Source organism: Saccopteryx bilineata, chromosome 8, assembly GCF_036850765.1.
Source record: "Saccopteryx bilineata isolate mSacBil1 chromosome 8, mSacBil1_pri_phased_curated, whole genome shotgun sequence".
Classification (NCBI taxonomy): Eukaryota; Metazoa; Chordata; class Mammalia; order Chiroptera; family Emballonuridae; genus Saccopteryx; species Saccopteryx bilineata.
Genome location: NC_089497.1, coordinates 6925498 through 6997309, shown reverse-complemented (window position 1 = coordinate 6997309; position 71812 = coordinate 6925498).

Sequence of the window (71812 nt, the reverse complement as noted above, 5' to 3'; positions counted from 1 at the left end):
GCCCCTTTACCTTGCTGTCTCCGACTCTTCTGTAAGGGTTGAAGGTCCCTCCCTTCACGAGACTTTCCCTGAGCCTTGAAGACTGGGGTGCACCATCATGCACTGTACAGAGTCCTTTGTTTTCAAGTAGGACAGCCCTCAAGCAGTCTGCCTCTGAGCTGGCCGGCTGTTCCCGGAGGCGGCCTGGCTCATAGGTGGTGCGTACATGGATACACAAGATGAGGGGAGTCAGTGGCACACTTCTGGAGCCAGAGCCCAGGGCTATGGAACGGGCCAAGGGAGATGACAAAACTGGATGAGCAGCTGGGACAAATGTGGCCCCTGGTCTAGCAAGACCCCTGGGAACTGTGAGTTACTTGGTAAACCACCACTTTCGTCGGTTTCGTTTAAGGCAGTTTTGCAAACCCATTCGTCTTCTTTTCTTGCATGTTTTAACTGAAAGAAACTATAGCCCTTCTCAGTCATTCATTACTGACATGTGAGACAAACCGCCTATTTCATCATTTCTAAACAAATAAGCACAACAGTCAGATGAGGATGCCTGGTAAGTTGTTTTTAGAATTTCAGCTTAGGAGTCCATTAATTTAAATTGACTGGTGGGAGGACCAGGTGCAAATGGTTAAGCAGATTTCCTTATTCTGCTAAAACAAGAGGACAGTAAGAAAATCCAAACTGTCACCTGACCTGTGGTGGCGCAGTGGACAGAGCCTTGACTTGGAACGCTGAGGTCACAGATTTGAAACCTGAGGCCAGGTTGAGCCCAGGGTCACCGGTTTGACCCTGAGGTCACCGGCTTGGCTTGAGCCTGAGGTCACCAATCCACTCAAGGAACATTCGAGAAGCAATCAATGCACAACTAAGTGGAGCAACAAACAAGCTGATGCCTTTCTCCCTTCTGTCTCTCCCTCCCTCTCTCTCCTTTCTTTTCTGTCTCTCTCTCCCTCCCTCTCTCTCCTTTCTTTTCTGTCTCTCTCTCCCTCCCTCTCTCTCCTTTCGTTTCTGTCTCTCTCTCCCTCCCTCCCTCCCTCTCTCCTTTCTTTTCTGTCTCTCTCTCCCTCCCACTCTCTCTCTCCTTTCTTTTCTGTCTCTCTCTCCCTCCCACTCTCTCTCTCCTTTCTTTTCTGTCTCTCTCTCCCTCCCACACTCTCTCTCTGAAAGAAAGGAAGTTCAGAATGTCACCTCCATCCTGACCAATGCAGAAAGTACTGATGGATAGATGGCAGTATGTTTTGAATGGATAGAGGAATATAGTTGGTTTTCTTTTTCCTTTTCAAACGCCCTTCTTCAGGAGAACATGGAAGGCGGCATCCCGTGTTTGAGAGCGTTGAGCTGACAGTAGGATTCTGGGTACCTCACCCGACTTCTGGGAGCCCTAGCTTCTCCATCTGTAAAATGGGAATAGCGGTAACCAGTCAGCTTCCCTGCCTGTTGAGACACCACAGGCGAGTGTTTGAGAAACAGCTCTCTAGAAGCCAAAGCCACCTGTGAATGCAAGGGAGTATTAACCCCGCTCACCGTGGCTACAAAGGACACAAAGCCAGGGACACTGGAGTGTGTCCGAGCAGAAGTCATGAGATCAAACTCATGTCGTACTAATAAGCAGGAGGGAAACACAGAAATCCCATTTTCTTTGAACAAAACTATTATTTGGAGTAAATCCCTCCCTTCCATCCCCACGGATTGTTTTCTACTGTCCTTGGGCATCCCGGGGGGGTTTCATAGGATTTTCTGTTACTGTATTTCCCCATGTATAAGACACACCTATTTTTGGAAAATTTGGGGTCTAAAAACTGGGTGCATCTTATACAGTGGTTGTAAAATTTTTTACTTGCATTTCCCGCTTTTTCATGCTTGTGTTTGCACTCGTGTGGATGGTGATTTGTTATCATACACAGATGAGGACAAGTTCTTGGATGGATGGATGGATGGATGGATGGATGGATGGATGGATGGATGGATGGACGGACGGGCGTTTTGACCATGATGAGTAGTTGTATGAATTTTATGATAAAAATACTTATTGAGTTCAATCACTTTCTGTAATACATTTTATTTCAAATTTCGGGCCCCAAAATGAAGGTGCGTCTTATAGATAGGAGCATCTTCTGCCTGGGGAAATACGGTCCATGTTCCTTGATTAGTTTAAAACACGTTGGCAAAGAACTACAGTAATTCAGGCTTCCCTTTCTCCTCATCACAGAGAGAAGACAGGAAGGAATGGTCGAGAATGTCTTTCTATCCAGTTAGGACTAGACTCAGGAGAATCACCAGGCATTCACACAGCTAACCCCTCCCCCCCCCTGCCATAGCAGACATCAGCAATCAATCACAGCACCTTTCTCCTCCTGACGCCTGGGGGCAGCCACAGAGCCCTGCCCAACCCAGTGGTAACTTGATCACATTAGGGCGAAATCCATTTGTCGTGCCTGGGCCAGGCACTGACACTGATCAGAAGCCTGACTCTCACTAATCAAATCGATAAGTTGCTATGTAGGGATACCCAACTGAGAAAATCAAACCAGCAACTTACAGGTCTGTGACGTATTCTTTCATTTCAGAACACGTCGGTTGCACTTAATTCAAAGCAAAGCAAAGCAAACAGGGTAGCAGAGTTAACCCAAAATGCCTGGGTTGTAACCCCAAGGCAGCTCCTCTCTCTTCTTCTAGCCGCTCAGGACATTCGATCCTCCTAATGCCATTAGCTGTTGGCTTCAAACAACTGTGAAGGAGGGGCGAAACCTGACACGGGAGCTGGCCCTGTTGACACAGATGCACCCCCCCCCCCCCCCCCGCCACGTTTGGTTAGGGGGCAAGGAGCCTGGTGGGGCCCCATCTCAGGAATGTGTAAATAAAGTGACATTGACACAGACCTTTAGGACACTTGCAGGTCCCATTCTAACCCCCCTTAATGCAGAGCTTCCTAATCTTTATTGGAAATGGCCCCCTTTTGGCAGTCTGCTGAGGTTTACACGGGCCGACCCTCTCAGAATGTTGTCTTTAAATAAGGCAATAAAAGAAAACATAGTGGGTTGTAAAGACGTCTTGATTATATTGAAATACAGTTATTGAACTATTTTTTAACATCTGTAACGTAATATATGTGCTTCTTTATTAAGCATTAAGTAACGGCATCTAACTGTAGGTCAAATAACTCTCATAACTTTGGAATAGAAATGAAGGCAAATATTTTGAGATATCTGGGACAACTGTAATGTTCTATTAAAATTATCTGTGATTTTTGGTTGGTGACAAAGTGACAGGTTCTGATGAATAATATTCTGTGATCACTCTTAAAATTAAAAAGCTGCTAAATTTCAGAAAGAGGTTAGTAACGATAAAGACAGGTTGTGTGTGTATGTGTGTGTGTGTGTGGTTTGTTTTTTTTCTTCCTGCACCCAACTAGTTCATGAACCCTCTAAATTATGTCCTGGGATCCCAGCTACAGACTTGGGACTTAGACACATGGGGTCATGGGGAATCTCTGGGCTCTGAGGGCAGCCTTTCGACTTCTAATTCCTCACTTAGAAAATACCTTACACAAAAGACAAGGGTCTCATATGGATTGCTTGGCTTTGCTGTGAGACTGCCGCTCCCTCCTCTTTAAAAAGGGGGGTCCCCTAGCCTTTCAGAGCACCCCCTTGAGGGCCACGCAGGCACCCACACACTCTCCGGCACGGACACCGTGCGCCCCACTGAGATGTGAGGGAGGCTGAGCAGGTGCAGCGGCCGGACCCGCAGAGCTAAACGGTCTGGGCCAGGCCGTCAAACCCTGCAGCCTCTGATTTCTGGAGCGAGGATTCAGCTCTGTCACTCACGGTCACTTTCTGTCCCTGGCAAGTTGAAGGGTGAAAGAGGCCAACAGCTCTTTCTACGTGTGACTTGAACCGGAGGCCCAGGAGAGGAATCTCGCAAACGATCGGGGGGGACTCCTCCAGGTCTAGCGGGGTTGACTCCACGCAGCCCCTGACCGGGAGGGTTTCTGTGGCCTTCTGCCCGGGAGACTCGAAGGCGCTAGATGGACCCCGTGCCCATCTGGTGCTGGCGGGAGCTGCTCCAGCAATGCACCATCGGAGCGTTGGGAGCACCAGGTATGGCCGTTTAGTGGTTGATTTTATACCAGATCAAGAGACATCATGGATGTGTCCGTGGGAATGGGACTCGGGTAAGAGGAACCATTTTAGAAACTATTGCCCTTGGGTGCAACAGCCTCTGACCCAGTATAACTTACATTCACATGAGAATTTAGATTATATTTTTTGTGACAGCGTTCCAGTGGATTAATGACGTATTTTCATTGTAATTTTATTTCTCTTTCTGTAAGTGATCACAGAACGGCTACCTAGAATTATTTGATATCCGAAAGGTAACTCCTGAGCGTCAATTACAGTACCCATCCTCCTCTAGCAGTAGGGGAGCCCGTAAACAAGTCGATGTCTCCTGGACCCAGACTTACTTCGGTTCTCCCATGTGGGCATCATTTATGATGACGGTTACAAAACTGCGCTTCTGGGGCACCTTGCCTTTTCCAGGATTTAGGAATGCTGGCGCTCACATGTGCACAGGGCAGGGCGTGAGCAGACAGGACTGTGTCGGTCTCCTTTGAAGAACCTGTCTTTCTGCTCAGCTGCCTTCTCCCCACTGGAACATAAACCGCTCGGGCAGTATTTGCTCAGGTAAAGATGCAAACAGAACAGAAGCGAAGGGAATAAACATTGAAAATCCCTCTTCCTTTGCCAACCTCGAATCCCACTCCCCCGGCCAGAGGGGCGTCTCTTCCCAGAACTCTGTCTGGGTGTTTATGTACGTGTACGTAAGTAAATGCATAGAAAATACAGAAATGCATGTAAAACACATATTTTATTAAATAAATGGGGATGTGTTATAATTATATATTTTTTCCATGATTTGCTTTTTTGTTTAACACTATTTCTTCGCTATGTTCTACGTGTTTTACGTATCGATCTATCTGACTTAGTCTTTTTAAAGACTACACGCTAGTCCACAATGCAGACGGACGCTACTTGTTTTAGCCATTTCCCTGCGCGTGGACTTTCGGGGTGTTTTCAGGGTGGTTTTTTTGTTGGTTGGTTTAGCTGCTGTTAAGAAAAGTGCCTCAGGCCCTGGTAGGGTAGCTCATTTGGTTACAGCATTGTCCAGATACACCGAGGTTGCAGGTTCCATTTCTGTCAGGGCACTTACAAGAATCAACCAATGAGCCTGACTGGTGGTGGCACAGTGGTGAGAGGGTCAGCCTGGGATGCTGAGGTCTCAGGTTCGAAATCCAAGGTCACTGGCTTGAGTGCAGGCTTACCAGCTTGAAGCCCAAGGTCGCTGGCTTGAGTCCAAGGTTGCTGGCTTGAGTCCAAGGTTGCTGGCTCAAGGTTGCTGGTTGAGCAAGGGGTCACTGGCTTGGCTTGAGTCCCCCACCTCCTGTGAAGGCACATATGAGAAGCAATCAATGAACAACTAAGAGTGCTGCAACTATGAGTTGGTGCTTCTCATCTCTCTCCCTTCCTGTCTGTCTCTCTCCCTCACAAAAGAAGGCTCGACCAATGAGTGCATAAACAAGTGGAACAACAAATTGATGCCTCCCTCTCTCTCTAAAGTTAATTGGAAAAAAACAAACAAACAAAAAAAAATTACTCCAGTATTATTCTACCTCCCTTAAACTGCTAAAAACCATCAGTGGGTGTGATTTTTTTCTCTCTCTGCTGGCGTAAGAGTGGGGGCGGGGAGAGTAGCAAAGGGAAAGGATACAATCCTGTTTCTTCCTGCTGATGAGCCCCTTCCCTCTTCCCTGCCCAGTTCCCAGTTCCGTGCACAGCAGGAGAGAGCGCCCTCTGCTGGGCATGCTCTGCCCTCCCTCCCTCTCGCCTGGGTAACTGTCAGACTGCCTCACCTCACCCTCCACCTCCCCAAAGCCCCACTCAGCACCTTTGGTGGGTCAAGGGCCCCTCCTCCGTGCTCCTGGCCTGTTCTGTACCCCATGCTATTTTAAAGTTATCTATCTATATTTCTGGCCCCTGAGGGGTGGAAAAAAGTGCACCATGTTCACCGTGTATCCTCAGCACGTTGTACCATCATTAGCAGGTGACAGGGGCCCAGGGACACAACTGGTGCCCTGAACTGAAGGGCCGCTGGGTGAGCAGCTCCTGACACGGTGCAGGCTTGGTCTAGCTACCTTGACGTCTGTGTGGAAGCCACAACATCAGATGGCGGGTCACCTGGATAGCCTCTGAGCCCAGGACAAGGTATACAGACGACAAACATAGCATCGCAGAAAAGTTAAAACACCAGAGCCCTACTGGCCTTGGCCAGTCCCTGCTCCGGCCCCTCACACGCCTCTCAGCACAGGGATCGCTCGGATCCTGGCGGTAGAGGCTCCAGGGAGCTGACAAGACCAATGCCTAGTCTGCAGATTCTATTTTTAAATTTTATTACAATCTTTACGGGTGCCTTGCCCATATCTCTCGGGCAGGTGCCTCCGACCCACCCCAGGGCCTCTGCGAGGGCCGGCAGGATCCGAAGGTCTTCCCAACACCCTCACACTCCCTCCTGCCCGTGACTCACCGCTGGGGCCCCACTGGGGCCCTGATGGGACTGCATTTCTCCAGCCTGCTTGAGCACAGGGGGGGGGGGCGAGCAGGAAGCAAAAGAAGGCCAAGGGCACGGGCAGGGCTGGAGGGAGTCCCTCAGAGGCGGGTGTGGGGGGGGTCAGACCCCAGGGTGGAGGGAGTCCCTCTGAGGCGGGCAGGGGGGGGGTCAGACCCCAGGGTGGAGGGAGTCCCTCTGAGGCGGTGGGGGTGTCAGACCCCAGGGTGGAAGGAGTCCCTCTGAGGCGGGCGGGGGGGGGGTCAGACCCCAGGGTGGAGGGAGTCCCTCTGAGGCAGGTGGGGGGGTCAGACCCCAGGGTGGAGGGAGTCCCTCTGAGGCGGGCGGGGGTCAGACCCCAGGGTGGAGGAAGTCCCTCTGCAGCGGGCAGTGGGGGTCAGACCCCAGGGTGGAGGGAGTCCCTCTGAGGCAGGTGGGGGTCAGACCCCAGGATGGAGGGAGTCCCTCTGAGATGGGTGGGGGTGTCAGACCCCAGGGTGGAGAGAGTCCCTCTGAGACGGGTGGGGGTCAGACCCCAGGGTGGAGGGAGTCCCTCTGAGGCGGTGGGGGTCAGACCCCAGGGTGGAGGGAGTCCCTCTGAGGCAGTGGGGGTCAGACCCCAGGATGGAGGGAGTCCCTCTGAGACGGGTGGGGGTGTCAGACCCCAGGGTGGAGAGAGTCCCTCTGAGACGGGTGGGGGGGTCAGACCCCAGGGTGGAGAGAGTCCCTCTGAGACGGGCAGTGGGGGGGAGGGTCAGACCCCAGGGTGGAGTGAGTCCCTCTGAGGCAGGTAGGGGTCAGACCCCAGGGTGGGGGTCAGACCCCAGGGTGAAGGCCAACACGTTGAATCCTGAAGCCCTAAGTCATAAGGTAGGTGGGGGGGGTCCGTCAGGGAGATGGCCCTGCAGCCGGAGTGGCCGGGGGAGGGTGACTGCCTCTCGGGTACGAGCCGGGCCACTGACCCCATCCTGTCACCGGGTCGCTGCTCCCTAATTCACCCTGTGCCGCGATTCAGGAGCACACCACCAACAATGGCCACCGCTTCCTGAGCTGGCTGTTACTGCCGACCAGTCAACTCTGATCGCCACACAGTGGCCCCAGCGGTGAGGACAAAGAAGGAGAGCAGGAGAGCAGATGGAGGAAACAATGGGATGGACTGGCTCTTCTTCCTCTCCACTCTGCAGAGAAGCAAGCTGACACCCAGGAACCGCTGGAGAACCCGGGGAGGCCTCTGCGGGGAGCTCAGCCTCTGCCATGCTGGCCTCCCGGTTTCCTATGCCCCGCACTTCGAGCAGGCACCTGCCACCTGGTGGCGGCATACTCGCTGTCTAGGTGGGAGATGTACCATGGCTGAAATGTCTCTTCTGCCTGACCTGCCAATTCCTGTGTATTCGTTTTATTCGTTGAGCACACGTTAGTTCTTTTTCAAACGCAAATGTCCCTGGGAGAGGCAACACGACCTCACCAGGAACCACTTTATTAAACCTTTTCTGTAAAAACAAATTGAGCAATGTAAGCTGTGGGCTAACGAGGGCTTGGGAAAGAGGGGTGTGTGTGTGTGTGTGAGTGTGTGTGTGTGTGTGTCTCAGTTTCCAATGCTCCAGAGGGAATACAGATGCCGAAAGGGAAGAGATGGCTCTGGGTTCGCTTTTTGCCTAGAGACTGTTCTAACATGAGGGACTTCCCCTTGAGAACGTACATGGCCACTCTGGTCACAAAGTGAGATATGGAGTCACCATCATTCATGTCCCAGACTGGCCGCTCCTACGGCCGGAAACTCCCGCTGACCCAGATGATTCTCAGCAGCCCACAGGAAGATGAGTCTACGCTGATCCTCAGATTAGTTCTCTGAACTGGAAGACTGCCAGGGAGATGTGTCAGCAGCTCTCCTTGGTAGCAGAAGGCAGGGGAGCCTGTCTTTCCAGCACGGTGTATCCTGGCCCAATAGCTCATTTCTGGGCTCCCGAAGTCACCTGCTTATTCCCAGGCAGGAAGGAAGGAGCTGCTGCCTTCCCCCACAGGTGGATTTCCAGGGTCACTGCCTAGCTGCCCAAGCAGGGCTCCTCCACACTCTGACAGCTGCCTCTGTTCTGCTGTCTCTACCATTCATAGGTATTTGGAGTTCCTTCTAAACCCTGCGACGTCTCCACATTTGTACTTGGCTGGAAGAGCCCAGAAAAAAGAAACAGGGAAGTGGTACTACAGCCACTGAGCAGGCTGGGACTGTTTAAAGCCTTCTGGCCCTCTCTTTCTCTTCATGTCCCTTGTGAGGATGACTAAAAGAAAGTAATATATCCGAAGCTCTCTGAGTTCCTTGGGGACAGGGATGATGAGTGCCCAGATTCTGTGGTGGATACAGGGCATTTAATAATGCCACTGATGGTTAGACTTTGCCTCCTTGACAGAATTTGATGACATGAATTTCCCGAAGGTCTTCTCTGAAATGAAATTTTCTAAAAGTCAACCCAAGTGGAAAACACAGGCGTCTTCCCATAGTGACTGCACCGCGGCAAGGTTGTGCTAAGCCTAAGGGGGTGGGCTGCTCTTCTTCTGGGACACGGAGAACTCTTTCTCTCCAGAGCGGCTGGGGCTGGAGCAGTTCACGGGAAACACGAGAGCAGAGCTGTCGACTGACATTCCTATGCCTAATCCTCATCCACATCTCATTATGATGTTTTTTTCAAGACAGACCATCACTAAAACCAGGCTCTCATGTACAAGAGAGTGGGAGTGAGAGGCACGGTGGTGGTGGGGGGGGACCATGATCATTATGAAAATAAGAGCAGTCACCAATCATCCCAACAGAACTAGAGAAACAAACCTTGATTTCTGTTTCTCAAGGAAAATCTCTCTTTAAATTGTCTGCCAGGCTTCAGTGAAATCCTAAACTAAGTTATTTATACACTTAAAGCATGGGAATCTAACATAAAACTAAACATTTTTAAAATAGATACATGGAATGACAGTGTGGACAGGCGGGAGAAAGGTTTGGTAAGTAGACTCTTTGTAGGATAGCTCAGCCTACCCGGATCCAGACAAAGGAAGAATTTAGAACTCAGCAGCGTAGCTTCTCTGTGGCTACTCGGACATTCTTCAGTGGCTCTGGTGGTTTAAAAAAAAAAGAAAGAAAGAAAGAAAAGAAAAAGGGTATAACCTTTTTCAAAAAGACTAGGGGCTCCCACTCCTGACTGCTAGAAGTCACAGAAAACCGAGACTATTTACACTGGCACAACCGGCGGAAGGTTACACCAATCCTATTAAGGCTGCAGGACCATCACCTACTCCCGAACAGAATGAGTAATTCTGTGCTATTTTTGGATGGTGTGGTTCTTTAAAACAAAGTGATAAATTAAAGTGACCTCAGTAATGCAGCAAAAATGTTAAGCTGTTTTAAGGCAAATGGAAAATGTGGTCTTTGTGTACAAAGGGAGTCAGCAGATGGAAAGGTTTGGAGCTGGCTCCCAGCTGAGTTCAAAAGAACTTCAGCCAGTCGGTCAATCTGGTACTGAACTTGGGAAACTACACCGTGCCCAGTATTGTGCCCCGGGCACGAGGAATGTGTAATTAAAGAGAAGGGATTTGTTGCTGTTGCTGTTGATTCTGAGCCCCCAGTTAGAGACGGGCACTCTGCTTGTTCTCCCGTGTTACAACCCCAGCTTGTCTAGCTCAACTAGCATCCGCCCCTTCCAGTTGTCCCGGGCTGTGCAAAGCAGCCTGTTCTGGGTCTCTGGCGGATCTGTCACCTCTCCCCTAAGGCTCTCCAAGTCCAGGCCGTTTCTCCGGATTTCCCTTAGCGAATGCCTACATCCCACGCAGCATTCGAGGTCGACAGCGTGAACCTTGTCGTTCCCTAACGGCTTCAGCCTGTGCCGGGGGCTCCTTTCTCTCCCCGTTCATTGCACTCAGTGCCGGGCCCCGCGGAGGCGTCTGGACCAGCGGCAGGGAGAGGGGGAACATCTCAAGAACGGCCGGGGCAAAGGCCGATGGAGTGTGTGCCCCGCGGTGCTGGGGAAGGAGGCCAGTGAAAGAGAGCAGGGGACCAGGGAGGAGGAAGAAGGCGGACCCAAGTTCAAATCCAGCTCCCTCCACTCGGGAGCTCAGTAAGATGAGGGGAGCAATGTCACATCTGGCAGGCTCCGGTCCCGGTCCTCTCGAAGACTCCCACAGAGGCTCCTGTGAGTGACCACCCGTCGTGCCCGTAAAACCAGTACAGGAATGTGTGTTAAACTCGCCGGACCTAAATCAGAGTGTGCGCTTCGGTGAGGAGAGGATACGGTACAGGGGGCTCCGGGGACGCTTTCGTAGTCAGGTCCCCCAGCATGGCCTCCACAGTCCCAGGCAGGGTCCTTCCTGCTCCTGTCGCCCTGTCGCAGGTGAGGTCTGGGGAGGTGTATGTATGTGTGGGTGTCTGGCTCCCTCACTAGGCAGCGTGCTTGCAGGACAGGAACATGGTATGTGCCCTCACTGTCGTGTCCCCAGCGTCCAGCCACAGGTGGGATAAATGAATGAGTTCACCCTCAATGAATAAGTAACATTGTATTTTATTATTTTTTTTTAAATTATAAAATTTATTGGGGTGTCATTGGTTAATAAAATTATATAGGATTCAGGTGTACAAAGCTATCCTCTGTACTGTGTATTGTGTTGTGTGTTCACCAGCCCCAGGAAGTCTCCCTCCATCCCCGTTCCTCCCCCCTCCCCCTCTTCTACCTCCCCCAACCCACTTCTCTCGGTTGTCTGTGAGTTGTTTTTTGTCTGTTTGTTTAACCCCTTCACCTTTTCAGCCAGCCCCCAACCTCTCTCCCCTGGCAGCTGTCAGGGTGGTCTCTGTATCTGTGAGTCTGTTTCTATTCTGTTAGTTCATTTTGTTCATTAGGTTCCACATATGAGCGAACTCATACGGTACTTGTCTTTCTCTGCCTGGCTTATTTCACTCAGCACAATGCTCTCCAGGTCCATCCGCATTGTCTCAAAGGGTAAGATTTCCTTCTTTTAACGGCCGAGTAATATTCCATTGTGGAAATGGACCACAGCTTTTTTATTCACTCATCTACTGATGGACACTTGTGCCGCTTCCCGATTGTGTCAATAACGCTGCAGTGACCTCTGGAGGCTGCTGTGTCTTCAATGGCCTTTGTCTTTTCTCCCTTGTCCGTGACTCAATCCCCTGCATAGACTCAAAACTTCAAGATGCAACAACATTCGTTACCCTGACGTGGGCAAGAGCAAGGACAGGCAAGGTTTCTCTCAGCAACTTGTTTTTCAGTGTCTACTTCATTTGGAATAAACGAGGAAATAGCCCAGAAAAGGCTGTAGAGGCAGCTACTCCTGCCCCTGGTAACATACTCTCACGTGGGAGGAGAGTGCCCCTGGCGTTTCCCCTGGCGATGCCGAACGCTGTCTTGTAGGTACAGAGAGACAACCGAGGTAGAAGCAGGGACCCAGGCTTCCCAGCAACACAGGTGGACGAATGCCGCGGGCTGCGCGAAGGACAGGAGAGCCGCAGGTCGGACAGGAACGGGGTCAGTGTGCTGTCGTCAGGGGGCGCAGTCGGGAGACTTCTCTTCCAAGCTCCTTGTAGCCTTTGGTCCTCCAAGTCACGAATCGATGCGACTTCATTTGTTGTCAATAGTTGCCTTGATTTCTCTTTTTTTTTTTTCAATTGAAATGGCTAAATTTGTAGGGTCCAATAATTCTTTCCACCGAAGAAATCACTAAACAGAAGACTGGCATCCGGTGACCCAGAGGCGCACGTCGGGCCCTGTGGGCCCCTGCACCCAGGGACCTGCACACCCCCACTTCCTCCTCCTGCCTCTCTTCCTGCGACCTCCTTTCTCTCCTACTGTAGCCCTGGTTTTACAGTCTCTTTTGTCAGACTGTTGCTATCCCAGCTTTTTTCCTTCCCATTTGCATGAAAATATCTTTTCCCATCTTTTTACTTTTAGTCTGTGTGTATCTTTTATTCTGAGGCGGGTCCTTAAGCCCAGTGACCAGCTTCAGGCAACCTCAAAGAAGGATCCGAGAAGCTTCACAATTCTCTATGCAGAAAATCTTGGGAAGCACCAGATCCCGCTGAGGCGAATTCTGCTTCGTGTGGTCAGCACCTGCACAGCAGCTCACGTGCTGCGGTCAGGGTTGAACCTCGCAGTCAGCCAGCCTGACGGTTGGTCCCGTGCACGAACGAGCCCATAGCAATCAAGACTCGATTGGAACAGGAGAGCCTACAGAACCCACAGGACAGACATTCCTGGAGCACTCAGCTCAGGTGATCAAGGAGACTGTACCCCTGACCCCACGGGACACCTACGACATAAGGCCACCCCACCAAGACTGGGAGTTGGAGAAGATCTTTCTAATGCATAGAAACAAACACAAAGACGCGGCCATAATGGGAAAACAAAGAAACCTGCCCCAAATGAAAGGGCAGGAAAAATCTACAGAAAAAGAGTGAATGAAATAAAGGTATAAAATAAAGCAAACAATTTCTTGGATAAGGAGTTTAAAGAAATGGTTATAAGGATACTCAATAGCATGGAAAATGAAATAGAACTATACAGAAGAATCAGTCAGACACTCCCTCACAGACACACTCAGAAATAATACTATATCTGGGCACCCCCAAGGCCCAGTCAAGTTGACACATAAAAATTAACCACCGTCTATGTGTTCATTCAATGAATCGTCACAGAAACCCCATGCGGTTGGTAGCGCTGTTCTCATATTCGGGGGAGCCAAGATTTCAGCCAGTCTGACTTCAGAGCCAGCAGTTCAACCAGCACCGAACAGGTACTGCACTATTCCACTCTGCCTTGGAGAACAAGCCCAGGGCTTCCCTTTGCATTTGCAAATGATTTTCATTTTATTTTATTGAAAAGGATAACTTAGCAATATCAAATAAAAATGTTTAAATAGTTTATTTTTTCTATGTGTTACTTTCTAGTCCTTTTTCACTTTCACATGTCACTTCAAAAAGGGCCCTCATTAGTCTCCAATTTACTTAGAAGTGAGGATGGCATAAAGAGTGTCATCCTCACCTGGTCTTTGTTAGCCATTCAGTAATAATGATACTGCCAGTAGCTATATGACATTATTATTACCAATTAATTTTATTAAGTAATTATTATTTATTTATTTTTTTGGTGAGAAGAAGGGAGCTAGTGAGACAGACTCTCCATGTGCCTCAACTGGGATCCAAGTGGCAATTTCATCTGGGGCCAATGCTCAAGTATGGAGGTACTTTTAGCACCTGAGGCTGATGTGCTCCAATGAAGCTATCCTCAAAACCCAGGGCAACACTGGAACCAGTCAAGCCACTGGCTGTGGGAGGAGAAGAGGGAGAGAAGAGGGAGGAGGAGGGGGAGAAGCAGATGGTCACTCTTACTGTGTGTCCTGACCTGAAATCGAACCCAGGATGTCTATCCACTGAGCCACTGTCCAGGGCCTATTTAATAAATTCTTAATGTATTCTATTTTCTTGGGTTGTTATGTATTTTCTTAAACATCAGGGGGGGGGGAATATATTTGCTACTTATCAGAGAAGACACATACATCAAGTTCTCTTCTTATCAAGGAAGTAACAAGATGTCAAATGCTGGATTTGAGGGCTAAGGATATAGATAATTTTCTTTTGGTCTCTTTTCTTACTGCCTTTTAAAATATATCATAATGGAAAAAAATATTTTTTAAAAATTTATACACAATTATTGCATTAATTAAAGCAAGACAAAACTGGGCCATACACCCCATCAGGAGCACTTCCTGTCACTGCAGGGTCCTCAGGGCTGCTCCATATGTCACCCCCACTTCCAAAGACTCCGCAGCAGCTCTGCTCACCACGCTCCAGACCACAACAGAGGCAGAGCACAGGGATCCCAACTCGTTACCGACTTCCTCCAAGATGATTCATTATTTAGTGACAGACCAAAGAACAGACTCAGGCTTCCTGATTCCCTGTGCCCTTATCTGCTAATTATATCCCAAACGAGCCAGCTCTCTGCAATCTTTCTGAGGAGACTTCATCATGTGCCTGTCCCCACTTTGCAGCGGGTTCACAGGCTCTTGGCCATAGGAACATAAACGTAGTCATCGGTGCCGAGTCCGCTGAAACTTGGTGTCCCCTCCTCGCCCGTGGCAGACATCGTTAATGGAACAGAGAACGCTTGTTCCCGAGCACGGCTTTCCTTCAGAGCCTTCCCAACACGGTGTCCAGGCGGCCACTGCAAGGAGTTGGCTCCAGGGAGGAGTGGGCTTGCGGCTCCCGGATGGAGAAGAGCTACCAGCAGGGGTCCCTTGGCCTTGGTTCTTCACCCATGCTGGCTACAACGCTGCACTTCTTTCTCACCAGCAGAGGGAGTCGCGCCTGACCCGCTGGTTTTGCACGGTTAGAAACCCTTAGATGGCTGGCTCACGCGCTCAGAGCTGGGCTCCTGACGGTGCCCAGCCCAGCCTGCCGACTCTCTGTCCAGTGCTCCTTTTCCCACTCCGCCTGTCTGACTCTGGGCTTCATCAGGCAGAACGGAGAACGTGTTCTGGGACAGGACACGTGTAAACACTCCTCCATCACGCTGGCCGTGGCAGCTTGCCAAGACAGGACCGAAGCCAGATTGAGTGGGTCCTTCAGCCTGGTGACCCCGGTGGAAACAATCCCCTGATACAGACCAGAGAGCGCCAGAGAAAAATGTGCTGTCCTCCAGAGAACAAAGCCTCCGATGATTCATCCCTCTGACCCCGGCGGCGACTGAACACTGGCGGCCGGTCGTTGGGACGTGGCTGTCAGCAGCTCTGCAGGAGCTCTTATCTGGACGCTTGTCCTGAACACAGAATGCCCTGCTTGCTTCCTCATGGTTCCCAAATGTTCAGAGGCTTCCCGGACACGCTGCTCTGGCTGCCCTCGCGATACTTGGCAAGGGACCCTTTTCAAACGTCAAAGAGTCTGGGGCCAGGGTGGACCTCTTTGTTCCTCTGGACCTTACTTTTCTCCTCCGTAAACATCAGAAATTGGACTAGCTGGTCCCAAAGATCCCTTTTGAACCTAAAAATCCTTTAACAGGACACATCGGAGGGAATTCTTTAAATAGAAAAAGTTGTTTTGAGTTTCCTGTATCTGAACACTTGGCTGATGACCGACACACTGATGGGGCCAGGCAGGGAGGAGGGGACAGGGCCTGGCAGCAGACACAGCCTCTGCGGAGGGCCCAGCAGGCTCCCGTCCACTGTCCCCGCCACACTGGGAAAACTGCTCTTGCTCAGATCACTCATCAATGTTTTTGTTGTCAAATTCAGTAAACCCTTATAAAGTAAAAGAAAAGTAAATTATAAAAGCCCTATGAATATGTTTTAATGAAAAATCAACAAAGCAAAATATGTACAAATACAAAATCATACGAATATCTATAAGCAGGCACAAGTATAACATTTTTTAGGGGGAACTATTCTAGGTTTAGTTCTTTTATTTTAATTTTTTATTTATTGATTTTTAGAGAGAGAGGGAGAGAGAGAGAGAAAAAGGGAGAGAGAGAGAGAAACATTGATTTTGTTCCATCCATGTATGTACTCATTGGCTGATCCCTGTATGTGCCCTGACCAGGGATCGAACTGCAACCTTGGTGTACTGGGACAGCGCTCGAAACCACTGAGCCACCCCGCCAGGGCTGTTTTAGTTCTGTTTGTACGGAAATGGGATCAAATAAAGCACATGACTCTGTAGCATGTCTTTGTAACAATAATGCATCTTGGAGTTCTTTACCGTGTCAGCCCATGGAGTCTTTCTTTTGAGCTGCTGCAGAGGGTCCGCTGTGTGGATAGATCATGCTTCGTTCACTCCTCTCAGCCACTTCTTCACTGACGGAGATGTAGTTTGCTTCTAGGGTGTTGGCATTTCAAAAACTGTTGCAATAAACTAATATTCTTGTGTATGTATTTGATCATTTCTCTAAGATGGATATATCTAGAAGTGAAACTTTTGAGTTTACAAAAATGCCCATTTTACATTTTAAAAAATTCTGCCAAGTCTTTCATCAAGATGATAGTACCAATGGGAATACCCATTTCTCCATGTTCTCATTGATCTTTCTTTTAAAAAAAAATATTTGCACTTTCTTTATTACTGGCAAGCTTGAGCACATTTACATATGCTTTATGGCCATGTATGTATTTTTCAGGGATTGCCTATCTATACCCTTTGCTCATTTTTCAGTTACGGTGCCTTTTTTTTTTCCTTATAAATTTGTAAGAGTGTTAAAACCTTTATTTATTTATTTTTACCATTTTTGAACTTATGTATTCATCATCTAGCTTCAATATTATCAACTCCTGGCATGGACCCAGGGAACAGACAGGGGCAGCCGTCAGAGGGGAGAGGGACCGGATGGAAGAATGGGGAGGGATTAGCCCAAAGCATAAACACAGAGCACACAGGACACAGACAAAAGTGTAGTGATGGCTAGAGGGATGGGGGAAGGCAGAGGAGGGGGGCGTTGGGGATGGAAGAGACCTCGCTTGGGGCAACGGCGCACAGAGCGGGGTGCAGACGGTACTTTATTGACTTGTACACTTGAAACCTGTATGGTTTTGTGAACTAATGTCATCCCAATAAATTCAATTAATAAAAAAAATGTTATCAACTCCTGGCCAGTATATATTCTCCCATTCACTTCTACATAATGCAAGGATTATTGTGAAGTAAACGCCCAACACATACTGTTTCCTTTGTTAATATATATTTTATTAAGTAAATCTGAAAGATCATAGCTTTTAAAAATATCCACAGTGTTTTTGTCATATCTAAAGAGAAAAACAATTCTCTTGTACTATCTAATATTCAGTTTCTATATTTCCTCTGTTAGCTCTTACATTTAAAAAAATAATTACCTCAGTGTCATCTAATGTCCAGTAAGTGTTTCAATTTCCTCCATTGTCTCATAAATCTTTTTTTTAACAATTGGTGTGAATTTGGGTTCAAAGAAGGTCTATAAATTTTAATTGGTTAATATACTTTGTTATGTCTCTTTTAATTCAAAGGTTCTTCTTTTTATTTTTTCCCCCTTCTTTTCCAAGAGAGAGGAGGGGAGATAGAGAGACAGACCTCTACATGCACCCCGACTGGGATCCACCCGGCAATCCCTGTCTAGGGCCCATGCACTGCCCATCTGGGGCCACACTAACAACTGAGCTATTTTTAGCACCTGAGGTAGAGGCTTCATGGAGCCATCCTCAGTTCCCGGGGCTGATGCACTGGAAGCAGTCGAGCCATGGCAGTGGGAGAGGAAGGGGGAGGAGGGAAGAGGGGAAGAAGCAGATGGTTACTTCTCTTGTGTACCCTGACTGGGAATTGAACCCAGGACATCCACATGCCAGCCATTGCTCTACCATTGAGCCAACCACCGGCCAGGGCCAGGTTCTTCTTTTCATTTGTTGAAGAGTCCTAGTTATATTTCCTTCAGATTTTCCCACAACTTGGATTTTGCCGATTGAATCTGTGTCATTTAAATGTGCTTGTGTCCTGCGTACCTCTTAAATCCTTGTAGAGCGCAGGCTTGATCCGACGCAGGACCAGGGTTCTGACAGAGATGCTTCCTAGGAGTGCTGTGCGTTTCCAACAAGGCCACACAGTGCCGGGTGTCTCTCTGGGAGGTCAGTGGCCATTCGTGATTGCGTTGGCCTGGGTCCACTCAGGAAGCAGAAACCCCACGGTAACTCAAACAAACAGCATTTAATATCGAGAATTATTCACCGTAATGGGAGAGTAACCATGGAGATGTAAAGAGATGTCTAAAGCGCATCCTCTATGTAAGGCACAGTGCCTTGCCAGGGGGGTGGGGGGCTTGGAAAGGGGGGCTCCTGGCCAAGGCTGGGGCTGGGGCTTAGCTGGCCAAGGTGAGGCGCAGCACACTAGAGCGCAGCTGTGTTCATGGGGCTGCCTGGCCACAGCACGGCCGCAGTCCCCGGGCGAGCAAGGACCCTGTGGGCGGGCAGGCTGAGGCTGCTGGGCCCCTCCATGGGTGGAAGGCCTGGTGTGCGTCATTCACACTGACCGGGCAGGGGCCTGAGCGGGGGGGGGGGGGGGGGGGGGGGGCAGAAGGGGGCAAGACACAATGTCCTAGGGCCCAGGCCGGCTGAGGCTGGAGAACAGTGCACAGGATGAGTTTGGCCTCCACAGGGGGTGTGAGGACTGGGAGGCCACAGGGTCCACATCACAAGTGCTGAGACAGGGTGGTCACTGGGCCCAGGATGTGGCTCTGAGGTCTCTGAGGGACTGCATAGTCTAAGCACGTGGCCGGGGCAGAGCACACACTGTTGGCAGGCCCTGCAGCAGGAGCAAAGAAAAAACAAACTCAAGACTCTTGAGACCAAGGAAAGGGCCTTTCCTCCTGCAGTGTCCCTCCAGCGCCCTCTACTGACAAAGCTTAATATTGCACTCCTTGTAGGAAATGCTCTGAGTCCAAATCCATTATCACGGAGCAGGTATTGAAGGGTGCCGTGGGGGCTGAGAGGCAATAAATTGATAACTGACACAACCCTCAGTGACTAGGTGTGTCATTTCATTAGGCTTACAGAATGGCTATATTCTAATTCTAGCTATTGTCATATATTAGCTGGAAAGCTTTTACAGAAAGAAACGGTAGGCATCTCTGGTTGCCCTGGCGACACAGCGTGTACAAGAACCTAGCTCTTTCTCTGCTGCTCCCATTTTTCCTCTCCTCACACACGTTAGGTCCCAGTGGTTTTGCTCATTCACCAATTGTGATCTGAGCTCTCCACTGTTAGCCCCATGATCTCCTGTTCTCTCTGGTCAGTCCCACATCTGACTTCAGGTCAAAGCTATGTTCTTACTACCTGCTGAATCCTGGCTTCGTCCATACATCTCCTGAACAGAATGTATGGGAAGTGAAGTTTTTCATTTTCAAATTACGTCATCTTCACCAACACCGTGAGCCATGAATGCCGCTGTCCTGGCTTTATGAATGGGGACCGGAGGCTTAGAGACGCGTGCAAGTGCACCCAGGTCTGCAGTGGGCGATGCGAGAGGTGGGATGAGAACCGAGTCAGCTCAGCCGTGACTCATGAGAGAGAGCTCGCCGGCCTAGGACTCAAAGCCTTCTGCTTCTTCCTTTAAGCTCACTTGTCTCCTGGCTTCTCACTGGTTCCCTGTCTTCTTCTGCATTCCCAGGTCATTAAAAATAGTCTCCCAGCATCATCATTAAAAACTCTCTCTCTCTCTCTCTTCCCAGGGTCACCTTTTCCAATACTATTCAATCGAGGTCTTATTTCCAGGCTGGGGTTTCTTCCAGGACAGCAGCCTAATGCCGTTTAATTGCATTTAACGCCATAAAATTTCATTGCCGTTTATTTTCCCTGGGCTCAGGTTATTGGGACAGAACCCTCCCCCCCAAAAAAAACCCCTTTCTGGTTTTGAAGATGCTGTTTTACTTCCCCCAAGATCACCACCCTACCCCGCCCCTCCTTGCAATGCGCACACAGAAGGGGACGGGGCAGAGGTGCTCACTCTTCCCGGAGGCGCTGAGCGGCTCAGGGTGCCGGGAAGGAGGGAATCGCGATGTCAGACCTGGCCCGGGCGTTCAGACTGGCTCTCGTCACTCCCTGCTCTCAGGAAACCGTAGCCGGCTGAGAAGTCCTGCCCTTGCCCGCTCCGTACGGGCTGCTGCCAACTGTATTAAAATCTTTCTTCTCCTCTCTTCCTACTCAAGTTCATACATTTCCCTTCCACAACTCACTGGCGGCTTTTCCCTTTCTCTGGAGTCATCTCCTCTGCCCCATAGCTGTCACGCCCACCTCCGGGTCTCCCTGTGCCCCCTCCCCTCTATTCCTTCCTTTTGGTCCATGACCCCTCCCCCTTTCCTTCCTCCTACCCAAGCTTTACTGGCAAAATCAAACAGAATAACAAAAGAGTGGGAAACAAGTAAACAGCTGCCCGCCCTCGCCTGGAAGTCTCTGGAAATGGCTTCCCTCACCTCCACAAACAGAGCCTCTCCGCCTTTCCAAAGCGTCTGGCCCTCCCTCAAGGCCAGTGCCCTTGACCATAGTCATTGTGCTACGAGGAAGGTAAATCCGGGCAGTTTCTATTTTTGGATGCGATTGTGTTTCTGGAAGAGGCCATACATCACATAATAGGAAATCCTGAGAGTGTGAAGACAGTTTCCTGCCCGCTGAAGGGCTGTTGCCTTTGGCTGTTCCGACCAGAGCAGAAAGCTTTGAGTCCGTGGGCACAGGTGGGGGTGGGGGGGTGGGGGCTGCTTCAGGGAGGGGTAGACCAGACAATGAAACGAGGGGTCAGGAGAGTGAGGGTTGTCAGAGAAGGTGATTTAAAACCGTAAGTGAAAGCAAGTATGTTGTAAAACCCTGTCAGAGGCTGAAAAACACTCACCACTTTATATAAAAATATCCGCAGCAATGGGGTCAGCCAGGGCAAGGCACTGTCTGGCGCAGCATGTGCTGTTACACACGCGGTCCCTCGTTCAGTGGATACCTCATGGGTACTGCTCAGTGGTGATAATTATGAGTCACAATGACAATGACAAGGATAGTAATGATGATGCTGGAGAAAGTCGCAGTTACTTTATTCAGACCTAAGAACCTGGAGGCTTGGGGGGTCGTCAGGAGGTTCTGAAGCCGCGCTTCTAACCCTTAAATGTGTGTGTGTGTGTGTGTGTGTGTGTGTGTGTGTGTGTGTGTGTGTATCCCCTGGGATCTCATTATCTCATTAACATGCAGGCTCTGGTCCAGCAGGTCCGGAGTGAGCTTGAGAGTCTGCATTGCTGATGGACGGCCCAGTGAGTTCTGCCCGCTGGCCAGCGCATGCGCCCTGCCGGTTCCCGGCAGTGGGGGCGGGGGTGGGAGGCATGGGGGCAGGGGAGCAGGGCTGGGGGTGGGTCTCGGGAATGCCTAGTCACGGTGAGAGCCGGGACAGGTCCTAAAGCTGATTGGTACGGAGGCGCTCTCTCGTGACTGAGGATCCATGTCCTGGTGAGGGCACACGGAACACCCTCTTTACTAAAGTGAAAAAGGATCCGCTAGTGGGGGAGGGGGCAGCAGCCCTGAGAAGTAGAGACGGGGCGGTCTTCAGCAGGCTGAGCCAGGCTACGGGAGATGTGGTCCCAGTCGGGCTCCGTTCTCCGGGGGTATGATAGCATTCTGGAAAACCACAGGCCACGTGGAGGCACTTAACCATCAGACAAAGTGAAAGCAAGTGGAAAGCAACCCCGCAGCCTCGGCCTGCGAGGGCTTCTGGTGATGACCGACTGACCACGGAGTGCCTGCGGGTAAGGACATGGGCGGCCAACGAGGGGACTGCTTGACCCGTGTGAACCAAAGGGTCAGGAACAGCTGAGCAGGGGTTGGAGTCAGCGGCCACGATGGAAAATCACAGTCTCTCACCTGGTTTTTACAAGCCAGTCAGTCCGCAGACCCAGAGCTCACGGATTGGAAGGGAGGCCAAGTTCCTCCAAAGAAGGGCCCTGCAATTGAGCACATCAACTACACCTGGTAGCCTCCCGCAACGCCCCCCTTGGCCCGGCAAGGCCCCCCGTGGTTCCGCAACGCCCCCCATGGCCCCGCAACGCCCCCGTGGCCCCGCAACGCCCCCGTGGCCCCTCAGTCCCTCCACAGTGGGGGAAGGAGGCGGGCAGGCTCATCAGTCAGCGGAGCCAAATATCAACAGGACAACGACTGAAATTTCTTTTGAGAGGCAAATTTTTAAAACTTAAACTATATAAGTAGGTACATTCCTTATCGAGGTAGTGCCTGCACGTGGTATTTTGTGGAAGAGCCACACTCAAGGAGCCAAAGAACCGCATGTGGCTCGCGAGCTGCAGTTTGATGACCAGGGACCTAGACCTTTCCAGGATCTGAACTGGCACTGAGTACAAGAAACCCAAAATCCACCATGGCTTCCCGAGAGTGGAGCCCATAGAACCAGGAGATAAACGGCCAGGTCAGTCTCAAAATGGTCCAGTGGGTTTGTTCTCCCATGCCAATGGTACACTGGTCGACCAGTCCTCCACAAAGAAGCTGGAGAAGAACAGGAAAAGGGAGAGGAGAATGATGGGGGGGGGGGGGGTAGCAGAAGAAAAGAACAAATCCTTGATCTGGATACATGACATTTGCTTGTTTCTGTGTTGTAACAGTCCCCACGATGGCCAGTTTCAAGCCACCAACATGAAGTCATGCAGCATGAACTTGGGGAAAAATGAATAAACAGGACAGGTGCATTGAACTGGGCAGAACTCATCAGGGAGGCTGTTTGAGCTCAGGCCAGGGCCTGTGGCTGTTCTGCTGAATGATCCCTTTCCTCCTGTGACAGGGACACCGCTCACCACCCAAGCCTTTCAGAGACTTGACCGTAATCATTGGTCTAGCAGGGGCAGCCCCTCTGGACAGACAGCAAACACTGTCTAGCAAGATGTGTGGCTCGGGGAAGGCCTCTGTCTAACCTCTGGGGGGCGGGGGGGGCAAGCCACAGGGAACGACTTCTGTCCCCCAAGGTTCTAGGGAATCTGAGAGTCAGAAAGGCTGTTGGGCGCAGTGCCTGGCCTCCCAGCTCGGATTTCAGGGTTCCGCTCCCTTCTGACCAGGGCCCTCCCTTCCCCGTAGGGTTCACACCAGACTGGGACTCCGTTTGCCCGTGTGACTCCAACAACACGTGGACAGTCAGCTCCGAGACCCGGCTTTCTCCCTGGCCAGCCCTCTGGCGGCAGGAGGCGAGTGTTTCCAAACGCTGCCCTGGCAGCCTTCCAGCTTCGCGCTGGGCTCTCAGCTGACGGCTGGCTGGCTGGCCTGGGCCCTCGTCTCCTTCCTCCAGGGTTTCGGAAATTGCGGTTAACAGGAGCGACCCAACGCTGTGCTGTCTTGCTGCCGTATTTCTGACACGCCCCAGGCAGTGCATCCACCGACAGCCTCCTTCCAGCGGGCGCCGCGGGGGTTCCCTCCCAGGGAGGATCTTACAGAACTGGTTATGGGCAAGATGAGGATCTTCCAGAACCTTTAAAACTCCACGGAACACCAACAACTGGGTCTTGTGACCACTGGGCTTATAAATGGTCCAATTCCAGAACCCATCTGGAGGGTCTGCTTCCCAGGACCGCCTCCTGCATCGCCCGGCTCAGGTTGGGCTCTCCGGAATGGGAGCCTGGAGCCGGGATTTCAGCGCCTGCGCGTGGTTTATCTGTGTGTGTGTGGGGGGGGGGGGGAGCACAGGGAGCACTGGCAGAGGCAGGGAAGGGCAGGAAGCCAATGAATGCTGTGCTACCCTGCAGGAGCGCCCTGGGGGACACTGAGAAACACTCTGGAACATTCCTCAGTGTTATCCACCTGCCCCCAGGGGAAGAGTGAGCTGACTGACGTATTTATCCGTCCACACCTCAGCTGTCCTTGCTTGAGGGCTGCGTCAGTCAGTCCTCAGTCAGTCAGGGACATTCACTCCCTGGCAGCCCAAAACAGCCCTCAGCAAAGAGAAAGTCGGATGTTTACAAAGCAGCTAGCGCTGTTTTGAGGCCAGTGCCAAGGAGCTATGGGCTGGGTGTGCCAGCCTTTGCAAACCTGGTATCCTAAAGTTAATCTAAGGGTCACCCTACCCTGGTGGCAGTAGCAATGCCAAAAACAAAATAAAACACAAATGGAGGAGACCCCTCTGAAAAGCTAGTAGCCACGGCCACCATCACAGCCGCCTGGCCCATGCAGGTTCGCATTAGATTCGGACAGTCGGTAATGAAACAATGGAGCCAAAAACTGGTGGGCCATTAGCTTTAATCCTAGCTTGCACCCGGCGGGCAAGTAAAAACACTCACTGGGCTCCAAAACCCACTCATTCAGTGCTCACAAAGCTACTGACTTACCCAAATTTCCTAGAATCAAAGGTTTCTAGCTTACCAGCCTTATTCACCTCTGTTCCCATCTCCTTCTCTCTGCACAAGCTCTGCACAAACTGGCTTCTCCTTCAGCACTCTGCCATCTTGGCAGCTTCTCCTGTCCTCCTCCACGTGGCCTTTCTCTGCTTTCCTTTCTATGCTCTCTCCTCTAATGCTAATCTCAGGAACGGAGAGAGAGCAAGCTCCCGATCTGCCCTACTTTATAGTATAGAAATCAAAACCTTTTAATCCAACATACAAACAAGGAAGTCTCTGATACAAAGCCACTTATCTGAGACATAATGAGATTCCTCATGAGAGTGCACCACCCACATCATGCAATCAGTCAAGGGTGTGGGGAGAAGTTTAGGCTTAAAACTAAGCCTCAGGCTATAACGACCCGTCCTGCTTATAGCCTGTCCCCCACACCCAGTGCAAACTATAAGCGAGCAAACATATGTATCATATTTACAAACTTATTTGACCAACACCCGCCCAAAGGAGGGTGGGGGGAAGCTCTTGGGGAAACAGATCAGGGCAGAGGCAGGAGACCTTGTTGCTGGGACCCCCGGGGGACACAGTGTGCAGGAGACACAGTCCCCGCTGGAGAGCTAGGTTGCTGCCCTTATGTGTGGGGTGGCTCACCAGGTCACCTCCCCTGGGGGACACAGTGTGCAGGAGCCACAGTCCCCGCTGGAGAGCTAGGTGGCTGCTCTGCCGTGTAGGGTGGCTCACCAGGTCACCTCCCCTGGGGGACACAGTGTGCAGGGGACACAGTCCCCGCTGGAGAGCTAGGTTGCTGCCCTTATGTGTGGGGTGGCTCACCAGGTCACCTCCCCTGGGGGACACAGTGTGCAGGAGCCACAGTCCCCGCTGGATAGCTAGGTGGCTGCCCTTATGTGTGGGGTGGCTCACCAGGTCACCTCCCCTGGGGGACACAGTGTGCAGGAGCCACAGTCCCCGCTGGATAGCTAGGTGGCTGCCCTTATGTGTGGGGTGGCTCACCAGGTCACCTCCCCTGGGGGACACAGTGTGCAGGAGCCACAGTCCCCGCTGGATAGCTAGGTGGCTGCCCTTATGTGTGGGGTGGCTCACCAGGTCACCTCCCCTGGGGGACACAGTGTGCAGGAGCCACAGTCCCTGCTGGAGAGCTAGGTGGCTGCCCTTATGTGTGGGGTGGCTCACCAGGTCACCTCCCCTGGGGGACACAGTGTGCAGGGGCCACAGTCCCCGCTGGAGAGCTAGGTGGCTGCCCTGCCCTGTGGGGTGGCCCACCAGGTCACCTCCCCTGGGGGACACAGTGTGCAGGAGCCACAGTCCCCGCTGGAGAGCTAGGTGGCTGCCCTTATGTGTGGGGTGGCTCACCAGGTCACCTCCCCTGGGGGACACAGTGTGCCGGGGCCACAGTCCCTGCTGGAGAGCTAGGTTGCTGCCCTGCCCTGTGGGGTGGCCCACCAGGTCACCTCCCCTGGGGGACACAGTGTGCAGGAGCCACAGTCCCCGCTGGAGAGCTAGGTGGCTGCCTGTGTGGGGTGGCTCACCAGGTCACTTCCCCTGGGGACTCCCACTGACGGGGGAGAGTGACCCGCGGGGGGAGGAATGTGACCGGCTCCTGCTGCAGGTTCACACGGGGCCTTCCCCGTGACAGTGCCTGGCCCCTGTTAGAAAGACCCCTGAGAGGGACCGCTTGGGTGAGACTCTCAGGCCCATGCTGGAGGTTATTTTGATGTACAGTTTGTTTTGGGTTTTTTCTGTAGGACCCCTCAGTTGTATTGAAAAGAGCCTCTCCCTGCACTGGCGTGGGGTTTTCAGAGTGCTTTCTCTTCCAGGGTGGGGCACAAGGAGACTCCCAGCTGTGACTCTGAGAAACACAGAGGTTATGCTGGTATTATTCTTTTTTTTTTTTTTTTTTTTTCTTTCTGAAGCTGGAAACGGGGAGAGACAGTCAGACTCCCGCATGCGCCTGACCGGGATCCACTCGGCACGCCCACCAGTGGCGTCGCTCTGCCCCTCCGGGGCGTCGCTCTGCCGCGACCAGAGCCACTCTAGCGCCTGGGGTAGAGGCCAAGGAGCCATCCCCAGCGCCCAGGCCATCTTTGCTCCAATGGAGCCTTGGCTGCGGGAGGGGAAGAGAGAGACAGAGAGGAAGGGGGGGGGTGGAGAAGCAAATGGGCGCTTCTCCTCTGTGCCCTGGCCGGGAATCGAACCCGGGTCCCCCGCACGCCAGGCCGACGCTCTACCGCTGAGCCGGCCGGCCAGGGCCGCTAGTATTATTCTTTATTAATCCGTGTCCTCTTTCCCACACAAACAACTGTAAACTGACTTTTGCCCCATATGGCCTGAATTCGGTTGATCCTCATAACAACCCAGCGAAGACAGGGGAGGGTGGATATTTCAGTCCTTGTTTTAAGGATGAGAAAATCGAGACTTCGTGAGGTTACATGAGTAGAGGGGAGGTCAGAGAGCTCGGTGGTGGCGGAGGGGCGGCGTCCGCTCATGTCTTTGGATTCTGTGTCATTCAGTGCTTGTTTTGAGACCGGCATCCGCCCATAGGGCGTCTCTCCCTGGGAGCTGTTAGGGAGCACCTTGGTGGCAGAAATGTCTGGTTGGCTCTGGCATCCCCAGAGCCTGCCCATTCTGAGTGTTTAATATCTGTCTGTTCATCAAACAAATATTAACCCCCCACACACACCCCTGAAGACTTGTAAAGGGATATAGCAGCCTCTGTCCACTCCCTTTCTTTGTCACTGCTCCCAGCGAGACTTACATATGACACACACACGCGTGTACACACACACACACTTCAATCCTGCAAACCATGCTCTGCCGGATGCTTCTTGGAAACCCTTACCCACTATAGAACCTGAGAAGTCTAAGCAACAAGCGGGACGCAGAGAAACCCTCCCAATTCTTGGGCGACCCACACTGGTTGCCGGGGATGCCTGCAGAGCTGGCCTGGCCCAGAGAACCCTGACCGGCGCCTGACAGTGTGCAGAACCGTCCAGCTCCTCGCTGGAACCTGCTCTCCGGGTCGGGCCTCTCTCCGCAGGGGGGGGGGCAGTGCGAGGCAGTGGCCGCTGGAGCCATGCACAGCAGGACTCAGGAGGGGACATCAGGAGTGGGGCAGGGACCGGGGAAACAGAGCAGAGCGGACGTGAGGAAAACAGAACTGCGGACTAAAGCATATGAGAACAGGGTGAGATTTTCATTGACCATATTTTATATGAAAAATAAACAGGTGGGTAACTTGCATCTTTTTACTTAGCCCTATTCTGATGCGGTTTTTTTGGGAGGTGGGGAGGGGAAACAAACATACATTATATTCATAATTAAGGGTGAATAAACATATACTTAAGACAAATGGGGGAAAATATGACAAAGCAGGGAGCTAGATTCCGCAGTTGCTCTGGCTGTCCGGGAAAAGTCCTGTCGTTGGGAGGCACTGCGTCCAGCCCCCCCCCCTTCCCCGTCTGTGCCCCTTTTCACTGTCTCCTGTCCGGTGAATTGTGGTCGCCTTCTGAGCACACGACCTCTAGCCTGGAGTTCGGCAGACACGAATGAACAGCTGACAGTGTCAACTTTTCCCAGTGAATCTTGACGGAAGCTGTTAGCATCTCCACTCCTTTGTGAAGATAAAGCTGTAAATGACCGATAGTATTAATGAGCTATAGATTTAACTATTAGAACATCATTAGAAACCATAGTGAAACTGTTTTAGTTGCCTGTTGGAAGCCTCCGTCTAGACGTTTTTGTTCTGTGTATCCTGAGAGGCACAGCCTCATGGAGCAATGAGAAGGATGCTCATGAAATAGCTTCGTTAAACCTCCTCTATCTGATAGGATCCTTCTCCTGCAAACCATGGGGACCCAGTACGATTATTACAGGCATCAAAGTGTTTTGCTTAAGAAATCGCCCTCTGGAGTTCCTTCAGGAAAAATAAAATTAATTTATGTCATGCCCCTTTGGGACTCCACACTTTTCTGGAAATTAATCTACCCTTGGGGGATAAGACTCACCGTCTCCATTCAGGGCTATTGTACCAGAGGAAGGAGAAGGGAACACCAGGCCTCGGTGTGGGAGGTGAAGTTCTCCAGGCGATGGGAGACGAGGCTGACCACCCCAGCTGTCCTTGTGCTGTGCCCTGGGAGCCCTACCCCAGGCCTCTGCTCACAAACACATAGAAAGGGCTTAACATCTGTACAAAAGGCCAGAACACAGCGCTGGAGTCACCGGGCATCTGGAGGGGGGCCGGTGAAGAATTCATTCCATCTCTCTTATATTAGGTAACGGTAAGTATTGTTGGGTGCGTAGGAAACATCCGCGTACCATCTCGGTCACATATCCAGTGACAAGCTTGAGTTTGCTTCAGTCAACATCACTTTTAAAAATCGGGTTGTTTTTTTTGCTTAACGTGGCTCCTTGAAGCCAGGCCTCAGAGCTTTTGAAAATAAGCCCTTCAGAGTCTTGCCAGTCACTATCCCTGACTTTGTTTGCAAAAGAAGGTGATAAAATTTTTTTATGACCTGTTTTATAGCCATTCAAAAATTTACACCATTTGAAACTGTACCAACTGTTCTTCTTTCATTGACAAAAGGGATGTTGGCCACTGCCTGTGATAGGGGGAGACTGACTTCAGTGGGATGCCTGCAGGCCTGTACCTCACAGTAAGGGGCTCTAGTTTGCACCCGTCATTGGGGTACTCACCTCTCAGCGAAGAGCCTGGAGTCCTCCTCCCCCTCCCCCAGGAGTCCGCAGGTCGTACATTCTGCAGGGCTCGCTGCCTCCTCGTTCTCTGCTGGCCACACCTCGGGCTTCATTCCTGCTTCTGGGGTCCCGGGAGCCAGATTCTGCCACCGAGGAACAGGCCTGTCAGCGAGGCAGGCATTGCCACCCTCTGCAGCGGAGTCGCTGCCCGCCTGGAGGACACCTCCTTTACTGCCCGCAAGTCCCCGCTACGCAGTGACACCACAGATGTCCCTGACGATGCCTCAGGCTCCCCAGCCTGGAGGCCTCGGGAAGTTGGAGTGTTGGAGCACACTGCTAACTCACTGGGAGCACCCCACTACAAAGCACTGCGGGGAAGCACTCTTCCACGCTAGACTTAAAGAGTCTTCTCCACTCGTGTCCCCCTCAGCCAGCTCCTCAGGGACAGGGCAGAAGGGGCCCCAGCTCGGCAGGTATGGAGTGCCCTTTGCTGACTTCGCACCCAGGGCCAAGCTCTCGTGGAGCTCACGGGGGTCAGCCACAGACTTCTGCAGGTGGTCCAGGGTCCCTGCCCTAGGGGGTCTGTTACTGGTGAGATGTGGCTAACAACGTCCTTGCTTTCCAAAGTGGAATATCTAAACGGTGTTGCTGAGGTGGCTGGGAAACCGGTGTTACTGGACTAAGTGTCCAATCACCCAAGGTGACTACTCTTAAAGAAACAGCACTCAATTGGACATTGAGCTTCTCGTGTGGGAACAAGCTGCCTCCTCCTATCCCTCATCTGAAGTTCTCTATCTGCAGATCCACAGTGCTGCTGCAATCCAGAAAATGCCAGTTTGATGCTCCGGTGAGTCGGCCTGGTATTGGCTTTGTGAGTGGGTTGCTTCGAACTTTAACCAGTGGGGGCTTTGTACCTCTCGTTTGTTTTCGGCCCCTCACAACTGAGCAGCGTACATTTTGCTATCTCACGGTTCTGTGTGCCAGTGATCACGTGGGGTCCAGCCGGCGGGCTGTCAGCTGGGGCTGTCGGCTCATCTGAAGGCTTGATGGGGGAGGGTCGGCTTTGAAACTCATTACACGACTGCTGGCAGGGGGTAGTTCCTTGTGGGCTGTCGGACCGAGGACCGTGATTCCTGGCTGCCTTTGGCTAGAGCTCTCCCCGGTTCCGTGATGCATGCGTCCTTCCATTGGACGGCTGTTACAACGTGGCAGCTGGCCTCCCTCAGAGTTTGCAAGCAAGAGAACAAAAAACCCCTGAGATAGAAGCTACTAGATTTCTAACCTAACCTTGGGAGGGACATCCAATGACGTCAGCCACAATCTGTGTCCATAAGTCCAGCCCGCACTCCAAGGGAGGAAGTGACACGGAGCATGAATACCGGGACGGAAGCCGGTGCTGGGCCTCTCAGAAGCCCTTCCCTCCCTCCACGCCTGTCCCATTCTCTGTGGCTCTGTTGGGATTATGCACTGGCTTCCCTGTCACTTTAGGAGCAGAGCATTTCTAGATTCTGGTGAGCCTCTCCTTTACGCTCACTCATTCACTCCTTTATTCAGCAGGTGTATATTAGGGCACGCTACGTGCCATGTTCCGTGCTGGGTACTGGAGGGCCAGTGGGGAAGAGCTCTTGCCTGGAGCCCTGCATCCAGCTTCAGTCCTCTCAGAGGCCAGCGGGTGCCTGATGGCCCACTTGGTTCAGCCAGGTCACAGACAGAGTCACCCGTCTGCTAACAAGGCTTCCTCCTGACCCCGCCTCCCCCTGGGGCACCCGCCTCCTCACCTGTCCCGCTTCCCAGCAGCTAGAATGTGTTTCTCCGTCTCGACCCTTCCAAGTTCAGCTCACCTACTGTATTCTGAGTGATGGAAGCTCTCTGGGCCTCAGTTTCCCCACAGGGTACTGCCGTGTGTGACAAGCTGCGATGACGTGGGAAAGCACTGAGAACAGCGCTGGCAGTGGCAGACCTGTGGACTGTGGCCTCCCCAGTATTGCGGCTATTCTGCACATCTGTTCAGGCAGCTGCAGAATTAGTCACACTGCCGCAGACGGGCCACCGTGTGACCGGGAACCTCGATAAAAAGACTGCCTGTCTCCTCCAGCCTAATCATCATTTTGAAGCTCTTTTCCTGAAAGCACATCTGATTTCATTACAGAAACCTGGACTTTTTTTTTTTTTTTAACCAGTACTGGTTTTCCTCAGAGGTTCTCTACTGCCTCCCTTCCCCCGCTCAGAGCGAAGGCTGTGGCTCCCCTGTCCGCAGCTCCCACGTGGCCTGGTCCCCTAGGCTCAGGCGCTGCTGCAGCAGGGGTGGGTGGGGCTGGGAGGTCAGTTTCTAGCTCACTGGGGTGCCTGGACACGGGCCACACGGGAAGTTGCACACCAGCCATTCGCTAAAGCTCACAGGGAAGCCAGCGCCAGTACTGAAGTTGGGGTCCCCATCCTTGAGTTGCTGGCGAGCTCTAAGGAGGGAGGAAGTGCCTGGAAGGAATAGGTCAGCTGCCCCCCCAGCCCCATGTTTCCGAGTCCTGGCACAGCTGGCACAAGCAGCTGGCTGCCCACGGCTCCTGCTAGGCGCTGCTTTCCCTGCACAGAGCAGGGGCAGCGTGGGAAGGGGGACAGGTGTCCTCTTGGTCGGGCGGGCGGGCGGAACCAGCCCTGTCACTGGCCAACCAGAATCAGGATCCGGAGGCCCCGCTCACTTCTTGTGGTAGAAATAGGTGTTCGCACTCTCCTCTCGGCCTCCCCTCTGTGGGCTGATGAATAAATGGTTAAGGACGTTGGAATGCCTGTTGCTGGTCACCAGCTAAGATGACCGCAGCCATAGAGGAGGGAGCATGGGAGAGGTGGCCCGGCGTGAATTTAGAAGTGTGGTCCTTAAAACGCAGAGGTCTGCAGCTCTCTCCCCGGTGGGGGGTGGGCTTCGGGGAGTCTTCTCCCTGATCTGGCTGCACCCACCTTCCCCTTTCTGTTGTGTGCCCGTCCTGCTCTCAGGATTTCCTCTCCTATCCGCTCACCCCATCACCCCCTCCCATCATCTCTCCTGCAAGCTCATCTCCTCCTCCCAGGTCCCACCCAATCACCCTTGGAGCTTCCATCTGAGAGGACCCCTCCTCCCTCCAACCCCTGACTCTGCTGCAGCTGTGCTTGGGGGCGGACGGCCGAGAGCAGGGATGGGGTGTCCCTCCACCCCGGTACCAGGCAGGCGGGCCCAGCTTCTGTGCATGAGAGTCACAGGCACTGAGAAACAGAATGCAGAGAATTTTCTTAAGGGCAGACGTGATTGGCCTTGGAGCTGGGTAGGGGGGTGTGGGCTGCTGATACCTCAGCCCTGTCCTCGCCCCCCACTCCCTTCTGCATCCGGCTCCATGTCTCCCCCTAGCGGCACCCTGGTCTCCGCCTGGATCTCTACTACTATTGGACAGCGATGGGGGAGTAGCAATTATCACTCAAGCAATCTTCAGATACACAGAGATTCCCTACAACTCAGCAACAAAAAGGCAAAGAACCCCATGAAAAGATGGAATAGGGACTGGAATAGACATTTCTCCAAAGAGCACATGTAACAATGCTCAATACTATTACTCACCAAGGAAATGCAAATCTGAACTGCAATGCGCTAGCCCTTTATAGCTACTGGGATGCCGAGAACCAAAACAATGAGGAAGAAGAGTGGGCAGGATGTGGGGAGCCCAGGACCCTAGCACACTGCCAGGGGGAATGTAAACCTGAAAACAGGCTGTAGGAAACAGTTTGCCAACTCCTCAAAAAGTCAAACCTACCATTACCATATGGCCCAGCAATTTCACTTTTAGGTATACACCCCAAAGAATTGAAAACAGAGACTCAAATAGATCCTTGCATCCCGAGATTCATTGTAACACTATTCATAGTATCCAAAAGGTGAAAACAACCCAAGGGTTCATCAACAGATGAGTGGAAAAACCAAATACCGCAGAACCCAATACGATAGAATAGTATCCAACCACAGAAAGGAAGGAAGTTGTGACACGTGCTACAATACGGATGAGCCTTGGAAACGTTTCGCTACATGAAATAAGCCAGTCACAAAAGAGCACCTGTCGTATGATTCCATGAAGTGAAAGATCCAGACCACACAGACTCATAGAGACAGAAAGCAGGGTGGAGGTTGCCAGGAGCTCGGGGGAGTGAGGGGCAGCTATTGCTTAACGGGCACAGCGCTTCTGTTTGGGTTAATAAAACACTTTTAGAAATAGTGAGTGGTAACGACTTCACATCATTGTGAATGGTCACTACATTATACACTTCAACATGGAGAATTTTGTGATGGGTACTTTACCACAATAAAAAATTCAAAACAAAAATAAAAGAAAGAGCACTCCAATGTGCGGTTGTATAAACAAAGGGCTCTAGAGGTGGAGTTGTCTGGAGGTTGAATTTATGGGCCATTTCCTGAAAGTATGACCATAGGCCAGTCTGACACCCCGGACACCTCCTAGAGTCCGGTTTCCTCACCAGGCAGCAGCAGAGTGAAGCACAGACAGGCAGAGGCTCTGTCTACAGCCACCTGGCTCCTACTCGCAACAGACCCCCTTGCTCTGTTTACCCCACCTGTAGAACACAGATCGCACTACTTACCTTACTGGGGTTTTGTTAGGACTGGATGAATTAATTTGTGTAAAGTTCATTAAAATAGTGCCTAGCACATGAAAAATGATCAGTAGGCCCTGGCCAGTTGGCTCAGCGGTAGAGCGTCGGCCTGGCGTGCGGGGGACCCGGGTTCGATTCCCGGCCAGGGCACAGAGGAGAAACGCCCATTTGCTTCTCCCCCCTCCCCCCTCCTTCCTCTCTGTCTCTCTCTTCCCCTCCCGCAGCCAAGGCTCCATTGGAGCAAAGATGGCCTGGGCGCTGGGGATGGCTCCTTGGCCTCTGCCCCAGGCGCTAGAGTGGCTCTGGTCGCGGCAGAGCGACGCCCCGAGGGGCAGAGCATCGCCCCCTGGTGGGCAGAGCCTCGCCCCTGGTGGGCGTGCCGGTGGATCCCGGTCGGTCGGGCGCATGCGGGAGTCTGTCTGTCTCTCCCCATTTCCAGCTTCAGAAAAATACAAAAAAAAAAAAAAATGATCAGTAAATATTAGCTATTAAGTGGAAGTCAGGTGGGGAGGGGTGGAATTGATTTAGAGGTTTGAGCAGTGACCTTATTTCAAAATGAAAAATAAAAAACCAGTCAAATACAAAAAAAAACAAACAAACACCAAACATTCATCTACAATAGCATTGTATATAAAAGCTTTATATCCCCTTCGATGTTTAGATTTTGCAAGTTTCGAGTAAGTTCATTGAAGCTTAAATTTTTCTTCTCTTCCTTTTCTGATGCTGCTATGCTGGTTCCCTAAGGGTCTTTTCAGTTCGCCTAAGTGGTAGTTCACACTGGCTGTGGGGAGAGTGGTCAGAAGGCAGTGGCGCAGTGGATAGAGCATCAGCCTGGGACGCTGAAGACCCAGGTTTGAAACCACGAGGTCACCGGTTTAAGCATGGGGTTGCCGGATGAAGCACGGAATTATAGACATGAACCCATGGTCTCTGGCTTGAGCCCAAGGTTGCTGGCTTGAGCAAAGGGTCACTGGCTTGTCTTGAGCCCCACGGGTCAAAGCACATATGAGAAAGCAATCAATGAACAAATGAAGTGCCACAATTATGAGTTGATACTTCTCATCTCTCTCCCTTCCTGTCTGTCCGTCTCTCTCCTTCAGAATGAAGAAGGGGGAGGAGAAAGAGGAGGAGGAAAAGAAAGGAGGAGAAGAAGGAGGAAGAGGAGGAGGAAGAAGAAGAGGAGGAAAAGAAAGAAGGAGAAGGAGGAAAAGAAAGAAGGAAGAGGAGGAAAAGAAAGAAGGAGGAGGAGGAGATTTTAAGTCATTCCAGATGCAGAAAAATTCATGCTTGGGACACAAACTCATTCACAAAAGGCCAGGAGACCCCTTCCCTCATCACAGTAAAATCCAGCACCCCCCCAAAAAAATTTTTCAAGACGACGCCCAGGAGGAGGAGCTGTCACTGAGATGCTATTACGGTTCTGTGGTGCCCCCACCCTCGCTCTGCTGGGTTTGTCTTCTGGGGTTGTCATGCTGAGAAAGGGGGACATTGGTAAACATTTGAAATGCTTTGGTTATAAAGGCTTTTTTTGTTTCTTGTTTGGCAAGATGACAATATTGAAATTAAAAAGACAAACCTCCCCAAGTGGCAATGGCCAAGAAACAAAGCCCGTGCCGAGTGTCCCCTTGGCACGCACTGCGGGCAGCTTCACAGCAGAGCGGAGCTTGGAGGTTAAACTGAGGGGCCGGGGCTCTGGGGGCAGGAGGAAGACAATGGAGCCGCCTGCCCGCCGGGGGTTCTGTACCTGCCTCTGTTGTTGGTGACAGGGTTGCTAGCTTATTCTAACACTGGAGTCTCCGCCTGGAAGGGGTCACGGATGGTTCTCTCTGCTGCCCTCCAGGGCACAGTGGGCAAGTGCAGCTTGTCTCCCTGCCAACAGAGGCAGATTTAACAGCGGGCGCACCGGACCCACGCCCTGGACCCTGACTTCTGAAGGGCCCGTGCCCTGGGCCCCGCCAAACCCCAACTTGACATCTTTTTTGAACGACACCAAGTTTGGTTTCCTATGTGCAATTTTCACATGAATAGTACATAATATCTTTTATTTATTTAGAAATACGGTTAACATGTATTTTTATTTTCCCTGTTGTTGTTGTTTTTTTTCTAAGGGGCCCAATATTTTCTTCTGCGCCTGGGTCCTCAACCGACCTTACTCCGCCTCTGGGAGGGAGGTTTTATTCAATATCAAGGTTGATTTGGAACAAGAGTGTGACAGTCATGAAAATGAACAGTAAAATGAACTGGATTTTAGAAAGTGCCCTAACCTTAAAATATAACGGTTCTATGCACTCTGGACACACGCAGAGTTGCTCAGCCTTGAAGCTGCTGACGCTGGGAGCCAGCTAATTCTTTGTTGTGTGCTCTGTAAGTTGTAGCAGCAACCCTGGCCTCTGTCCGCTAGATGCCAGTAGCAGCCACCTGCCCTTTCAGTGGCCCCTAAGCCAAGACCATCAAAAATAACTCCAGGCATTGCCAAACGTCCTTGGGGAGAGAATATCGCCCCCGTGGGAGAACCACTGCTATAAAGTGTTATATTCAAATTTTGAAATCATTATTTAAGACAGTAACAGCCAAGCTAGAAAAATAGTCCCAGAGAAGGGCAATGATTACATGAAAGCATTTATTGAACACGCATAACATGCTGATGAGGAGCATTTAAAAAGCAAAGTCCTTGGGTCTCAAGTGTCCATTAAATCCCATTCAACATGAGTTCTTTAATAATCTTCAATTATTTGAAGAGCTTTTGATTGAAGATGGAACAGAGCAAGGGTGTGAAAGTTACAGAGGAGTAGATTTCAGGATATGCTGAAAACCTTTCTTTTCATTGCTCTTTTTTTTAAAAAAAATCAAAGATTGTATCAGGGTACTAAGTCAATAGTAAGAGCCTCTCTCTTTTACCCCAGTTCCCTCCCCAGAGGGGAGGTCACCACAGGTAATAGTTTGGGGAGATTTCTCCAACTCCCTCAAGTGAAATGGATTTTTTTTTTTTTTGTATTTTTCTGAAGCTGGAAACGGGGAGGCAGTCAGACAGACTCCCGCATGCGCCCAACCGGGATCCACCTGGCACACCCACCAGGGGGCGATGCTCTGCCCATCCAGGGCGTTGCTCTGTCGCAACCAGAGCCACTCTAGCGCCTAGGGCAGAGGCCAAGGAGCCATCCCCAGCACCCGGGCCATCTTTTGCTCCAATGGAGCCTCGGCTGCGGGAGGGGAAGAGACAGAAAGGAAGGAGAGGGGGAGGGGTGGAGAAGCAGATAGGTGCCTCTCCTGTGTGCCCTGGCTGGGAATCGAACCCGGGACTTCCGCACACCAGGCCGACACTCTACCACTGAGCCAACCAGCCAGGGCGGTGAAATGGATTTAATGTGAGAATGATCACAATGGCCCAGGCTGGTAGGCCCAGTGGTGGAGCATCAACCCAGCATGTGGATGTGCCAGCTTTGATTCCTAGTCAGAGTACTCAGGAGAAGCGACTGTCTACTTCTCCACCCCCTTCCCCTTTCTCTCTCTCTCTCTCTCTCTCTCTCTCTCTCTCCCCTCTCTCTCTCCTCTCTTTCTCTATCCCTTTCCTACAGCCATGACTCGATTGGTTCAAGTGCATCAGCCCTGGACACTGAGGATGGCTCCATGGAGCTGCTGCCTCAGGTGTTAAAAATAGCTCAGTTGCAATCATGGTCCCAGATGGGCAGAGCATTGGCCCTGGATGGGTTGCCAGGTGGATCCCGGTCAGGGTGCATGCTGGAGTCTGTCTGTCTATCTAACCTCCTCTTACTTGGAAAAAGAGGAAAAAAACCAAAAAAACCAAATGATCATAATGTCTTCCTCTCCTGGCAAATTAAAGAGAACATGAACCAGACAAGTCACAGGCGTCCCACCTGCTTCACCTGTTCTCTCTCCCATTTGTGAAGTCCTTCTGCCCCACTGGTCCAAGACTTAATTTGTGTGTGTGTGTGTGTGTGTGTGTGTGTGTGTGTGACAGAGACAAAGAGAAACAGAGAGAGGGACAGGCAGACAGGAAGGAAGAGAGATGAGAAGCATCAATTCTTTGTTGCAGCACCTTAGTCGCTCATTGATTGCTTTCTCATATGTGCCTTGACTGGGGGTCTACAGCAGACCGAGTGACCCCTTGCTCAAGCCAGCGACCTTGGGCTCAAGCTGGTGAGCTTTGCTCAAACCAGATGACCCTGCGCTCAAGCCAGCGACCTCAGGGTTTTGAACCTGGGTCCTCTGCGTCCCAGTCCGACACTCTATCCACTGTGCTACCGCCTGGTCAGGCTAATTCTTTTTTAATTGTAAAAAATTTCTAACCTCCACAACAAAAGAAAAAGAGAGAGAGAAAAATTAAAAACAAAAAACACTTACAGTCCCACCACCCAGATGTAACAACTACTGTCAAGGTTTTGCCACATCTGTGTCATGTATCATTTCTTTTCTTCTCTGAAGTATTCTAAAACAGATCTCAGACATCATATTATTTCAGTCTCACATACTTCAGTGTTTTTTTTTTTAAAAGTGTGTGTGTGTGTGTAATTCCAAGACGTATAGGCTGGAAAACAGGAAGGTGGGAAATGAAGGATGGAGCTGGGAAAAGATCAAGCTGGAGGAGAAGGGGAAGGGCGGAGGGAGGCAGAGAGAGGAGAGGAGGAGAAGGGGCATGTGTCCAAACCCGCAGGAGCAGGAGCAGCTGGGCGGGGGATGAGAAGGAGGTGGGGAGGCCGGGGAGACTCTGACTTTCATCAAAAGAGGAGAGACAAAAGGATACTCGAAAGATTATTGTGGTCACACTCAATCACCCTTAGATTCCTTTGAAAGACTCAAATAAAGACCAAATGTTAAAACCTAGGGTTTTCTTCTTCTTTTTTCATATTTAAGTGTTAAAAATCTGACCCTTCTCCGTTTGAACCATGTAGGACTTGTCTCCACCAAGGTACATTAAATCTGTTAGTTTATCTTACAGAGAAAGTGGAACACGTGATTTTCACGACACACTGGAGACACCTTAGAAACTGTTTTTCTTAAGATTTCCTCCCAATGGGCCCGACACTGCTCTCAGTAGGTCACCTGAACAATCTTGTATAAATTCCCAATAATTGTATGACACAAGGGACATTATTATTCCTGTTATACATAGCTCAGAGAGGTTTAAGGGTCTTACCCAAGGTCACTGTTTTTCGGGGAAGAGCCAGGTCTTGAACCTTAGTCTACCTCATCATTAGTGGGGCTCTCAACCGCTCGTTCACGCTGGGCTAGAAGGCTGTGAACCCCCTGCTGCGGGTGGGACACCCACCCGACAGTGGCACAGAGGGGTTTGTGGCTCGTGCTGTTGGAAAGGCCACCTCTCTAAGTGTACACTCCTTTCTCGGAGTCCCAAGGGCTTTCTGTCTTTATTCACTCTGGAAGGGCAGGGCCAGAGAGATGAGTTCACCGTTCATGAACGTGACGAGCTGGAAGGGACTTGTCTTAGTCCGTTTAAGTCACTGTCGTGAATTACCATGAATTGGGTGGCGTATAGACGACCGAAATTTATCCCCCGTGGTTCTGGGGGCTGCAAGTCTGAGATCAGGGTGCCAACACGATCAGGTTCTGCTGAGAGCCCTATTCCGGGTTGCAGACACATGGTGGAGAGAGCACACTGGCTCTCTGAGCCTTTTATAAGATCATCAATCCCATTTATGAGGGCTCTGCTATTATGGCCGAGTCACCCCCCAAGGCCCCACCTCCTCATACCATCACAGTGGAGATTAAGATTTCAATGTATGAAATTGGGGGGGGGGAGGGGCACAGACAGCTCATAGCAGGAATGAATTGGTTCAGAGCAAGAACTCTGTTCTCAAATCCTGCCCCTGCCCTTCCAAGCTCTGGGACTGGGGACGAATTGCTTAACCCTTCCAGGTCTCATTTATCTCCTCGGCAAAGGATTCGTTATTACAGGAAAACAAGGGTTGGAGGTAGGTGGAGAATGAGGGAATAGGGATGGTTTATGGCACTAAGAGGGGACAGAACGTGAGAGGCAGTGTGTCCAATGTAAGTCTCACGTGCTGGGTGGGTGGGGTCCACCTGTTGTTCTGCCTCTGTTGGGGGGCTTTGAGGAGTCTTCCATCCACGCCCCAAAGTCTACGTCACAGTTTCTGGAGTGTGTCTCTGCCACTGGTGCCGGACTTTGTGGGTGGAGAGCACCTCAGCAGGTAGAGGTGTGGCTTCGCGGATTATGCATGGAGCTAAAACCATCTAGTGCAGAACATCTTAATTCAGCCCAGTCAAGTGTCAAGGGTGAACACTGCTCTCGCCCTCATGGTTCAACACTGTAAAACACAGCTCCCAAGGCGAGGCTTACAGAGACCACCCCGAGCACACGGAGAGGGGTGAGTGATCGTGCGACCCCCGGGGCTCCAGGGGCCGTCTTCACAACGTCGCCAGTGTGGGTGGCGCCCCCTTGTGCGAGGCACCATCTCAAAGAGGGTTGCTTTTTAAAAATCGTACTGGTTAAAATTAAAACCATTATGGAAAGGTCGTATTCTCAGCGGTTAAATCCAGATGCCTCCACAAATGAGACAAGAGTAGAGAAACGAAACACTAAGTTATTTGGAGAGAAATCAATCTGTTCTGGCTCGAAAAATAAATAACAAAATGACTCGGTCTCCATTTGAAGAATGAGTCCAGTTTCTCCCCCTCGACCATTAATTCCCTCAGCTATGTTTTCCCTCAACGTTTTCAGGCGTGAGGAAAAGGGGGGCCAGTACGGTAAGCGATCGTGTGCATTCCGCCGAGTACTCCGCAGTTGTGAGCATCTTGCCGGATATGCCAAATGTCCACTCTTCCTCTCTCTCTGTTTATGTCTGTGCCAGGTTCGAGTTCTTTCTTTCTCTGTTTATGTATGAAAATATACTTACGTATTTTCTGTTCTCTTTGATGTGAAAGTAAGTCACCGATGATCATGACACTTCACCCTTAACTACTTCATCACACATCCCCAAACACCATAACTGTCCTCGAAAATGAAAATTCCATAAAGTTACATAATAGCAGTGTTCCCTGTTGTACTCCAAATTGACGACTTTTGTAGAAAAGTTACATTATTGTCACTCAACAATAGATTTAATTTTTTGCCTATTCCCTTTCATTTATTTATTTATTTTTATTATTATAAATATTTTTTTAAGTGAGAGGAGGGGAGATAGTGAGACAGACTCCTGCAAAAGCCCCAACCAAGATCCACCTGGCAACCCTGTCCGAGGCTGATGTTTGAATTAATTAAGTTATTTTTAACACCTGAGGCTGAAGCTCAGACCAACAGAGCTATCCTCAGTGCCCGCAACCAAGGCTGGAACCAATCCAGTCACTGGTGCAGGAGGGGAAGAGAGATAGGAGGGAGAGAGGGAAGAGGAGAGAAGCAGATTGTTGCTTCTCTTGTGTGCCCTGACTGGGAATTGAACCCAGGACGTCCATACGCCTGCCAGTGCTCTATCCACTGAGCCACCTGTTTCTTTTCAGTCTTTACCTTGTTGAATATTCTTCCCTATAACATCACCAAAACAAAGTGTAGATAACAAAGTTCAGTTGATTGCTCACTGTGGTCAGGGAGAATGACACCCCAATGGAGCCTGATGGAGTCTTACAGGAGGAAGGTGCCTGTATGTTTCCTGAGCCTTTGAAGTCTGCTTTAAGGGGGGCCTTTCCATGAAAGGTGGGGGATTGAAGAACGGGATCTTGGTGGGACTGGGATAACGTGTAAGAGTCATGGCTCCAGACGTCTCCAAGGTCTAAGATTCTGTGAGTCCTTGTGCTATAGTTTCTTATCCCAAAGCACAAAGCAAAGCCTTCTGGGCCAGCCCTGAATCTGAGGATGCTGCACAGCCCACCAGCCCCCTGAGGTCAACCCCAAACCCGCAAAGTCTCGGGCGCCTGCGGGCTACGCCAGCCAAGGGGTTTGACTCTGTGTTTGGCTCTTGACTTCTGGGACACTGTGACTTCAGCTGGGGATCTTGAATATGTTCCGGTTCTTCTTTCAGTTCATAGAAGTGAGTGTTGCGTTTGGGAGGGACACGAAGGCGGTCAGACGGGGGGAAGGCCACTCCAGGACTGGCACGTACACAGCAGGTAAGCGAGGACCTTGCCAGGACTACACCCAAAATGGGAACTTCAGGATTTAAAAAGTATTGTAACAAAATCAATATAAAAATCAATTGTATTTCTATACACAAGCAAAAAACAGCCTGAAAACAAAATATATACATATATATATATATATATATATAAGCATTATATTAAAAATAGCGTCAAAATAAAATGAGAAATTATATGGCTATTCCTCAAAATAATTAAAGATAAACAATTCACTTCTGGGTATATACGCCACGAACGAAATGCAGTTCTGACAGATGTGGGTACAGCAGTGCTCCCAGCAGCAGCAGCCACAGCAGCTAAGAGGGGAGAGAGGCGGTGTGGTGTGCGCACCCTGGAATACGACCTGGCAATGAAGAGAGGCGCGGTGCTGACGCACGCCGCCACCCGGACCAGTCTGGAAAACACAGTCACTGAGAGAGCCAGACACCAGGGCCATGTGTTGCACGAGTCCATTTATACACAACGTGGAGAACTGGCACATTCCTAGAGAATGAAAACAGGTTGGGGTCTGCCAGAGCCGCAGGGGAGGGAGGAAGGGAAGTGAGTGAGTGCCAACAGGGGGAGCTCCTCTTCGGAAGCTTGAAGTGTTCCCGAATTCCATCACGGTGACAGTTTCACAGTTCTGTGAATCTACTGAAAACCACTGAGTTGCACACTTTACAATGGTGAGTTTTGTGGAACAGGGTAGGGCAAAAGTAGATTTACAGTTATCTGTATGGAAGAGTAAGACAATAATTAGTCCATAATAAACAACACAAGAGTAAACTCTGTGTTTCCCAGACTCACAACTGTAGGTCTACTTTTGCTCCACCCTGTGTATGAATTACATGTCAATTTTTTTTTTTTAAATGGGAAGCTGGGACAATAATATGTCTTCTGTTGCCCAAACAATGAGAGGACTGAAAGGAAGTGATGTGAGCTCTCTGGATTTACCCTACTGGACACAACCTTCGTATCTCTAAGGTGGACGTTCAGGGAGTCATCCTTAAAGTGACCTCCGGATCGGGGTGGGCCCACAGCTCCTCACACTGACGTGGCGATTTCTTGGTATATATTCCAAGTTGTTGGAGAAGGGATTTGATAGGGCCAGCCTGGAGTAGGTACTTAACTCCTCAGCCAGAACAATCCCAACAACTGAGGGGAAGGGCAGCGTCGGAGCAGAAGGAGGAACTGCTGCTACACCCCCCACCCGGACCTGTGAGCCGTGGCCAGGGCAGGGGTCCCTAGGAATAATTACGATTGGTCCGACTGTGCACAGAGACAGGAGGAGAGGAGGGGGCTGGCCCCAGGGGAGGGGACAAAGTAATGCCTGTGTGCTTCATACACAACGTTAATTTGTGAGCTAAAAGTCCTGTATAAATGTTATCAGCCGCTTCGGGAGAAAAGTTTTGCTTCTCCAGATAGTGGAGGTAACCAAGGCGTTAACCCGGGCCTGGCCTGCCGCCTGCCTTTGGATCTGCCGCCCCTTCTTGACCCCTCTTCCCCGCCCCCCATCCTTCCAGAGAGAAGACTCTTTTCCTCTTGACTCTGCCCAGGATGGAAGAGGGGAAAGAAGGAGGCCTCGCCCTTCCGTCCACCAGCTCTGAACTAAGAGGCCGTAGGTAGTACGGGTACCATGTTCTCTGCATTATCGCCCTTCGGTCCTTCGTAGAGTGTTCCATACACTGAGTAAGGGACGCAGCCTCGTCTTGTCACACTCATGGCAACCCTTGGTGAAATCCGTAGTAAGACATACAAAATTCCTCCCAAGACTGGCTGCGAGGAGTTAACACCACCTGCGTCAGCCAGAATGCCATTTGCTGCTCCCGACTGACGCCCCAAAATGACAGGAGCCTGAGCAAATTAGGAATTCGCTTGTTTTTGCACTTAACATAAAACCTAAAGGGCCACAATCTCGGGTTCCCACGAAGGCTCCCCCGTGTCACCAGGGACCTAGCGCCCTCTGCTTCTCTGCTGTGCCATCCTCACCACTGGCTCTCGTCTGCCGGTGGGATGTGACCGCAGGTGGGGCTCCAGCCATCACAGCTGCTTCCCACATCGCCAAAGGGTTCAGGGACTGCCTGCAAGTCCCACCCTCATGGATGACCTCAGTGGGAAGAGAGGCTGGGAATTGTGGCGTTGTTAGTCGCTCTGAGTAAGAAGACTAGCTTCAGTCAGAGAGGAGGAAGGGGGAGAAGGAATGTTGGAGAGGCAACTCACAGCCTCGTCCAAACCATCTGCTTGTGTCAGACGGGACCAGTTCAGGGAAGCCCCAGGAGACCGAGGGTGGGAAGGGTAGTCGGGCCTCCCAGGGGCGGAGGGCAAGGACCAGGAACCGTAGATACCGGGAACCCAGGAGGCCACTCTGGGAATCTCTTCTGGGGCTATGTGGTGTCTACTGTGTTCTTCACTCACCATAATTACGTCCAACATTTATTTCTCCCCCATCCAGTTTTCTGTGACCCTGTGCACAAGGTGGAGATGGTCACCCCCAGTTTCTAAGTTCTCATGCTGTTCCATAAGGAGACCGCAGGGCTTTCTCTGACTTCCACCTTGCAGCTTGCCAGGAAAGAGAATCCAATTATCTCCCTTTGGTTAGGGGTTACTCCTGGTCCGATTGTCTGTGGTCAAAGGGCCACACACTACGACCATGACCGCTGGGTCTGAGTGTGTGTGTGTGTGTGTGTGTGTGTGTGTGTGTTGCAGTAAGAAGGAATGATTCTCAAAGGAGCACTCCTCAGCCAGAATGGAGGCTGTCTCCTATAGTAAAATAAACTTCAGTTTATAAAAACACAGAGAATCAGCCCTGGCCGGTTAGCTCAGGCAGTTACGAGTGTCGTCCGGAAACAGCAAGGCTGCGGGTTCCATCCCCAGTCAGGGCACACACGGGAGGCAACCAGTGAATCCATGACTGAGTGGAACAATAAATGAATGCTTCCTTCCCCCTCCCCTCTCTCTCCCTTTCTCTCTCTTGTCTCTCTAAAACAATAAATGAAAAGAAATTAAGCCCTGTCTGGGTAGCTCAGTTGGTTGGAGCAGCATTCTGGAGCACCAATGTTGCTGGTTCAATTCCCCGGTCAGGGCACACACAGGAGCAGCTCGATGTTTCTCTCTCTCTCTCTCTCTCTCTCTCTCTCTCTCTCTCTCTCTCTCTCCCCCTCCCTGCCTCTCTCTCTCAAGAAAAAAAAAATAAAGAAAAAAAAAGAAAAACAGATAATCAGAAATTTCAATTTAAAAAGTCCCCTGTGGACTGACCAGGCAGTGGCACAATGGATAGAGCATCAGCCTGGGATGCTGAGGACCCAGGTTCAAAACCCCAAGGTTGCTGGCTTGAATGCGGGCTCACCAGCTTGAGCGAGGGTTCACGGGCTTGAACGTGGGATCATAGACCTGACCCCATGGTTGCTGGCTTAAGCCCAAAGGTCACTGGCTTTCAGCCCAAGGTCTCTGGCACAAGCAAGGGGTCACTGGCTCAGCAGTAGACCACGGTCAAGGCACATATGAGAAGGCAATCAATGAACAAGTAAGGAGCTGCAACAAAGAATTGATGCTTCTCATCTCTCTCCCTTTCTTTCTGTTTGTCCCTATCTGTCTCTCTCTCTCTCTCTCTGTGTGTCACAAAAATAATTAAAAATAAAAATAAATAAAAAAATAAAAAGTTCCCCCTGACAATATGAAATCCTCAAGGCCCTGCCAGACCCGATATGCGGTCTAAATCCAGACCAGGCGAAGGGCGGGAGAGAACCAACATCAGTCTTCAATGAAGAGCTTTACCTATCATGAAGTCTTCACCAAAGTTTGCCATTTATTTCGAACTGGGTGGGGAGACCCGGCTAACCAAAATCTCCCACTGTCTGGTCTGCCAACTGAATAAGGGCTCACTGTCCTCCCCCCCCCCCCCCCCCCCCCCGAGTCCTCAATGGCTCTGGTCACACAGCTCCCCGTCTCCACCAGCGGGGTGGGGGGGTGGACTACCCTCTAGCCCCACCCACCGCATGTAATTGCTGGCAGCTGTGTCTTGAAAAGGGCCCCTTCCCTACGTTTCTCCTGCTGAGGGAGCTGAATTGCTTCATTAGCATTTGGGCCATGTTACACGTTCGAGTGTTGGTGAGATATTTGGATTTCAAATGAGGTTGTTTTTTTTTTTAAAAAAAAAATTATGACTTTTTTTTTTGTTCTGAACATGGCAAGCCTCCATTTCTGTAATGATTTTTGTGTACATGGTTGCCATTGAAGGCGGATTTGCATCTTTGTTCATTTGTCATGCAAAGATGCACAGAAGTGATGGCTATGGGCTGGCCTAGTTATTAGAGCCTTTTATGTTTGTGAAGAGCAAATTTCAAATGACTCCCTAGAGGAGCTGTGTCTATGGGTGCCCCATCGCCCAAGAAGACAGAGTCAGTCCCAAAGGGTGCTTGGTGGGGGGAGGGGAGGTGTCCCCCTACGCTAAATTATAGGTTTCCCTGAGCCATCCCAAATGAGTGTACCATTTAAGGAAGAAAAAAACCCAGTGAATTTGTCATTAAAGTTTGGCTTTAAGATAAGTTCCCTCACCTGCCCTTTTAAAGAGATTTATGTCTAGCCTGACCAGGCGGTGGTGCAATAGAGCGCTGACTTGGGACACTGAGGACCCAGGCTCGAAATCCTGAGGTCGCCAGCTTGAGCGCGGGCTCATCTGGCTTGAGTGTGGGCTCAAAGGCTTGAGAGTGGGATCATAGACATGACCCCATGGTCGCTGGCTTGAGCCCAAGGTCTCTGGCTTGAGCAAGGGGTCACTGGCTCAGCTGGAGCTCCCCCACCACCACCACCCAGCTCCAGTCAAAGCCTGTATGGGAAGTCATCAATGAATAACTAAGGTACCGCAACTACAAGTTGGTGTTTCTCATCTCTCCCCCTTCTTGTCTGTCTCTGTCTCTGTCTCTCTCTCTCCCAAAAAATGAAAAAGAGAGATTTATGCTCTAAATCATTTCTCAGGGGTTTTCAGGAGCTAAAGCCACAAGCAGCCCCATTTCAGCTTGAAGCCCCAGGACCGGAGGAATTCCTCGTGGCATCTGTGTATTCACTGCTCTTAACAGAACTCCGGTCAGCACGAGCGTGACCACGCGCTGTGCCGGAAGGACTTGCCTTGGCAGTTACCCTGTGCAGCTGCAGGTGCCCCATGTGACCCAGATCTTGCCAATGAAATGTAAGCGAAAGTCATCGAATGAAACCTCCCGAAAATCTTTTCAGAAGAAGCAGGGTTGCCTGCACTCTCACAGGCCTTCGTCCCTTCCCATTCCGCCCTGGCCTCCTGTGCTGTCCAGAACACTGCGCAGTGGCTGCGGGCACTGCCACCCTGTGCGGATGTGGGGCGGGACGGCAGAGGGAGCCCGGGTCCCTGATGGCAGCCTGGACAAGCTGGACCGCCCCCAGCTGCCCAGCTCTGGACTTCTGTTATCTGTGTCAGCCACTAAATACGGGGTCTTGTTATGTATAGCCAAACTTATTATTATTTTTAAAACATTTCTTGATTAGAGAGAGAGAGAGAGAGAGAGAGGCATTGATTTGCTGTCCCACTTATTTCTGCATTCACTGGTGGATTCTTGTGTGTGCCATGACCGGGGGTCGAGCCCTCAACCTAGGCTTCTTCTGGACGACTCTCTAACCAGCTGGCTGAGCTGCCCTGCCGGGGCCCAAACATATTCTTAATTGGAACCCTCCCTTAGGGCAGGGAGAGGGCTTTTTGTTTGTTTGATTTGGGCTCATTCTCATTATCGATTACTGCATAACAAATTATTCCAAAACCTGAGGCTTAAAGCAACAGCTATTTTATTATCTCTGTTGGTCTTGAGGGTCAGGATTTCAAGGCAAGTGTCCGCTGGGCAGTTTTTCTGCTCTGCGGGGCGCTGACTGGGGTCCCTGGGTGAGACTCCGCTGGGGGACGGGCTAGTCTGGAGGGTGCAAGAGTGCTTCACCCACGTGTCTGGTGCCTCTGCAGGGAAGCCCGAAAAGCCCCGCTCAGTGGGGTCTCTCAATAGGCGCCCTGGCCCATGACTTCTCCACCATGAGTGTCTCAGGCCGCGCAGATGTTCTGTGGTAGCTCCGGGCACCCAGAAAGAGTTCCCAAAACATAGAGGTTTTCAGTTTCTCACACCTGGGCCTGGGAGTTGGCACTGCAGTTACAGAGCTTACTAGAGCCTTAGACCTCCCTCCAGACTGGGGTGAGCTGTCGGTGGCCACCGTTAGTCCCCCACAGAGGCAATGAGCCTCGGGTGATTTTGACAAAGTTTGATCTGCAGGCGAAGAATAGACAGGGATACCTCTAGGCAAAGGCCCAGCATTCACGCCCTGTGTCTGTCAGGTGTACGGAGTGTCCACCAGGGGTCAGACCCCACCCTAGGCGCTGGGATGGGATGATAAACACACACGACCAACAGGGTCCGTTCCGCTAAGTCCAAGGTTTTCACTGGACATACAAGAGTAGACATACAAGATGGGGCTACCACTAAGATATCTTTGAGAATATATGGTGACTGCAATGGTTACTTTTATGAGTCAACTTGACTGGGCTAAGGGACACCCAGACAGCTGGTAGAACATCGTTTTTGGGTGTGTCTGTGAGGACGTTTCCAGAAGAGGTTAGCATGTGAATCGGTAGGCTGAGTACAGGATACGGCCCTCAGCGATGCAGGCAGACATCAGCCGATCTGTTACGGCCTAAACGGAATGAAGAGGCCAGCGGCCCCGTGGCTTTGCTCTCTCTGCTTGAGCTGGGGCAGCCATCTTCTCCCGCCCTTAGCCAGCGGCCCTCCTGGCTCTCAGGCTCCCGGACCTGGGCCAGGCCTTGCAGCGTGGTTCTTTGGGCCCTGGCCTGCAGACGTGGCCTGCAGACGTGGCCTGCAGATGTGGCCTCCAGATGTGGCCTCCAGACGTGGCCTGCAGATGTGGCCCGCAGCTACACCACCGGCTCTCCTGGGCCTTTAGCTTGCTGACAGCAGAGATCCTGAACTTCTCAGCCTCCTGAATCGCACAAGCCCATTCCTCGTAATAACTCTCTTTCTGTGTCTCTAATGATCTCCCTTTGGTTCTATTTCCTGGGAGAATCCTAACGCAGTGACCTCCACTGGCTCCTGTGACAACATAAAGATCCTGGCCCGTGGGTGAGATGTCTTGAGTTTTCTCCAGTGTGGTCTGCGGATTTGTGTGCCTATGAGGAAGTCCAGCAGTGTCTTCAGGTTTCAGTTTTAGTTATCATCACTAAAATGATGAGACCGGATTTTATCATCTCTGAGGTCTCTCCCATTGTGAAGTTTTATGGGTCCAGGAAATCACTATTTATGATCATTAAAAGAGCTAGACTCATGACTTCTTTTCTTAATTCTTAAAAACAACTTTTTTTTTTTTTGGTCATCAAATTCCACTGCACTTTTCTTCTGCATATTTTATTCATTTATAGAGCAAACCTGCTAGAGAACTTGATGTAAAGTCAATATTTTTATGAAAATTAAATCTTCCTAGCTAATTTGATTTTTCCTGATTTTCCCTGAGAACTTGTTCTTTCCAAATTTTCCCTGCTGTTCTCATTTTAAAATTGTAATATAAAATGTTTCCACTGTCACTTGAGCAGTGGTAGTGCAGTAGATAGAGTGTCGACCTGGGATGCTGAGGTCCTAGGTTCAAAACCCCAAGCTCACTGGCTTGAGCACGGGCTCATCCAGCTTGAGCGTGAGGTCGCCGGCTTGAGCATGGAATCATAGATGTGATCCTATGGTCACTGGCTTGAGCCCAAGGTCGCTGGCTTGAACCCAAGGTCACTGGCTTGAGCAAGGGGTCACTGGCTCGGCTGGAGTCCCCCAGTCAAGGCACATATGAGAAAGCAGTCAATGAACACCTAAAGTGCCGCAATGAAGAATTGATGCTTCTCATCTCTCTCCCTCCCCCCTCCTTGTCTCTTTTTCTCACTAAAATGTTTCCGTTGTCATTGGAACATGAAAGCTGACTCAATGTGACCAAATGTTCCAGGGTTCACTGGGCTCCTGAAGCACAGGATATCTGAGAAGTCTTAGCAACAAGGTGAAGGAACAGGAGCCGCAGAGGGAGTAACTTGGAGTTCGGTTAAGAGACGGGAGCCCTGCACGACTGAAAGATAAATGACTGGCCGTGTAACATTGAACTTGGTGGCGGGAGACCCAGCATAGTTACTCCTTTCAGGGAACTGAGTTTTGCCTTTCCGCCCTAAAGACTGGTAGTAATACTACGTAATTTAATCCCCCGGAGACTGGGGCTGTCTAGTGAGTTCATGGAACACCTAAGTGACTCAGCCCTATGATGAATCTTAGGGACTTTGAGAGTGTCAACAGAAAATCAGAGGTCGGTAGTCATTAAAGCAGTAAACACTGATTTTGTTCAGGGCTGTTGCCATCGGGGGAAAGAGACCTCAGTGTAGAATACATCATGGGCCAGTGGGAATTTATAGCTAAGAAACAGAGTCGGAGTGAGTGGATGGAGAAGTACTCAGAGGAAGTATCAGGGGCTAAAGGGGCTGCTCTGGTTACAGGGACCTCAAACAATTCTTGCCCAAAATAGGCCAAGGTGACCAGATATCCCCAGGGAATTATGGAGGAATAGTGATTAGATATTCAGAGTGATCAGACATGGAGCGTGAGAATGCTTGGTAAAATGACTTAGCAAAGTTCTGCTAAGACTGAGTTTTATAAGAAAGTGTTCAGATGAGCCTAGGAGAAGGTTCTGGATCCCGAGTTAAGTTTGGTCAAGCAGAGAAGCTTTGTCAAGAGGAGACAATCCTGGGTTTCTGAGGGACAAACAGTATGTATAATTTTTGCTTGGACTTCCTATAGTATTCTGGGTAACTCTATTAATGATTTTACAATTATGTTATGGATGTGTTATCTGGGTTTCTGCTGATAGAAAAATACTATCTGTAGCCCATGCTTTCTACTATTACATTAATACTGTGTGCTACTGTGCAACATTCGTAATTTGTTTTGAGAAATAAATAAGGTGTAAGAACTTCCTATAAGTCTGTCCTTGGGCTCTATTCCAGCAGATGACCTTATAAAGTAAGAGGGCCTCTAACAGAGGACTCTGTGACTCATCAGCAACTAGTCTCCTTTGGGTTGGCCCAAGAAAGAATCAGTGCACGCAAAATGACATTTTTCCAGTGAACGATGTTATACTAAAGATTCACTCAATGGTAGTAATGCAACGATCAGGATATTTATCAATTACCACATGCCAACAGTGTGCCAGACACGTGCTAGAAGCTTCTGCACACATTGTTTCTAATCCTCACAATAGCATGGAAGATCGCATGGTCTCCAGCCAAAAAGACTGAAGTTGAGTCTTCGTCCCACTGAGAGGTGGGGCTGGAACTCCAACCCAGCCTGCCGGCTGCTAGAGCCCAAGCTTTTTCCATTCGTGTCCTTATTGGATTACCCTTTGGGGGCGATGAGAGAATTCAGAGAACACCGCAGAACAGTTACTCAACAAACAATTTGTAGTTTGCTCACTTGGCAACAAAAGCCGAGACAATCAGGCAGCAATTACACTGCTGGAACCGGATATTTTCCCTTTAAGGTTTATATGGTAACTGCCCTGTCTCGCATATTTCTGGAGTCCACAGAGCGCTCTGTCACCGCAAGAAGGGCTGGCTGCTCAGGGGCTGCTGGAAGCCGCGGCAGAGACCGGCTGTGTCTGTCTGTCTGGCGGGTGCCAAGTGGGAATGCCCCACAGTTCTATCAAGCAGTACTGCCTCTTCAGATCGTCTTTGCTTTTGAATTTACAGCCTCCTCCGCTCCCCTGTCTTGTGAGTGAATTCTTCTCTTCTACGTCTCTTCTCTGTCACCCTCGCTCTTCTTTACTGCCCCCAGGGCCGCCCCTGCTGCCATTCACTTGAAAACACCCCACAGTCACCACCACCCAAGACTGCCTGGCTGCCCTGACTCCCGTTTACCCAAGATTACTAAAAATATATAATAAATAAACACCCCGAGAAAACAGCTCTTTCGGGAATGACTGTCTCAGTCCAGATGCACGATTGTTTTCCTCCTCCTCTGCTGGGGGCTTGCAGATGGTCCGTCTTAATTCAGGGCTCTTGTCATTAAGTGGTGGAGAATAGATGATTCAAACACAGATCACTGGCAAAAATGTAGTATTTTAAAGAAAACATTTTGTTTAGAAAATTATATTCAGAGGAAGTTGTAAAAGTAGTGTAGAGAAGACCTGTGTGTCCTGCGTCCAGTTATCTCCAATGCTAACAGTTGACGTAAATATAACACAGTGTCAAAACTAGGAAACTGACCCGACCTGTGGTGGCACAGTGGATAGGGTGTGGACCTGGAACGCTGAGGTCGTTGGTTCAAAACCCTGGGCTTTCCTGGTCAAGGCACATATGAGAAGCAACAACTGTGAGTTGATGCTTCCCACTCCTCCTCCCTGCTTCTCTCTCTCTCTACTCTCTCTTAAAAAATCAACAAATAAAATCTTTAAAAAAAGACACATCTGGCCCTGGCCGGTTGGCTCAGCGGTAGAGCATCGACCTGGCGTGCGGGGGACCTGGGTTCAATTCCCAGCCAGGGCACATAGGAGAAGCGCCCATTTGCTTCTTCACCCCCACCCCCTCCTTCCTCTCTGTCTCTCTCTTCTCCTCCCGCAGCCAAGGCTCCATTGGAGCAAGGATGGCCCGGGCGCTGGGAATGGCTCCTTGGCCTCTGCCCCAGGCGCTAGAGTGGCTCTGGTCACGGCAGAGCATCGCCCCCTGGTGGGCAGAGCGTCGCCCCTGGTGGGCGTGCTGGGTGGATCCCGGTCGGGCGCATGCGGGAGTCTGTCTGACTGTCTCTCCCCATTTCCAGCTTCAGAAAAATACAAAAAATAAAATAAGTTTAAAAAGACACATCTGATAAAGGGGATATCATCTAAAATATACAAAGAACTCTTAAAACTCAACAATAAGAAAATAAACAATGAGCAAAAGACCTGAACAGAAACCTGACCAAAATAAGATGTAAGCTGGCAGATAAACATATGAAAAGGTTCTCGGGACCATTAAGAAATAGCAAAATCCAACTATAAGACACCAGCGCACACCCATCAGAAGGGCCCAGCTCTGGAACACCAGCACGCCAGTGTTGCCACCCACGTGGAGCCACCGGAACTCTCCTCCGTTGCTGATGGGAAATGAAAAATTGTACAGCCTCCCGTGAGGACAATTTGCCAGCTTCTTACAAAACTAAACATAATCTTACCGTGAGACCCAACATTTGCATTCTTGTGTCCACACAACAATCTGCACGTGGAGGTTGACAGCAGCCCAAACTTGCGAGCAAGCAGAAGACTCGCTTCCGGCGACTAGCGGGTAAACAAAACGGGGTCCACCCAGAGAACGGACTGTAACTCAGCGCTGAAAGGAAATGAGCTGTCCAACCATGAGAGGATATACGGGGACTTTAAATGACTGGATTAATAAATTGAAAGAAGCCAATCTGAAATGGCTCCCTGTTGCGTGATTCAAACTAAATAACTTTCTAGAAAAGGCAAAACTAGAAAGAAAAAGGATCAGTGATTTCCAGGAATGAGGGTGGAGCACAGAGGGTTTCTATAGCAGCGGAACTACTCTGTCTGACACGACACCACAGTGAGGGGCACCGATGTGTGTCGTTAGACATTTGTCAAAAGCCACACAATGTACAACATCAAGCACGAACGCTCACGCAAATGACGGACTTTGAGTGATGACGATGTATCAGTGCGCGCTTAGCGATGGTCACAATGTACCATTTCGGTGGGAGATGTGGATGGGGGGGGGGGGGGCAGAGGCTGTAGATGTGTGCGGGCAGAGGGCCTAGAACTCTCTGCACTTTCCGCTCAATTTTATTATGAAGCAGAAACTGTTCTAACAAAAAGGCTATTTAAAGAAAAGAACATTACCAGAAGCATAAAGACTCAACAAAATAAATACTCTAGCCTCCCTGCTTCTCACTTAAGAAAAATACAAAAAAAGAAAAAGAAAAGAAATAAGTCTAACAAAAGATTTCCAAGACCACTTATGGAAAATTAGGAAGTATTATTGAGAGAAATTAAAGAAAATCTATATACCTAGAAAGATAGGCCATGTTCATTGATTGCATCCTTAATACTTTAAAGATGTCATTTTTCTCCAGTAGCCTACAGATTTAATGTAATCCTGTGGTTCTAAGTTTTATGTGGAAATACAAAGGGTCAACAATGGCCAAGACACGTGAAGAATAAGGTGAGAGGACAGATCTCCACCAGATGGAAACACATTATAAAGGTCTGGACATCAGGACAGTTTGATATGGGGGTAAAGTAGAGCAATGGGACCAAACAGGTCATTCCAAAGCATATACAGTACTTAAAAGAACACTTGATTTTTGACAAGGCTGGAACTGGAGAATAGAGAGAGGAGGACTGCTTTCCCAGCGAACAGACCTGGGACAATCAGAAATCCACACGGAAGAAACCAGAGCACGGGGCTGCCTCCTCCCAACACAGCGCAGCAACTGCAGGGTCAAATGCAAAAGGCAAATCAGTAAAGCGTGTGAAAGATAACATAAGATGGTATCTTCTTGTCATCAAGGTAGAAAAGTATTTTTTTTAAATAGGACATGGAAAACATAAACCATAAAAAAGATTTATAAATTGGATCCTATCAAAATGAAGAACCTTTGTTCATCCAAAGAAATTATTAAGAGAGTGAAAAAGCAAGTCACGAGAAGGGGATATAGCTCAACGTATGTCACTAATAAAGGCCTCCTAACTAGAATACACAAGTCACTAGGAAAAAGAGAGGTCATAGAAAAAGAAATGGCTAACATACTTAAACACATAATTTACAAAGGGGGATATCCAACTAGCCAAGAAATATGTGAAAATATATGTGACTTCACTACTAACCAGAAAAATGTAAATTAAAACACTATCAAATATCACAACCACTCCCATCAGAATGACAAAAATGAAAATGGTTGTAGGAGCAAGAGAACCCTCATATAGTGTTGGTAAGAGAGCAAATCGGTCGATCCCACTTTGGAAACCAGTTTGTCCTTATATATTAAAGTCGAAGACGTGCCAACCTATAACTCACCAATTATAAACAGGTGTTCAAATGCTCCAAAGTCACATATGTTCAGGACCCAGTTTATGTGGCCCCCAAATTTCTCCGGACATTGTCAAGTCCTCAGACCTTGATTCTACAACAACTGAGCCTGCGCGTTGTGGTGGCGTTTGCCCTTCCAGGAGGACACATTTCTGTAGTCACCGATGAGCGAGATCTTAAAACAACTTCTGCTTCTTTCCATCCCCCAGTCCCCTCCCAGCCAAAGGTGGGGTCCAGCTTCGACCTCATACTCACTCCCACGGCCCGGCAGCCCTGGCTTTTTTGGTCATATAATAATATTACATATAATTATGTAATATTTATAATATATACACTCATACAGTATTTATACTATATATTATATAGCATATGACATATTGTATATGCATAATATATTACATTTATTATTGAAGTAACACTGGTTCATAGCATTATATAAATTTCAGGTGTGCGACAGTGTAATTCAGTGTCTGCATACTGCTTGCTCCCCACCAAAAGTCCAGCTTGCTTCTGTTCCGCTGCACTTGAGCCCACTTGCCCTCCCCCGCCCCTTCCCCTCGGGTAACCACTCTCCTGCTGTGTGTCTCTGTGAGCGAAGCCTGTTCACTCGGTAAACCTTCGGGCCGCCGTAGGTCTGATGTAGGAACAACGCTAGGTGGCGCTCCTCGTCCTTCCTGCTCGACTCCCGGGCAGCCGCCGGGCAGCCGCAGGGCTCCGCAGCTGCTGGAGGAGCCCGAGGCCGGTGCCTCTGCACCCCCAGCCTCCCGAGGACGTGGTCCTGAGCCCGCTGGGAAGAAGCCCAGACGCTTCCCTCTGGGGCAGGGTGGGGCGCATCCTTCCCTTGGGACCGCTCAGGAGCTTAAGGAGTCTCCCAGGCGGCCGTCTTCTTCTGCCTCTGGGCGAGTGTGAGATCTAATCCTTTCAACCCTGCGGCTCACAATTCACTGCCTTTTCCTTCGGGACTCCAGGGAAGCAGAACCCATGAACTCCTTCGCAGGCGGCGACAGCCTTGACTTGATCCTTCTGAGTAGCAAACGTTTTCCGCTGCACACAAAGAAGGGCTCAATGCATGTTTATTGTCCACTGAACAGCAGCACTGCGTCGCTGCAGAGGAGGGGGAGGGGATCAGCAGGACAATGAGGGAAGCGCGGGTCTGTAACCTGCATGGACAGGAGGCACCGCTCCTGGAAGACCGAGACCTCCTCCCACTAAGTTGCAGATTCCTGGTGGGGACAGTCTCAGCTCCAGTGTGTACCCTGACCGGGAATTGAACCCGGGACGTCCATACACCGGGTGGAGATCTATCCACTGAGCCACTGGCCAGGGCTTGCCTCTTCTTTCTTTACTTGGTTTAAAACATCTGCTTATTTCCCCCTGGCAACATAGTCCCACTCTGTCACCTCCCTGCCTACCTATCTAGTCCTGTGCTTATGTTCAAGGGCTTTGAGAGAGCCTATGTCTTATACATATTTATAAACCCAACAGAACTTACCTGAGCAACTTTTCCAAGGAAGATGTTTAACAACCATATATTTAAATAATAGATTAATTAATGTGCTACCTTCTAACTGTACCTGAAGTTCTTAAACGTAACTGCCTATCAGAATCAAACTGGAGAATTTGTTACTATATCAACATTTCTGAGAATGGGTTTCAGAAAATCTGTATTCTTCATAAGCTTCCCCAGTGATTCTGAAACAACCAGCTTGATCCCAGATTGCAGTCCGGCGTTTGAAAACCCGTGTGGCACTCTTTCTTGACCCCAGGATCCTGTACTGTCTTCCCTCCCTCTCACCATCCCTGTTGCCCTAACCATTTTCTCTTAGCATCCCAAACTGGCAACCAAATTATCTATCCTGAGATTCTCAGTCTGAGACCAAGATATGCCCCCAAGTCTAGAAATCGGTAAGCTCCACTAGACATCAAAACCTTCCCCTCCCAGTCAGCTCCTACCTACAACTGGGGGATTCCACACTCAAATAAGAAAACCAGAGACCCGCTTCCTGGTTATGTTTCGCCATGTTGCGTGTTTTACCCAGCGATAGACCTCTGAAAGTCTCCACACCGAATTTTGTCTTTCAACTGTCTTCACATCTACCTGGTAGTTGGGAATCGCCCATTCTCAGATGACCCGAGTTCACTGTTTCCTCAGGCCGACCCCTACCTGCAGCATCCTCTTTGTGGGAGCTTTTTGCAGACAGGCTGTTAAAGTAGAACAAACAGGTGCCAGAGAACTGCCATCTGGTTTCTACACTGCAGATGCCCACACAAGCCTGGAAAAATCTAGCTGGGGAGGAGGCGGAAGATCCTGGGGGCTGGTGGATAAAGGGAGAAACGAGAAGGGTACTTTTCCTTCCCTTCGTGTTCCTACAGTTGGGCCAAATCACCACAATTCAAGCAAAAGCGCGAGAACTCTTATCACTGCTAAGTAGAGAGATCTGAAGGCTTGAGAAGGCAGCCTTATTTGTGTGCTCTATGTCCCAGAGATGCCTACCGGCCACCTGGGTAGTTCTTCCAGCCCCAGGGATGGAGTTCTTTGCTAATCACTTCCACATTTCCTCTTGCTTCTGCTTTCTGGCCAAACTGCTGTTGTGACAAAAGGAACAAGAAGACTTTTCATCCATATGTATGTACCTGTATGTATATGTATCTTTTTACTCTACAGATATATATATGTCTATCTGATATACATATATATATATATCTTTTTTTCTTTTTTTTCTTTTTTCTTTTTTTTTTTTTCTTTTTTCTGAAGCTGTAAACAGGGAGAGACAGTCAGACAGACTCCCGCATGCGCCCTACCGGGATCCACCCAGCATGCCCACCAGGGGGCGACGCTCTGCCCACCAGGGGGCGATGCTCTGCCCATCCTGGGCGTCGCCATGTTGCGACCAGAGCCACTGTAGCGCCTGAGGCAGAGGCCACAGAGCCATCCCCAGCGCCCGGGCCATCTTTGCTCCAATGGAGCCTTGGCTGCGGGAGGGGAAGAGAGAGACAGAGAGGAAAGCGCGGCGGAGGGGTAGAGAGCAAATGGGCGCTTCTCCTGTGTGCCCTGGCCGGGAATCGAACCCTGGGTCCTTCGTACGCTAGGTCGACGCTCTACCACTGATCCAACCGGCCAGGGCTTATATATATCTTTTTACTGTACATGTATATGTGTGTATACATACATAGGGTTATTTTTTACATTTGCTCAAGACAAAAGACAGGCTATGAACATTTACTTTGATTTTTAAAACTTTAGAATTTTAGACCTATAAGAAATCCTGGAAATTTTTTGAGCCAACCAGCCCTTTCAGAGGAGGTAAAGTGGAAACTCAGCAAGGCAAAGCGACCCGCCCAAAGTGTGCATGGGAAGTTAGGACCGTATCTGTGGTGGTCTCAGAGATGGGCTCTCTGATGTCTCTTAAAGCAGTGGTCCCCAACCCCCGGGCCGTGGACCGGTACCGGTCAGTGGGCCATTTGGTACTGGTCCACAGAGAAAGAATAAATAACTTACATTATTTCCGTTTTATTTATATTTAAGTCTGAATGATGTTTTATTTTTTTATTTTTTTATTTTTTCCATTTTTCTGAAGCTGGAAACAGGGAGAGACAGTCAGACAGACTCCCGCATGCGCCCGACCGGGATCCACCCGGTATTCCCACCAGGGGCGATGCTCTGCCCATCCTGGGGGCGATGCTCTGCCCATCCTGGGCGTCGCCATGTTGCGACCAGAGCCACTCTAGCGCCTGGAGCAGAGGCCACAGAGCCATCCCCAGCGCCCGGGCCATCTCTGCACCAATGGAGCCTTGGCTTCAGGAGGGGAAGAGAGAGACAGAGAGGAAGGCGCGGCGGAGGGGTGGAGAAGCAAATGGGTGCTTCTCCTGTGTGCCCTAGCCGGGAATCGAACCCGGGTCCTCCGCACGCTATGATGTTTTATTTTTTAAAAAATGACCAGATTCCCTCTGTTACATCCATCTAAGACTCACTCTTGACACTTGTCTCGGTCATGTGATACGTTGCCACTAAAATTAAACCCATAAACTAGAAAAATGAGTGAAAAACAAAATTCCATCGAAAGTTTTTTTGCAAAGTGGAAAGGGCCAGTGAGGAGACAGAAGAAGAACCTACGACCTCAAAGAAAGAAAAAAAAAAAAAGGCTTCATTTAACAGACAATACAGGAGTTCTACTTGAAGTATGGATTTATTGCAACTGGTCATTCTCGCGCACCAAGGCCGCTCTGCATAATATGTGGCAACTGCTAAGTAATGAGGCGATGAAGCCTTCAAAATTGCTTCGCCAACTTGGAGACCAAGCACCCTACTTTAAAAGACAAGCCTTCTGAGTATTTTGAAAGAGAAAAGTATGAACAAGAAGGACAGAAACAATTACTGGTGGCCACTACATCAATAAGTGCGAGTGCACTGAGAGCATCATACTTGGTGGCTAATCATATTGCGAAGGCTAAGAAGCCATTCACCATTGGTGAAGAATTGATCCTTCCAGCCACTAAAGACATTTGTCGTGAACTTCTAGGAGAGGCTGCGGTTAAAAAGATAGCACAGATGTCTCTTTCAGCTACCACCGTCACACGGCGCATTGAGGAAATAGCAGAGGACATTGAATCACAATTGTTGGAAAGGATTAATAAATCACCGTGATACACTCTCCAGGTTGATGAATCTACAGATATTGACAACAAGGCAATGCTACTTGTTTACGTGTGTTATCTTTATCAAGAGGATGTGCATGAGGATATGTTATGTGCACTATCATTGCCAACTAAAACCACAGCCGCAGAACTATTTAAATCGCTGGATGACTATATATCAGGAAAACTGAAATGGTCTTTTTGTGTCGGCATATGCACAGATGGAGCTGCTGCCACGACCGAAAGGATGTCTGGTTTAACTACTCGGATTAATGAGGTTGCACCTGAATGCGAGTACGCATTGTGTCATTCACAGGGAAATGCTGGCTAGCCGAAATATACCACCGGAACTTAACAGCGTATTGAATGATGTCGTTAAAGTTATTAACCACATCAAAGCACACGCCCTTCGCTTGCGCCTGTTTGAGCAGCTTTGTGAGGAAATGAACGCGGAGCACAGACACCTTCTCTTATACACAGAAATAAGATGGTTATCCCGAGGGAGGTCCCTGGCCAGAGTGTTTGAATTACGAGAGCCGGTGCAGAGATTTCTCTCGGAAGAAAAGTCACCGCTAGCAGCACATTTCAGTGACGAGGAATGGGTCGCAAAACTCGCTTACTTATGCGACATATTTAATCTCCTCAATGAACTCAATCGGTTACTTCAGGGGAAAATGACATTTGTCTTCAAGTTGGCAGATAAAGTAGCTGCATTTAAAGCCAAACTGGATTTGTGGGAATGACACGTGAATGGGGTATATTTGACATGTTTCAAACATTTGCTGGAATTTTGGAAGAGACTGAGCCCAAGCCTTCATTGTCCCAGCTGATGCACGACCACCTGTATTTGCTTTTCAAAGAGTTTGAACGCTATTTCCCAACCACAAAAGACCCACAAATTGCCAAGGACTGGATCCGTGATCCATCTGTCAACAAACCAGGTGAATCCAGCGTGTCTATGCAAGAAGAGGATCAACTACTGGAGATCGCAAATGACTGCGGCTTTAAAAATATGTTCGAGACTACAACTCTGCCGGTGTTCTGGATTAAAGTCATGGCAGAAACCCCTGAGATCGCTACAAAAGCACTAAAAACCCTGTTGCCATTTCCGACATCCTATTTGTGTGAAGCGGGATTTTCTGCAGTGACAGCAACCAAAACAAAATTACGGATTAGACTGGACATAAGCAACACACTTCGGGTGTCATTGTCTCCCATTACCCTAGATGGGACCATCTCGTTGCAGAGAAACAAGTTCAGGGCTCCCACTGATTTAGCGTTATGGTTGTTGAGAAATAGGCTACTATCTCTCAATAAACATAATAAATAACCCTTAACTTACAATATTCATAACAATGATGAGTTGTATTTTTCATGCACTTTATATTTGTTTTTGTGTTGTATCTTATTTTTAAGGCATGTTTAAACGTTACCATAGCAACTGGAAAGCGTTTGGAGGCAGAGAGGATGTTACTCATGTTATGTTGTTGGTGCGATGTTAAGAGGACGCTTCTAATAAAGTTGAATACAAGTACACAGTGGATTCATGTTTATTTTTATTGTTGTAGGTTCATGATTGGTAGCGAGCCTGAACCTATCATGTTACATATTGATGTCAGACATGAAACGTTGTCAGAATAACAAATTTAAATACAGCCTGAATAATGAGGACATGCTCGTTCCTCCTTTAATTTAGCCCAATAAATATCGTAAGTTCGACAATTATATTTAAAAATACCACAGTTTTGGCCCTGGCTGGTTGGCTCAGCGGTAGAGCGTCGGCCTGGCGTGCAGGGGACCCGGGTTCGATTCCCGGCCAGGGCACATAGGAGAAGCGCCCATTTGCTTCTCCACCCCCACCCCTCCTTCCTCTCTGTCTCTCTCTTCCCCTCCCGCAGCCAAGGCTCCATTGGAGCAAAGATGGCCCGGGCGCTGGGGATGGCTCCTTGGCCTCTGCCCCAGGCGCTAGAGTGGCTCTGGTCGTGGCAGAGCGACGCCCCGGAGGGGCAGAGCATCGCCCCCTGGTGGGCAGAGCGTAGCCCCTGGTGGGCGTGCCGGGTGGATCCCGGTCGGGCGCATGCGGGAGTCTGTCTGACTGTCTCTCCCCGTTTCCAGCTTCTAAGAAATAAAAAAATAAAAATAAATAAATAAATAAATAAAAAATAAAAATACCACAGTTTTTACGCCGGTCGCATAATTTTATATTGTACATTTATCCGTCCCACCCTAAAGGCCGGTCCATGAAAATATTTTCTGACATTAAACAGGTCTGTGGCCCAAAGAAAGGTTGGGGACTCCTGTCTTAAAGGAAGGATTTGCTGTTTCTGTTGCTAGGAGGGCAGTCGGGTGGGCAAACAGCCTTTAGCGTCCGCCTCTTCCGTGTCCCCGCAGTATCAGAGAGTGGCCTCCCATCTGCACTGACTGGTGGAGGTGGAAGCAGAAAGCCCCGCCCCTTGCCCTCGTGTGCAGTACCTGGAATGGCCGTGTCACTGCGGAGGTGCACGCAGAGTTGGCGGAGGCTGTCGGCGGTCAGCGGGCCTGCTTTCTCCATGTGCTTTCCTTCCCCCTTTTCAGAAATGTTGATCCCCAGGGTACAACCGAATAAACATTTAGCACACTAAACTTCATCTCAGGGAGTGCTTCCAAGAAAACCAATCTTAAATAAGACTTAAAATAAAAACTGGTTCTTGTTAAATGTCCATGCTGGAAGAGTGTGTGTCTGTGTGTTCGTCCTTGGGCTTATACGGTTTATTTTGTTTTTGTTTTTTTACTTTGTTGTTGTTTTTTAACAAAAGGGACAGAGACAGAGAGAAGGACAGATAGGGACAGACAGACAGGAAAGGAGAGAGCTGAGAAGCATCAGTTCTTCATTGTGGCACCTTAGTTGTTCATTGATTGCTTTTTCATATGTGCCTTGACTAGGGGGCTACAGCCGAGCCAATGACACCTTGCTCAAGCCAGCGACCTTGAGCTCAAACAAGGGACCATGGGATCATGTCTATGATCCTATGCTCAAGCTGGTGACCCAATGCTCAAGCCAGTGAGCCTGTGCTCAAGCTGACAACCTCTGGGTTTTGAACCTGGGTCCTCTGAGTCCCAGGTCAATGCTCTACCCACTGCGCCATTGCCTGGTCAGACTATACGTTTTTTTGTTTTTTGTTTTAAATGCAGAATAAATGATGGCTCTGGCCAGTTGGCTCAGTGGATAGAGCATCATCCCAGTATATGGATGTCCTGGGTTCAATCCCTGGTTAGGGCACACATGAAAAGCAACCATTTGCTTTTCTACCTTTCCCTCTCCTCGTTCTCTCCCTCTTCCCCTCCCGCAGTCAGTGGCTCAGTTGATTAGAGCATCAGCCCCAGCACTGAGGATAGCTTGGTTGGTCCTAGCATTGGCCTCAGGTGCTGAGGATAGCTTGGTTATTCAAGCATCGGCCCTAGTCAGGGATCATGCAGGAGTCTGTTTCTCTATCTCCCCTTCTCTCACTTAAGAGAAGGAGGAGGAGGAGGAGGAGGAGGAGGAGGAGGAGAAAGCAAGGAAGGGGAGGGGGAGGAGGAGAAGGAGAAGAAAAAGAAATGACGAGGTTATATGACCAACTAGAAAATAAACACGCATATACAGTGCAGTACATTAATCATGCCCAAACTTACCCAAATTAACCTGAAGTTCTTAAAGACCTAAACAATGACTATGCATATAAAAAACAGGCTTCCATTTAAAACAGTCTCGCAAACTTGACGTTTGAAAGGGAAGTCTAAATGTATACCACGTTTTCAACCCACTTTGCAGATAAGTTATTTTCATCTCTCAACTCTCCTATTTACATCCTATGGACATTCTGTTGTCAGTGTACTGACATACTGACACTTGAGAACTCTTCGTTCTGAGCCATTTCTCTTTGAACATTTCTCACATGCCCCATCTACTCCTGCTCAAGAATGAAAAGACCGGAGGGAGGAGGGAGCAGCTAATATAGCTAAAAACAGAGTTGCGTCTTTGAGGAACAGATAGCGTTACTGCGTTGTAGAAAGAACAGACTGCTACTTTCAAATACATGGCCATTTCATAACTCTACAAGACCCTCAGTTTGTTTCTCAGTAGGGAATAATCAGGGCGGAGAAGAAGAAAGGGAAAAAATACTAAGGAATACAAGTAGAGGAAAACCTGTACATTTTAGAGAACATTGACATAAAACATGGTAATAAAAAAAACAAACAGATTATGAAGAATTTCCTTAGACCCTCAATAATGTCATCTGTCATAGTGTAATACTGGATATTTTTAGTTTAAAATGATTATTATATTTTATGTTGATGATTTATCAGCATCATCATTTGGGGCCAACTTTTATATATATATATTTTTTATTATTTTATTTTGTTTTTCTTGAGACAGGCAGGCAGAGAAAGGGACAGGGACATCGAGCTGCTCCTTTTTGTGCCCTGACCAGGGAACCAAACTGCCAACCTCACACTCCGGGACAACACTCCAACCAACCTGTTTGGCCTGGGCTGAATTTTTTTTCTTTCTTTCATTCATTCATTCATTCATTCATTCATTCATTCATTCATTCATTTTAGAGACAGAGAGAGCAAAAAAGGGAGAGGGGAAGAGATAAGGAAGCATTCGTTTGAGTTCCACTTAATTGTGCATTGTTTGGTTGCTTCCCAAGTGTGCCCTGACCGGGGATCAAACCCACAACTGTGTCATTTCCAGCAACATTCTTTTTTTTTTCTTTTTTTTTTGCACTTTTCTGAAGCTGGAAACAGGGAGAGACAGTCAGACAGACTCCCGCATGCGCCCGACCGGGATCCACCCGGCACGCCCACCATGGGGCTATGCTCTGCCCACCAGGGGGCGATGCTCTGCCCACCAGGGGGCGATGCTCTGCCCATCCCGGGCGTCGCCATGTTGCGACCAGAGCCACTCTAGCGCCTGAGGCAGAGGCCACAGAGCCATCCCCAGCGCCCGGGCCATCTTTGCTCCAATGGAGCCTTGGCTGCGGGAGGGGAAGAGAGAGACAGAGAGGAAGGCGCGGCGGAGGGGTGGAGAAGCAAATGGGCGCTTCTCCTGTGTGCCCTGGCCGGGAATCGAACCCGGGTCCTCCGCACGCTAGGCCGACGCTCTACCGCTGAGCCAACCGGCCAGGGCCCTCCAGCAACATTCTTAACAAACTGAGCTAACTGGTCAGGGCCTATCCTCTATATTTTTAATAGAAACTCCATAACATTTTTTAAAAATGCAATAGCTTTGACAAATTTCACACAATGAGACTATGGGGCATTCTTCCCCCGCGATGTCGGTCTGTAGCACGCGTGCTCAGAAGGACTGACCTGTACGGAGCGTTGGCGCTGCGCCAGACCCTGTGCTTGGCATGCCCACGGGTCGAGTGTGTACTTTCAACCTCCACTCGTGTGCCAGTGGTTCCTGGATGGAGGCGTGGCCCTTTGCATGTCACAGCTGAGGAAACCGATGTAGAGGTGACTCCGGTCTGGGAGGCAGCTGTCATCTCTGCTTCCGGTGATGACTCAGGTAACACGACCTGCAGCCTCCCGGTCGCACGCAGAGTGGCGGTTCCTCGTGCAGAGAATGGAACCCTCCGCTAGACCGTCTCCGAGAACTCTTCTTCCTCTGAAATACCTTGATTTTGTGCTTCTCTGTTTTGGTCCTAGAAAGCTAGACTTTTGGGTTTCCTAAAACCTTTCCTTTTTGTTTTCTCTTTCATGGAAAACAAGTTGGGCTGTTACGATAAAAAACAACCTCAGCATTTGTCTGAGGGGCCAGGACTCGGTTTCCTGCAGAATTTGTCCTGGAAGTTCATATTTCAAACCACACACACACACACACACACACACACACACACACACACGGAGGGGTTGTGGCTGAGAGGGTCACTACTTCAAAAAGAAATATATGTCTAGGCCTGGAAGGGGGCAGACTGTAGAAAGAACTTCCCGGGCAGGTGAGCGGGTGTAGGAGAGGGGGAAGCACACGCCACCACGTGTTTCTTTCCCTTTTAGGAGGACCATCTGCTGAGAATCTGAGCGTGAGTGGGATGGGAAGGATCTGGACTAAATGAAGTGAAAGAAATGCTGAGAAATCTTTGGACTGAGCAAATTTCCAGACAAGCAAAGGGAAGTCATGTGATTTGCCCTTCTGGGCCCACGCAAGTACATATGTGGTTTCTTGGAGAGCCAGCTGTGAGGCGTGGTCTCTGGCGGAAGGCGCGTGATTTGAGGACCACGGGAATAAAGGACCCGCAGCAAGGGGCACGGTGCTGTAAGCATGCAGACTTTGGGGCACTCAGGGACTGCGCTGGAGCAGAGTATGGTTCTCTCCGACAGAATGAGGAAGAGCCTTCGAATGAGGAAAGGATGGAGCTAAAGCTCTCGAGACCTTATCATTTATTTATCATGATACACACGCTGCGACCCAGGGCTCTGAGGCTGCTTTACAAAGGTCGGTGCTCTTGGGGTCGATGCTCAGGGGACTGGAAATAGCGTGAACTTTAGGAACAAGATTGATGTTCAAAAAGTATTCCCGGCCCTGGCCGGTTGGCTCAGCGGTAGAGCGTCGGCCTAGCGTGCGGAGGACCCGGGTTCGATTCCCGGCCAGGGCACACAGGAGAAGCGCCCATTTGCTTCTCAAAAAAAAAAAAAGTATTCTCTTTTGGCCCTGGACGGTTGGCTCAGTAGTAGAACATCGACCTGGTGTGTGGAAGTCCCGGGTTCGATTCTTGGTCAGGGAACACAGGAGAAGTGATCATCTGCTTCTCACCACCCCCCCTACCACGCTCTTCCTCTCCTGCAGCCATGGCTCAATTGATTTGAGCATGCTGACCCCCAGTGCTGAGATGGCTCTGTGGAACCCCTGCCTCAGGTGCTAAAAACACCACATTTCCCCATGTATAAGATGCCCCATGTATAAGACGCACCTTAATTTTGGGGCCCAAAATTTGAAAAAATTGTATTACATGAAGTTATTGAACTCAAATTTTATTCACCCTAAAGTTCATACAGCTCCTCATCACTGTCAAAACTCCCATCCATTAGCTTGTCCTCACCTGTGTCTGATGATGAATCACTGCTTCAACAATGAGCGCAAAAACCAGCTCGAAAAAGCAGGAAACGCAAGTAAAAAAATTACAACCACTGTATAAGACGCACCCAGTTTTTAGACCCCAAAGTTTTTGAAAAAAATGTGTCTCTTATAAATGAAGAAATACAGTAGCCTGGTTATGAGCATGGCCCGGAAGGGCAGAGCATGGGCCCCAGACGGGGTTGCCAGTAGATCCTAGTCAGAGCGCCTGCGGGAGTCTGTCTCCCCTCCTTTCACTTAAAAAAGAAGGTATTCTCCTTTACTCCCTTCAAATAAGAGAACACACGGGGGGGAGGGGGCAAAAACTTCCCAATTAAGGCACTAAGTGGTAATCCTTGGGCCCTTCAACAATCTGTTTGGAGGGTTGTAATATTAATTCATCGTGTCTTCTAAAACTGCTGATAAGCTTTTTATGTGAGAAATTATGAAACAGCTGAATTAACAAGCTTATCCGCTGTTTTCATAATGTCTCAGTTAAGGTAACATTTGTAACAAAGGACACTCTGAGATGCAGGAATTAAAGGGTGACTAGGAAGCAGGTTTTGTAGAAACCTACCAAACAAACCCAAACAACCCCCTTAGAGGAAAGCAGCCGCGAGACAGGGGCTCAGAAACCGAAGGAAAGGGAACAGAAAATCTACCCGGGGTTATTTTTAGCAGTCATAACTTTAAGTTTTCTGTGTGAAAAGTAAAAAAGAACTCCTCAGAATGGAAACTAAGATGCATCACTGTGAAAGAAAAGTAACGGTGAGAGCTTTCAGGGACTTGACAGATTCAACTCTCTTTAAAAAGGGCTTTGTTCTCGCAGCCAGACTGAGGACCTCCTCTCATTCTCCCTGCCTTGCGTTTTTAAAAATGGCAAAAATCTGCAAATAATAAAAGAGTTTTGAAAGTGTTTCTTTATTATTAGAAACTCAAGTTTCAAGCCGGAGGCAGGCCTTGGGTCGTCCCCGGATATAGCCAGGACTGAGCCCACTGCCTGAGTGTGAGCCACGGGCCTGGGGCATTTGTGCCCTCTTCCATCGTAAATCAGATCGTCTCTGACAGTCTGCTTGGTCCCTGCTTTTCCGAGAGGAGCCAGCTTCCATCCCTTCTTTTTGGTTTGTGAGTCTCTGTGCATGCTCTTAAATTCTGCCCTCTGTGTACTTTAAGAAGGCCAGAAATGAAGAGCACTGGAGCAGAAGGGGCCTTTGCCTTCTTTCCCTTTAATAGAAAATAAATAAATAAAAATAAAATGGAAGAGGAGGAGGAGGAGGAGGAGGAGGAGGAGGAGGAGGAGAAGAAGAAGAAGGAGAAGAAAGAAGAAAAGAAAGAAGAAGAGAAAGAAGAAGGAAGAAGGAGGAAGGAGGAAGGAGGGAAGGAAGAAGAAGAAGGAAGAAGAAGGAGGAAGAAGGAGAAGGAGAAGGAGGAAGAAGAAGAAGGAGGGAGAAGGAGGGAGAAGGAGAAGGAGAAGAAGAAGAAGGAGAAGGAGAAGAAGGAGAAGGAGGAGAAGGAGGAGAAGGAGGAGAAGGAGGAGGAGAAGGAGGAGAAGAAGGAGGAAGAAGGAGGAAGAAGGAGGAAGAAGGAGGAAGAAGGAGAAGGAGAAAGAAGGAGAAGGAGAAAGAAGGAGAAGGAGAAGGAGAAAGAAGGAGAAGGAGAAAGAAGGAGAAGGAGAAGGAGAAGGAGAAGGAGAAGAAGAAAGAAAGAAAGAAAGAAAGAAAGAAAGAAAGAAAGAAAGAAAGAAGGAAGGAAGGAAGGAAGGAAGGAAGGAAGGAAAGAAGGAAAGAAGGAAAGAAGGAAAGAAAGAAAGAAAGAAAGAAAGAAAGAAAGAAAGAAAGAAAGAAAGAAAGAAAGAAAGAAAGAAAGAAAGAAAGAAAGAAGAGACTGACCGGGCAGTGGTGCAGTGGATAAAGCGTCAGCCTAGGATGCTGAGGACCTAAGTTCAAAATTCCCGAGGTTGCTGGTTTGAGTGCAGGCTCACCTGGCTTTAGTGCACAGGCTCACCAGCTTGAGCGCGAGGTCGCTGGCTTGAGGAAGGGGTCAGTGGCTCTGCTAGAGCCCCCCCTGGTCAAGACACATATGAGAAAGCAATTAATGAACAACTAAGGTGTCACAACTATGAGTTGATGCTTCTCATCTCTCTTCCTTCCTGTCTGTCTGTCTGTCTCTCTCACTCTTGCTAAGAAAAGAAAAGAAAAGAGAAAAGAAAAAAGAAACTGAACAGCCGATGGGCCTCTGCCATGCAGGGCCCGGTGGGCAGGATGAGGCGGCCCCCACGGCTGATTCGCTCCCCCGTCAGGCGGAGAGCAGCCCAGAGCTGATGGCGTCCAGCTGGACAAGCCGGACAAGCCACCTTCAGAAAGGCGGTCTCTCCGGGGGCCTCTGAGGACCTGCCTGGACTGAAGCTGCCAGGTGGATGCTGCGTTGGGGGTGTGAGCCATTCCAGCAAGTGAGAAACCTCTCGGTACACATCCTTTTCGGAGAGTAGCCCGACATGCCACCATCTACCGTGTGTGGCCACCGGGCAGCTCTCAGGCCCATCTAGGCAGTAGCTGTCCCTGCGAGGTCACCTCTTTCCTCCCCGGGCAGGGCCCAGACGCAATGCTGGGGACTGGGAACCTGGGAGCCGGTCTGGAGGCTTCAGCACTAACATTGTTAGTAAGGATTTCCCCCTTAAATGAATTTCCTCAATTCCATGGTCGCTTCCTACAGCCACCATTTCTCTTCCGGATGACTGTGCCTGCTCTGAGTTAGTCTTGCTGCCTTGTTGGTCAAAAAAGTTTGTAAAATATAAGTTTTATGTCTGCTCGCTTACAGTTTGCACTGGGGGCTGGGCAGCGCCCGGTGGTCTGTGAAATTGCAAATTACCTTCCTGCTTGGGAAGGGCTATTGTCTTGCTAATGTGTGCTGGAAGGGAGGTTTTTGAGCCAGAAAGTTTTGAAGAGAAGAGAAGGAAAGGGAGAGAGAAGCCATGTTTGCAGGGAGAGCAGAGAGAATGCAGGGTGCAGAAGAAGAAGTCATGTGCCGAGAGGGAGAAGGTGTGCAGATGGGGAACCAGAGCTGAGGGGCTTTGGGAGCTCCGCTGAGACTGGTGGGGCCTTTGATTCCAGGAGAAACCGGAGAAGATTCTCCTGGTTGTGAAACCAGAGGGAAGTGTTTTCCCTGTGTGTTTGCTTGTTGGCAGGTGCGAGACTGTAATAAAGGAATGACCCCCTATTCTTTGGCTCCACTGCTTCTTTACCATCTGTCCAAATCCAATGGGAACCTGCATCTGCAGGGCCACGACAGCCAAGTGCAGGTCATACATACCTCCAAGCCCTTCTTTCCCCGACCGTCTGAAGAATCTTCCCAAACCCCAAAGCTGACTGTGGCCTCCCACACGCACAGCCCTTCTCTGCTGGCCCCTCCTTCTCGGATGGGCACCGAGGCCCTCAGGAATCTGGCTGGCCCTGTCCTGGCTCCCTCTTTATCCCCTCCCCTTCTTCACACTCACCCCACCATTCAGGGCTCCACAGATCTTCCGCCTGAACCAGCCTTTCCCATTCCGATCCGCCGGTGCCCCGGGCAGACTCATTCCCGGATGTCAGACTGGATGTCTCCTCCCGGGAAAGACTTCTCTGGGCCGCCCCTCCCCCACTGCCCCCACCCGAGTCAGGCATCCCCCCGCGGGGCTCCCACAACCCCTTCACTCCTGCCAACAGGAAGTTGGGCTGTGCACGTGCCCATTGTCCTCACAAGAGTGTGGACTCCTCCAGGCGTGGTCCAGGGTATGACCCTTGTGAGAGCTCAGCGCATGTTTGGGGCATGAATGAAGGTCTCAGTGACTCAGCCAAGCAGGAGGGAGGAGCCGCCGGCCACTAGGAGAAGATCTGGCCGCTTCCTCCGTCCACGTTCCCTTCCTCGCTGAGGTCCTAGCCTGCCAAGGCGCCTCGGTCCCTCTGGGGCACCCAGGAGGAGGGTGAGAAGAGGGCGGCCTTTGTTCCTCCTCCAGATGGCTAGAGCTGGGAGGGAGCCCAGCAGCTGTGTTTGGGTGGCGGGTGCACGTGCAGATGGCCTGGTGCCTGTTTGCAGACAGCCCAGAGGCCGTGCCCCGGCGCAAGGCGCTCTTGGAGGTGAACCCAGCAGCAGAGCGGCGGAGCACAGGCCAATGCTGCCCCCGCGCCCGCCGTGGGAGCGCTCACGGCTGGAACACTGGCTGGCTGCCTGGATGTCAAGGCCCCCAAAAGAGGATTCTTTTATGCATAAGACCCTTGTGTTTCTGGTGGTGGCTTTTAGCATTTCCATCTAAACACAGACTTTCCTCTATGAAAATTCTTAACTACCATCACTTAAACTTGGTTTAACACAAATAAGCCTTCTTAGATTTTAATTTCATTTTCTGCAACTTTTGGCAACCACTGAATTCTTCACCTAATCGATACCTGTTGGGAGGAGTGGGGGAGGTAGGGTTGTGGTGGTGGTGGTGGTGGTGGTGGTGGGAGGGCTTCATTATGGCTCAAAATATTTACACCCAGAACATGATATAAAGCCTAGTAATTTGTACTAGGGTAGCAGTCACATGCTGACGCACAGAGATTGAAATGAGCTCACTGATAACCCTCGTATCATCAGAAAATTCTTTCATTTAAAAAACAAAAACCCACGAGCAGCATGCGCAGAGGGTGAGGGTGACTCCATCACCACCTGGCTGACGGCCCCACCTCTCTTGACCCACCTCTCAAGGCCAGTCAGCCCCCAAAACAAGGCTCAATGCCACACTTGTGACACTTAGGAAACATCCTCCAAGCCTGTGATTCTTGAATCATCCATTCTGGTCATCTCTTTCCTAGCCAAACACGCACACCATGGTTTGAAATCACTCTTAAGTTTCTGCATGAAGTAAAGCAGAGCCACTGGAAGATGGAAGGTCATTGTGCCGTCACGTGGCTTAGGTAGCAATGAGCCACGCCACCGAAGTGAACTTGAACAGCAATGAAGAATTCAACCCTACGAAGAACCGACCGGGGACAGCCCAGTGAGGGAAGTGGAATGCTCTTCTTTCATCCATCACCCTGCTCACCTCCCCCACTAAAGTACACTGCTCACAAACATTAGGGGACA